The sequence below is a fragment of the Eublepharis macularius genome, chromosome 1 (assembly GCF_028583425.1).
Source record: "Eublepharis macularius isolate TG4126 chromosome 1, MPM_Emac_v1.0, whole genome shotgun sequence".
Classification (NCBI taxonomy): Eukaryota; Metazoa; Chordata; class Lepidosauria; order Squamata; family Eublepharidae; genus Eublepharis; species Eublepharis macularius.
In genome coordinates, this window is record NC_072790.1 from 22890268 (window position 1) to 22962168 (window position 71901).

At 46.3% G+C, this 71901-nt stretch overlaps 1 protein-coding gene across 2 annotated transcripts; it reads right to left on the reverse strand.

Annotated features, from left to right (window-relative positions):
- Window positions 1-16016: 16016 nt before the first annotated feature.
- MCM3 (minichromosome maintenance complex component 3) lies at window positions 16017-46246 on the reverse strand. Of its 2 annotated transcripts, XM_054977892.1 has the most exons (17): window positions 46124-46246; window positions 43531-43643; window positions 42258-42466; window positions 37400-37530; window positions 35338-35576; window positions 33057-33165; window positions 31850-32003; window positions 31575-31706; window positions 29496-29704; window positions 28100-28274; window positions 25567-25693; window positions 23705-23855; window positions 22994-23134; window positions 20926-21029; window positions 19337-19428; window positions 17644-17716; window positions 16017-16777 (listed from the first exon to the last, which is right to left on the reverse strand). In XM_054977892.1, the coding sequence occupies exons 1-17, from the start codon at window positions 46193-46195 to the stop codon at window positions 16579-16581; spliced, it is 2430 nt and encodes an 809-aa protein (XP_054833867.1). In that variant the 5' UTR covers window positions 46196-46246; the 3' UTR covers window positions 16017-16578. The 2 variants fall into 2 exon arrangements, with proteins under 2 accessions (XP_054833867.1, XP_054833876.1); XM_054977901.1 differs by lacking the exon at window positions 43531-43643 and having other exon boundaries at window positions 46124-46176.
- Window positions 46247-71901: the final 25655 nt, after the last annotated feature.

Genomic DNA, 71901 nt, shown 5'->3' on the forward strand with positions numbered 1-71901 from the left:
GAACTCATCTTTACAATTGGATTATAACAGAGAATCTAATGTACTGAAGGAAGCTTTTCTTAATAGAGGGTATCCATCACAGGTCATTCAATGTTCCAAGGGAAGAGCAAGAAAAATCCCAAGGAGTGAATTATTACAACCTAGGGAAAAAACCCCATCCAGATAAAAGTATAATGTGTACATTAGATTTTACACCTTTAGCTAGAGAAATTTCCAAAATAATTAGAACCAATTGGCATATTGCCAAAGGGTTATCAGGATGTGAAGAGCCACCTAGAATTGTATATAGAAAGACTAAAAGTCTGAGAAATATTTTGGTTCATTCAGATTTTAGTAAGCAGCATCAACTGCTGAAGAATTTCCCATTTGGCCACCATGTGTGTAGCCACTGTAATGTTTGCACATTAAGTACCAAAAATGACAAATGTAAACATCCACGTACTGGTGCCCCATTATACTCTGTTTTTGTACCTCTGCAATGACCAATGTAATCTACATCATAGAATGCACACATTCCTTAATATATATTGGCAGCACAACACATTCTATTAGAACCCGTATTCAAGAACACCTCTCAAGCAGCCGTACTAAAAACATGGAGGCGCCTCTTGCACAGCACTTTGCACTTTATCTTAATCATGAACGGGAATTTAAATGTTCAGTGCTCAAGTTTTTAAGGCTGGTGAGAATACACTCAGATTGTTACATCAGGCAGAAGCCCAGTGAATTTTTAAAATGGACAGTCTTGCTCCTAAAGAGCTTAATAATGAAATTGATTTTTCAGTGTTCTTATATATATATTTGTACTACAGTAGTTTTGTATAGAAGGAATGTATGTATAGATGCTATTTTTGTACTAAAAATTGTATTTTTGTAGTAAAATGGTAATTTTGTATTATTCCTCTTGTGCGGTGCCTTTAGCTGGAACTAGCAGAACCTCTTTAAAATGAATTGAATGGTATAAAAACAATCCCAAGAGGGCGCACTAAGCTAGAAAACCTACCACTGCCTAATTCCAAACACTGATGAGAGATGTATTGTCGAAGGCTTTCACGGCCAGAGAACGATGGTTGTTGTGGGTTTTCCGGGCTGTATTGCCGTGGTCTTGGCATTGTAGTTCCTGACGTTTCGCCAGCAGCTGTGGCTGGCCACAGCTGCTGGCGAAACGTCAGAAACTACAATGCCAAGACCACGGCAATACAGCCCGGAAAACCCACAACAACCACTGATGAGAGACTTTAGAACTAGAATGAAGATGGCCTAAGTAAGTGGTTTTTATTGGCTTTCTTTATGGAATTTGAATAATTATTATAGTAGACAGCAGTTGATTATTTTTATAGATATTGGCCAGGAAGCAGAGTATCAAAACGAGCAGAATTCAAGCAATCCAGCTCGTAGCCTTCGTATTAATTGCCTGCTTGTTAATTGCTGTTGCTCTGCTTTGGAGACGCTAGAGGACTCACCATGACGTTCTTCTTGCTCCTGATCCAAGGTATGATGGAGGGTTATAAACTCTATCTATTGATTTGTGAACAGAATGATTATTACTTTCAAACTGTGCACTAACTACTTGTAATAATAATGATATAAATTAGAACAATTTGTTTATGTTTGTCTCCCGGGGGATTTCCCCCTTGATTTTTCTGGTCTTTACACAGATATTTCCCCCCCTTTTTTTGCTGCCTGGTATATCTCTGGCAGAACTGGAGGAACACGCTGTATCTGCTTTTGCTTTCATGTCAGAGATAAATGGTAGTCTTGCTCAGGGGTTTTTTTCTGGGAAAAGAGGTGGTGGAACTCAGTGGGTTGCCCTCAGAGAAAATGGTCACATGGCTGGTGGCCCCACCCCCTGATCTCCAGACAGCGGGGAGTTGAGATTGGCTCGGCGGTGCGGAGGGCCATCTCAACTCCCCTCTGTCGGGAGATCAGGGGGCGGGGCCACCAGCCATGTGACCATTTTCAAGAGGTTCCGGGACTCCGTTCCACCGCGTTCCTGCGGAAAAAAAAGCCTTGGTCTTGCTACCAGGGGCATTGCATAACCCCTTACTGAGATCACAGGGGACTCGGTGCCAAGCAGTTTCTCCTTCCCCAGCTGCCTTCATACCTCTCTTTTCCTTGAGGATTTTTTCACTGATCTTTCAATTTTAGGCAACTAGAGAGATTCGGACTGTAGTTGTACCAGAAATTTCTCGATCTTTTCAGCTCGTGGAGGTGATGTAGGAGGCAGAAATCTGCATGCTGATTTTTGCATGAGTTTTGAAAGGCCCTATCTGTACTCTGTGGTCAGACTCTTCACATGGGCTTCCCAGCCCTCCTTAGTATCTGCGCTCCGAAAGAGGGGCTGCTGCCCAGGAACACGGGCTTCTGTATCACACGGAGGTCTCTTCGTCAGGGTCTCTCCACTGCCTTCCATGCACTTCTCTGGCTTAAAGGGAAATGGAGCGAAGGCACCCCAGGATTTCTGCACATCTGTCGGCGGAACCGAACACATTGGATCTGCTTGCATTGAGTGTGAAACTCCAGAAGATCTTTAGCCTGGTTAGTGAGGAAGGGCAGCCTGCCCACGGGAGACGAGAAAGGAGTCTCTTTCAAACTTGCTCGTGGGATTGTTTTCTGTTTTTCCTGATGGATGTCCTTTTGATTCTCTCTTTTCATCCTTCTGGGCACAGCCTCTTTCTTAGAGCCAAGCTACAAGTGACGCCTGACACAGGTTGGTCACTTGTCAGCTTCCCTCAAATTTTGATGGGAAATGTAGGCGTCCTGGTTTTACAGCTTGGCTCTCCATTACAGCTGCAAGACCAGGAGGCCTACATTTCCCATCAAAACTTGAGGGAAGCTAACAAGTGTCCAACCTGTGTCAGGCGTCACTTGTAGCTTGGCTCTTAGAGTCATCATGGCTGCTTTCACCAGCGGCAGCCACTGGCACAGATGTGGAGGACCTAGTTGACAGAGGCTTTGCTTGAACCCATTTAGACTGAGCAGTGGATGTGGTCACTTTTAAGCCTGGACGCCCGCTTTGCACTGCCGCTTCCCTTGGCAGGTGTCCGTCTGCTTTTCTGATGCTCTTTGTGTGACCCCTAGTCTTTCTCCCTTGGAAAGAAAATGGGTTTCATGCTGCTGTTGTGCTATCTGGTGATGTGTTTGGGGATACTCTTTGCTTTCTGCACAAAGGGAATGGAGTTCAGGAGGAGGAGCCCTTTGGGGAACGTCCCACCTGTGTGCTGCATGTCTCTTAATTCCCGTTCCTCCGGATGCTTCTTTGCGGCTGCATCCAAGAACAGCAAGCTCGGGGGGCGGGGGAGTGAAATGTTCTTCCATTCGGCATGGCCTTGTGGGAACAATGCCTGGTTGCTCCGAGGACTGTGCGGTCTTTCGCATTTCTGAAGGGAAGGGAGGAAATGCACGGAGGGATTTTCCAGTATTGGATGGCAAGCCCCACTCATGTTGCCGCTTCTTACGCTGGATGTAGCTTTCCAGGCGATCCAAGGCTTCCCCTGTGTGGAAGGACAGCTCCACTGTAGGTGATCGGAGGGACCTTGATCCAAAGCCTGTCTGTTTCTCTGGACAGATGGCCACCTCTGTCCTCAGCAGGGCCTCAGGCTCCCCCAAAAGCACGGCCCCTCTTGGTTTTACCACTGGGGAAAGGGGGGGTACATTTCAGGAGACAGGCTTCTTTGATGGGGCCAACCCCTTCTACCTGCAACTGGAAATTCATTTCTAGCATTTTTTTCTTGAGGTGTGTCTCAAGAGTCCTTATCTTAGAAATTCTGAAACGCCCTAAAATTGGTGACATTGATGCGTGTAGAAGGGCCTGGTGGAATGCAAGACCTACACATGTCGCCCATGGAGGCCTAGAGATGCTTCTGGAGCTTTTCACGACAGGCATGAAGGCAACGGTGCCTCCTCCTTCCCTCTGCAGTGCTCTGTCTGCTAGAGAGATTGGAATAAAAGCATGCAGGTGGCCGTGCAATCTCTTCGGGAGGCCCCACCGTCCATGAACAATCCACTTCTTCAAGCTGATCTCCAGCTTCTTCTGGCCAACTTGAATAGTAAATGGAATGGCTTCAACCAGAATTTGGACTTCCTTGCTCATTTTCTGTGGCAGAGGAGAGTAAGTAGAGAGTGCGAGTGCCAAGGCCCGAAGGGTCCACGGGATGGCAGAGGGTAATCCCCAGTGGTGAGGAAGCCTCTTCTTTGGGGTGGGAGGTTCTCACAACTCTCTTTCCTCTTACTGCCAGAAAGGGGTCTCTGCCTCTTGAAACCGGATGCTTTTATACCTGCATCCACTTGGGGGATGGCCTGTAGCGGTTAACATAGAGAGAGATTTCCTGTATTGGCTTGGCAGCCCCCAGAAAAAGGCCAAATGTTTCTGCTTCACGTTCAGGTCTAATGGGTCCAGAGCAGCTGGTAGCAGAAAGGACAGGGAAGGAGTTCTGCCTTTGGGGCGTTTCTGGCCAGCATGGACCAGCTTCGGAAGGGGAGTCTGTTCCCAGGCAATGGCTGCTGTCTGGGACTGTCTCTCTAAGGCAGGAAATGCCTCCAGGCGTGTCTCAAGGTACTTTCTCTTGAGGTGACCTTCCAGACCCTTCAGCTGAGAAGAGACGTATTTGGTCATCTTGCCCGCCCAGAATGCCTGTTGACTTCCTTCCATTCCGGAGCTTGCCTGCAGAGGATGCCACTGAGAGCATCTAAGACCTCTTCCTTACTCAGCCCACACTGGCCTTCTCTGGCCAGGCGTCTTTGACAAAGGACAGCAGGTTTGGGCCTCATCTTGTATTTATCATGGAAGTGCCAAGCTATGGAGTGAGACTCTCATTTTGGGAATCTCCTGCTTGGTAAAGATTATTTGGGGAATCTGCTAATTGGTCACGTTAGCCTCTGACATCAGAGATGGGATGCATCAACTCATCAGCCTCACAGAGGAGGCTGGCTTGGGTCAGACTCCATTGTCCATCAATACCTGGGAGCTCTGGACATTTCTTTTGCCCCCATTTTGGAACAGTGAGACATCGGGAGACCTGAAGACCAGCGGGTGGGCTTAAAGACTCTGCCAGTATCTTAGTATTACAAGGAACTCTGTGCATGCTCAGAGGAACCTGCTCAACCTAGGTAAAGTGTTCTTAGCTGAGTTAGACCAACTATCGCTTTTCTTTCAGAGACTGGGTGCTGTGTGGTAGCGTGCTCTTTCTGAATTTTAAATGTTGTCATCTTTGAATCGAAACAACCTTTCCCCCTCTATAATAAACCTTTGTACAAAAAGACATTCCCCCCTCCCCCCTTGACTTCATGAGTGTAATATACTTCTCTAGGAGTTGTGCTCCCAGTCCTGGCTGAGTTTCCGATCAGAGCAGGAAACTCAGGGAGTACCTCACAAAGGAGCCAAGTTGGGTCTCCCTGGAGCTTCTGTGACCTCAGCCAGAGGCAGGGCTGGCCATGGTGGACCCAGCAGGCAGCAAGCTGCCCCTGCTGGAGCCCCTTCGGTGTGTCTGGGCATTTGGGGCACGACACAAGATCAAACACGAACACTTCTGCATTCCTAGGACAAGTCCACGAACGGATCTCCCGATATGTTTTTATTCCTATAGGGGGAGGCGTTAGTTGAAGTCTTCTTTTTCTGTCTCAGAATTATGCATGCTAGACTGTCTCATTACTCCAGCCTCTTTACCAATTCCAGATCAAAACTCCACGTGCAGCTTAAAATGTACCATTGGCAACTGCACTGGCCATCCTTCAGGCTACACTGAAATATCCTAACAGAAAAAGCGGGGGTTCTGTGAACCCAAAAATCCCAAAAGAAATACCCTAGGAACCCAAAAATCACACTACAAGGTGTACAAAATAATATTACTGTAATCAGTGCAATCAAGGTAAATGCAATCAAGGTAATACAATTAATATAATACAATGAATGAATAATTATATACACAATCCAGTTGTATGTCCAGTTGTCAATCGAAACAAAGTCCTTCCAGTCAACCATCCAATAGTAAATCAGTCCATGGTGGTATCCTGATAAGATTCCAAAACATGAGTGGTTGATGCAGTCAAAGCACAATAGCCGATGTGGCACAAAGTCGGCAGACAGATATTTCACTGTTTCCAACTGACCCAAAATATTCCAAAGCACAATGGCACAAAAGGCTGAGAGTCACCAGGAAGTTGGCAACGAGCCCGCCAGCTTCTTACTCAGCTCGTTTCGGCAGTTCTTCTTCACAGCCAGTGATTACACTCAGCCAATATGTATGTGTGTCAAGTCCATTTCATTCTACATACCCAGGACTGAATCTTCTGCTAATTGCAAGGTCATTTTTCAAAAAGCAACTGCACTGGCCATCCTTCAGGCTACACTGAAATATCTTCATGTATCCCAGTAGAACTTCTCCACATTTATTCAAGCAAATAAAAAGATACAACTAGATCAAGCAGTGAGCAATGATTTCTAAGGCTTTCCATGGACTTGCGATAAAACACAATTGCAGTGTATGTGGTAATCGTTTAGCTAGCACTTCCCCTGCACGTAGCAAAATACAAAGCCCTACATAATTCACTTTTTCATTTTGTGTTGCCCCGTACTGATATCAAACCTCCAATAAAAGGAAGGTATATAGAACAGATGCAGAAACAAGATTAACAGCATTTATTTCCAAGACATTTGACAACACCAGCAGAAGAGGTAGGAAAGGAACGACATTGTTGACGAGAAGGAAGGGACAAAATAATTATCACTGCCTGGAAATGGGCTTTGGTTTGGGGGCTTCTGTGGCCATCTGAACTTCCCAGCATCCTCCGATGGTGCCTCCAAAGAGAAAAAACTAACAGGAGGGCAGAAGTGCCACAGACACTTAAAGCTCCAAAACACCCAAGTCCCACCAGAGCAAGCACAGGTATCACAGACCTTGTTTGATTGATGTCAGATGCATTTTTATTTCTGAAGACATTAGAAATGTTCCCATGATGCTATACTGCAGAATCACTCCACATGTAGGGCAGGCTGCTTGCTAAGGACAAAACCAGAGAAACTGGGAGCCAGGTGGATACCAGTCTGGAGAGTCTTCGTTTCAAGCGGATGAAGAAGCGGTGACTGAAGTCTGCAATCTTCACACAGTAGCAGTTGCACAAGGATGCCGTGAGCCAGAAGTTCCAAACGATGAAGTACCAGAGGAGGGAAATGAGCATTGTGAAAACAGGGCGTATCTCCACAATCCAAGGACAGAATTTGGTCAGGATACACCACACTATTGCAACGCACCCAACAGATATTCTGATGCTCCCTTGTAAGGTCAAGATCCCGTCCGTGTGAGCGCCAGGCATTTCTTGCTCATCCAGTCCCTGCAGTTGACAGCCAGAATGAATCCATCCATCCATATTCCTCCCAAACTTAAAATGATAGTTACCAGGACGGAAACTGTGCCCATGTCAAGCGAGCCTCCTGTTGCACTGCTGTCCAAGCTGCTTCCCATTCTTCAGGGTGCCAGGATTCTTTTCCTTTTAAAATCTCTTCAATAAATGTCACATTTTGAAATAGTTTCTTTTATGCTTTTTTTTTATTAAATTTTTCAAAAAAATAACATTTTCGCTATTAGGCCTTTACGGATAAAAGTAGGTGAGTCTAGAATTAATTCAAATTCTGTTTTAGGATAATTCATTATATCCTTAATCTTTAGCCTATTGAAGAGAAATGACAGTTGGAAATAGAAAAACCAAGGTATTTCTTGATCTATTCTTTGTTCTATACTAGCTTTTTCTAGTATGCCTTTCCTTGATGCAATGTCCCATACCTTAGGTCTTTTATTTGTTCCCAGACTTTAGGATCCATCTTATTGAACTGATGTGGAAAGTTTTTATGGGTTGAGATCATTGAATATCTGGATACTTCAGGAAGCAATATAGTTTTATATCTATCCCACGTTGTAAGCAGGGTTTTTAAAAATAAGTTTTGAGCTACTAAAAGTGGGCGTAGATCCTGTGGGGACCAAAATATTTCTTTAGTTGTTTTAGAAAGCTGAAATGGGTTGAATAACTCAATCCAGTCTGTTTGGTTTTTGTTACATAATATTGGAATGACATTTGATAACCGAGAGGCAGTGCCGTGAAGTTCCAAGACTGGATACTTAAAACCTCCATATTGTGGTTGTTTCCTCAATATCTTAAAGGCAATTCTAGGTTGTTTGTATTGCCACAGGAACTTGTTAAGTCTTTTATGCTTTATAAAGAAAAGGAGCTTCCTCATTATTATTCCTATTTGTTGTCATTCCAATGTTGTCATTTGAGTTAGTTGTTCGTGGTTTTTTTCCTGCTGGGTATCTCCTTTTTCACGTTGTTGCCAAATGGCACTCTCTTAGTGAGCGGCATTGTATGGCCCCTTATGGAGAGCGCAGGTAAGCTTGCCAGGGGGTCCTGCTCCTGTGGCTGCCTCGATGTCTGTCTCTGCAAAGCGGACTTTGGGGGTTCGAGCTTGGGCAATTGATTTGGCAGCGATTTTTCCGGTTGTGCTGGGGGTAGAGGAGGCAGAAAAGTGCTCGGTGTTTTTTGCACCAGTTCTGGCAGGTGGAGTCTATGTTGGTCAGTCAGACTCTTCTTCACCTGGGCTCCCCAGCCTTCCTTCGAATGGGTGACCTTTCGAGGGCCTCTTTTCATCCCGCTGCTTCCCCCAGCTGCAGCCACTGGCTCCGTTGGCAGAGGCTTTGCCCATGGAGAGTGGGAAGTGGATGGGGTCACTTGCATGCCTGGACGCCTGGTTTCGCCTTGCTTCCCTGGGCAGACGCCCTTCGGCTTCTCTGGGGCTCTCTGTGTGACCCTGGGCCGTAGCGGGGACGCTTCTCCCGTTGAGGGAAAACAGGGTTCCTTCCGCTGCCGCAATCTTTGATGGTGCCTTTGCGGATGCGCTTTCCTTTCGGTGGAAAGGGAGTCGAGGTCAGGAGCATCCTGAAGAAACCTGGGAAGCCCCCAGGTGTGTCCCGGGCTGTCCGCCAGGCTCTGAGGGGCCAGATATGTTCCCAGTCTCGCTCCCGCTACAGTCCCTTTGTCCGGTGGGACTGGGGCGAAGCCAGGCACGGATTCCTGGGAGAGGGACAGCAACTCCCACTCTTTCTGAACCCTGTTCTGCATAATCTGGAACTCCAGGAGGTCCCAGGCCTGGTCCGTTCGGAACTTTGCTGCCCTTCGCCTGTGCTGGGTGGTCTTGTGCGGGGTCTTTTCCCCATCCCTCTTTGCTCCATTTTGGGGCTTGTTGTTTGAGGAGGATCCTTTCTTCAGGGTGTTGTTTGGACCCCCCCTCCTCTGCTGGAGCTCTCCCGGGGGAAACTCTTCTGCCCGAAACATTAAACTGTAAGGCTTCAGCCTGGCTCTGGGGATCGTTGCTTCCGTGTGAAGGGGGCTCAGGGGGAAGAAACATGTCCTCCGGCTGCTGAGCCCTCTGGGGAATGTCCCGCCCGTGTGCTGCAGTTGGACTCCCGAGACGTTCCTCCAGATGCCTTTTTGCGGCTGCATCCCGGATTGCCAAGCTCTGGTGGGCAACACTTTTTTCTCTGCCGTTTCCAAGGGACCTGAGGACAGGGACGGGCAATCCCAGATGGCACTGTGTTCTCTTCACCAACACGTGAGATTTCAAGCTTGCAACTGCCATCTCTTCTAGAAAGGGAGCGCCCACCTCTGCACATTCCGTCCCCTGGGCCTCTCCGGCTCCCGCTGGCAAGAGTGTTGTTCTCCTCAGCAGAGAAGTTTGGGCATGGTGTTTTTTCTGACGAAAACTTCCCTGGTGCTCTGAAGAGGCCTTGCTCTCAGTCCAGGAGGACTCCTTGTTCTCCTCCTGCTGTGTGAAAGCCATCTTAAAGCCAGGGGTGGATATGCAGAAGGAGGCCAAATATTTCTGCTTCACGTTCAGGTCTAATAGGTCCAGTGCAGCTGGAAGCAGAAAGGACAGGGACGGAGTTCGGCTTCTGGGGTCTTTCTGGCCAGCATGGACCATTTTAGGAAGGGGAGTCTTTCCCCAGCCAATGGTCGCTGTCTGTGGCTGACTCACTTCCAGGCGTGTCTCAAGGTACTTTCTCTTGAGGTGACCTTCCAGAGCCGTCAGCTGTGAAGAGACGTATTTGGTCATCCTGCCCGCCCAGAATGCCTGTGGACTTCCTTCCGTTCCTAAGCTTGCCTGCAGAGGTTGCTCTTCCGTGGAGCTCAGAGGACGCGGAGACTTTCCCAAGGAAAAGGACGGAAGGAACAGCTTCAAGGATTCCAAGAGGCTGCACATGGCCCGGAGAAGGAATGCCAGCTCCCGATGCAGCACAGAGGTGTCAATCACAGCCTTAGAAAGACAGGGCAGCATGGGCGGGCCTTGCATGAATCCAGGGAGCGACTTCTTAGAAAGACAAGGCAGCAGGAGGAGGGCTTGCACGAAGACAAGGAGCAACTCCTGCACAGGGGCAGGCAGTCCCCATTCATGCGGCATCCTTATCTTCCTGAGGTGTAGTTCTAAGGTCGCTGGGTGCAGGCCCTGGAAGAAGGGCGAGCGTCCTTCTGGGAGTCCAGAGGCAGTGCTTGGGGGTTTGTCTGGGTGTAAAGAGAGCCTGGGCTCCATCACATCGAGGGCCGCCATGTAGCGTGGAGATGCCTGATGGCGACCTTGCAAGGCCAGTTCTAACTGATCCGTCTCCTCCGCGCTGAGGCTTGGGAAGGAGGCGTGCTGGGCTTCCGTGTCCCTGTGGCCTGGGGGGATCATCTTGGGAAGGGGCTGCCTCAGGGACCACAAGGCGTGCCCCCAAGAAAGTCCAGGGACTGCAGGGGAAACCTCCAAATGCGCTTCCACAGGTTTCTTAGCCAGGTGCTGCTGCAGCTTCTCCAAGTTCGCCCCTTTTAGCACGGAGCCTTGACATGTCTGACATGGGGCTGCATCCACATCACGGAGCAGTGGACGAATGGGAGGCCAGCTGCCCTGGGCTGCAGGCGTTGCGGAAAACCTTCGCAGGCTGATTCCTGCAAGAGACAAGGAGACGCTGGTTAATTGTGTCTCTGCCCTAGACGTGCCCTTAAGAAAATCAGGAAGTGCCTTGATTGACTTGTTTTGTTTTTCAGTTTAATTTTCAAGGAATAATCATATTTCAAAAGCCAATGACAGCAGATGCAGAATATTCAATTTACAATGCGAATTAAAACAGGAAGAAATTGAGAGAGCCGGGACCTCCCCTCTGTCCTCCCCGCTTCTCGTGCCATGGGGAAGAATCCTGCGGTCTGCACTCCTTCCTCCCCTGTGCTATGGGCAAGTGAGGAAGGACACTACAGCACACCCTCCTTCTCCAGTGCCATGCTGTACAGTGGCACGAGAGGGAAGCATGAAGAGGCCCCTTCCCTGGCAGAGGAAGAGGGTAGGAGCAGGCTCCCCGTTGCAGACCCTCTAGGTCCAGGAGTGCCTCCAAGGATTACTGCTCACTACAGCAGCCCCCAATACCACGAGTAGGTGGGCAGGGCAGAGAAGGGGCGGATGCCACCCTCCACCCTGGCACTGTAGGCATCAGCTAGGTCAGCGTACTAGACAGCCTGCCTCTGGGCAAAGCCTCTGTGTCATGCACTTGCTCACTCCCAGTCTTGGAGGGACTTCTTCTGTCCCCATAACCTAAATTCGGAAGGCTCCAGAGTGCCTCCTAGAGCATCTCAGATCACGGTCCCCAGGGGCTCACCTGGGAATGCCTCTTCCTTACTCAGCCCACACTGGGCCACTCTGGCCAGACTTCTTTGACAAAGGACAGCCAGTTTGGGCCACGTCCTCTGTTTCTCATGGAATGCCAAGCCATTAATTAACACTCTCATTTGGGGAGTCCCCTGCTTGGTAAAGAGTATTTGGGGCATCTTCTGATTGGTTACATTAGCCTCTGACATCAGAAATGGAGCTTTCTGTGGGATGAGGTGCATCAACTCATCAACCTCAGAGCAGAGGCTGGCTTCGATCAGACTCCATTGTCCATCAATACCTGGGAGCTCTGGACAATTCTTTTGCCCCCATTTTGGAACAGTGTGACATCGGGAGACCTCAAGACCAGTTGGTGGGCTTAAAGACTCCGCCAGTATCTTATTATTACAAGGAACTCTGTGCATGCTCAGAGGAACCTGCTCAACCTAGGTAAAGTGTTCTTAGCCGAGTTAGACCAACTATCGCTTTTCTTTCAGAGACTGGGTGCTGTGTGGTAGCGTGCTCTTTCTGAATTTTAAATGTTGTGATCTTGGAATCGAAACCACCTTTCTCCCTCTTCTCTAAAATAAACCTTTGTACAAAAAGACATTCCCCCCCTCCCCCCTTGACTTCATGAGTGTAATATACTTCTCTAGGAGTTGTGCTCCCAGTCCTGGCTGAGTTTCCGATCAGAGCAGAAAACTCAGGGAGTACCTCACAAAGGAGCCAAGTTGGGTCTCCCTGGAGCTTCTGTGCCCTCAGCCAGAGGCAGGGCTGGCCATGGGTGGACCCAGCAGGCAGCAAGCTGCCCCTGCTGGAGCCCCTTCAGTGGGTTGGGCATTTGGGGCACGACACAAGATCAAACACGAACACTTCTGCATTCCTAGGACCAGTCCAGGCGGGCCCCTTGAGAGATCCACAAACGGATCTCCCGATATGTTTTTATTCCTATAGGGGGAGGCGTTAGCTGAAGTCGCGGCTACAGCCCTGGGGAGTGGGACGGGTCATCCTTTCTCCCACCTCAGGTTTCCCCCTGCAGTTGCTCTTTACTTGCGACCCGAGAAATGGCAGCTTTGGGAGAAAATGATCTCCTGTTCTAGACTCAGCCAGGCTACCTATGCTGCTCCCTGCATCTCTAACCTCAGTGCTAGACTACTACTACACATTCTGCATAGGGCGGCCTTTTTGGAGAAGCTGGCATCTTTGATAGATATAGAAGCAGCTGTTTGTCTGTTCACTGCAGCTTGCAGATCTGATCCTATTACACCTATCTGCTACCTGTTTGTTTCCAGGACCCGGGATCCATCTTCTTAAAGGGCTGTTTGTCCCAAAATGAACCCGCGTGCCAATTCTGAGCCTCCCAGCCATTCCTTCGGTCTGCGTCTCCACCCAAGACTAAGCTCCACCTCAGCCCCACCACAGACATTTCCCCCAGTGGCGCTGTCCCATTGGGGAAAAAAACGCAAGATTTTCTTTAGTCTTGCTCTGGTTTCTTTTGGCCTTGTGGTCTCCATTTCTATTGGTTTCATTTTTACAAGGCAGGCAGCGTTTTCCTCCCAAGGGCACAGAGGGAGCAGCGTGCTCCTGAGGGAAAGGGGGGGGGAGAGGCTTTCCTGGGCTCCTTGATTCACTGCAGGCTGCAGCCGTTAGGCTTACCTACATGTGTGAGCTATTCCTCCAATCCAGAAGAATATGGGGTAGGACTTTGCCTTCCTCCGTCCTCCCAATGCCCACCCACCTGCCCCAAATTCCACCTTTCTGTCTCCGCTTGCCTGCCGCTCTCCAAGCTTCATCCCTCACCCAAGCAAATGCCCCTGTGCGTCATCCTGATGCCCCCCTGCCTGCCCAGATGCCCTCCCCTCCTGGTGCCCCCCCCAATGCCCTCGCCTTGCCAGGCTGCCTCTTCCTCTCCTGCTCTTCCTCAGGCTAAGCCGGTGTCACCCTTTGAGATCTTTCCTATCCAATCTCCCGTAAGCTTTAATGAGAAACATGAGTGTTCTTCACTGCAAGGGGAGAATGCTGTTTTCTATCTGTCTGACATTAGGCCGTGTGGATGTCTTTGGGGGATTCTGCAGCCCCCCCCCCCCGAGTCTGGATTCCAAAACAGGAAGGTGCAGAACTGAGAACGAGGGGGCGGGTCCTCCCTTGAGAGCCACGGGAAATAGTAACAACATTGAATTATGAAAACAAAATAACAGCAAGAAACAATTATGGAAGAAAACCATACAAACAACCTAATAATGAAACAGTCCCTTTTGGAATTATACAGAAATGGGAGAAATGGAACCCACTTCCCTGTGCAAGCCTAAGCCCCTCATTTCCCCCCTTCCTCCCACGAAACCCGGTTTGTCAAGGGAACTGAACTGTCAAAGGGTCAGAATGAGCTTGTTACCTGGTTCCAAGCCGACAACACTGCCCCAGAGAACAGGGACCTCCACAAAAAGGAATATAAAACTACACAGTATCATTTCTGTTCGTGCAAGAGTGCACACACAACCGACAACTAAGGGGTTGTGCTCCCAGCACTGGCTGGCTTTCAGATAAGAGCAGACTCCTAGGGAAATTAGGGAGTACCTCACAAAGGAGCAAAGTTGGGTCTCCCTGGAGCTTCTGTGACCTCAGCCAGAGGCAGGGCTGGCCATGGTGGGCCCAGCAGGCACGCAGCTGCCTCTGCTGGAGCCCCTTCGGGGTGTTTCGGCATTTTGCGCAAGTGTACCGACCAGGGCTGATTTCGCATGGCTTACCTGAAGCCGGAATGTTGTGGGACGTTGCGGAACATGCTGGCAAAACCGCGAAAGATCGCGTTTTCTCACTTGATTAATTTCTCATGATGTTGTGCAAAACTCGCACAAGAAAACGCAATCTTTCGTGGTTTTGCCAGCATGTTCCGCAACGTCCCGGTTTCAGGTATGCCGTGTGGAATTGGCCCAGCACGACACAAGATCAAACACGAACAGTTCTGCATTCGTAGGGCCAGTCCAGGCGGGACACTGAGAGATCCACGAACGGATCTCCCGATGTTTTTTTATTCCTATGGGGACAGGAGTGAGTTCAAGTCATGGCCACAGCCCGGGGGAAGGAGACGGGATAACCTTCCTCCCGCCTCAGGTGCCCCCCTACATTTGCTATTTGCTGGCAACCCAGGAGAGAAATAGCAGCTTTGGGAGAAAATTATCTCGTTCTAGACTCAGCCAGGCTCCCTATGCTGATCCATGCAGCTTTAACCTCAGTGCTAGACTACTACAACACACTCTGCTAGGGCTGCCTTTGCAGAGAAGCAGACATCATCAACAGAGATAGAACCCAACCGTTTGTCTGTTCACTACGGCTTGCAGATCTGATCCTGCTACACCTATCTGCTACCTGTTTGTTTCCAGGATCCATATCCTTAAAGGGCTGTTTTCCCCAAGATGAACCCATGTGCCTCTTCTGAGCCTCCCAGCCGTTCCTTCGGTCTGTGCCTCCACCCAAGACCAAGATCTGCCTCAGCCCCACCACAGACATTTTCCGCAGTGGCGCTGCCCCTTTAAAACTGCCTTCTGGAGTGTTTGGGGGAAGACCACCCTGGTGGTGTGGATTTCATGCTTAGATGCAGTTGCCCTGAGAGTTGATTGGTTCTTGTGTAAATCCTAGAAGGGGAGGTGAAACTGACAGAACCTTTGGGAGGCAAGGAGGAAATTCGCAAACCCTGTGGGGTGGGATCTTTGCTGGCTCTGTAGAGAAGGGGAATTGACAAAGCCTTCCGATCTCTTTTAAAATTCAGCTTGCCAGCTAACATTGCGACTCCCTTCACAGGTGCATCCTTGTCTAATTTGTCTCTTGTAACTTAGCTCCAAGTGAAAAAATAGATCACCCCTGCTCCTGATGGCATGTTACCTGGTTCGAAGCTATGCCCGAGGAAAAAGGGGGGGGGAACCCACCTCCAACCACTGCTTTTTGTAACTTAAATGAGATATTTCCAGTTTTGAATATTTCTTCCCAGAAAGCTGAGGCCACAACTTGACAGCACTTTTTAAAAATCAGCTTTCCTGCTAAGCATTTCCTGTAGGATGCTTACCAGAGAAGGACTTTCTCCCTTTCCCTTTGAAGACAACCCTCCCGCCCCGCCCCCCAGACTTCTAGAAAATTCAGAAATCTGGATGCTCTAACGTTTCATTCTGGTTGATCCTAATAAAAACCGTTCTGTGGCTTTAGCTTTGGATGAATGCAGGTGCCTGCAAGCTAGAAGAAAAGATTCTCTTTCACAAGGTACAGCATCAAACCGATTCGACTGAGAACTAAGCTTAAAAAGGTCTCATTCAAGGGTGGCAGCGTACACATGATAGACACACAGATGCGCACACAGGGCCTTTGGGGATGTAAATACACTTTAATCACTTCATTAACAAAAACATTGCGAAATTTGGGCTTATTTAAAAAGTTCCTATCACACAGTGAAGTTTGTGCATTAAACTTTAGTTATATAATTTAAGCATGAATTCACTGCGTAGTTAAGGGAAGAAAGACGAGAAGCGGGAAGCGGCCTGATGGTGCTATAGCAGCCTCCGTAGTGAAAACATTTCAACCCTGGGAACTTGGCAGGGATGTTTCTTCCAACACACTCATTTATTTAGGACACACTGATTAAAGTGGCAGACAAGAAGTACAGAGATTTTAAGTACTTTGGGAAAAAAAGATTTTTTCCTCCCTTGAAATAGCAAATCTACAAGATGTCCTTCCAAAGCTAAATGACCAGTTCCAGCTTTCCTCATACACAAAGAGCCAAGGTGAAAACCCAGTTCTTTTCATCTATATGGTTCTGATCAGCAAAGCCAAGCCAAGCTTTCCTCGATAGGATGGGGGGCGGGGAGGGGAAGCTTCCACCCAAAGTAGCCTCACATGGGGAGAAGGGAGTCTCTGCTTCCTCCTAGGGGACAGGCTTAGATCAGGAAAATGATGTCATCTGACATCATGATCTGGTTGTCATCTTGCATCTGGTCCAGCGCCACCTTGACTTCGGAAGACGAGAAGGGCTTCGGATTGTCCTGGTTAATAGACTTCATCACGTTCTTCAGACCCACAGACTGAGCATGAGTAGACTTGAACACCTCCAGAAGGGCAGCCTTGAATTCTTTCAGCCTACACAAGGAGGAACGTTAAAAATGGCAACATCCAGAAACCAGTGGGAGAACACTTCAATCTACCAGGACATTCCATCAAGGACTTAGGTTCAACAGAAACCTTTCAAAAACAAAATCCAAAGGAAGCTGCTGAATTCATATGTAAATTTGACTCAGACTTGGACTGAATAGAGACTATGAATGATTATCTTATTATCAGAAGTAACTGATTTCATTATAAGAAGCAAACTGATTGCATCTACTCCCCTCACTACCTATATATATCTGGCCAGTTTCTTCTTGCCCTCCATGCATCTGACAAAGAAAACTGTGGTTCTTGAAAGCTTATGCTACAATAAAGTTGGTTAGTCTTAAAGGTGCTACTGGACTCTTTCCGAAGAGGAAAAGACAGTGTTAGGGATCTATTCCACCTAGTCCACACATGAACACACGTGAAGCAGCCTTATACTGAATCAGACTTTCAGTTCATCAAGGTCAGCATTTCCTGCTCAGACTGGCAGCTGCTCTCCAGCCTCTCAAATGGAAGTCTTTCCCATCATCTCCTACTTGATTGTTGAGATGCCGGGGATTGAACTTGAGACCTTCTGCACAGCAAACAGAGGCTCTGCCACAGCCCCTCATCTCAGTACCTCATGTGCAGTTTTCTCCAGGTACAAAACAAGTGGGTCTTAGACAGACTGGACTCAAGTATTTTTTCAGTCATGTTAGAAATCCCAAGATACTACAAGCCTCCAGAGAGCTAGTAACAACCTAGTAGCTGGCTGTAGGAACCCCATCCTGAAAGATTCTGATCTTCTGGTTGAAAAGCGCAGCCATGAACCTGCTTTTAAAAAAACCAGCCTTTCTCCCCTGCAAGATACTCACCTCGATTCAGCCAACTTTGTTTTAGTCTCTCCAGTGCTTGAAGGATCAGGAGACTTGGGAGTGCGTGCCTGAACTGGAAACATCAAAGCAGAAAAAATAGAGTTAAACTGAGATGCAACTCATCCTCTGTTCATACAGCCTAAATAGTTTTTAAAAGCAGCATGCATCGGCATTCGAAACGGAACTTACGAGTTACCCATTCAAGTCCCATTTCAGCAATGAATTAACTGCTGCGTGCTTTGGGATCACACTGGCTACTGTTACACAATAGCAATCAGCCAGGATCGCCCACACCCTTAGGGTGCCCATAGATGGAGGCAAAAAATGAAGCCACAGGAGCGACGGCACAGTGCATACCTCCCGGCCTGAAGCCAGCTGCTTGCTGGTGGCAATGATGAGTAGCTGCAGGATAACTCCCAAGCAGCTGGCTGCAAACTGCACATGGCAAAAAAACGCAGCCAAGCTGGACCTGCTGGGCAGGGAAGCAACAGATAGGAATCCTTCTGACACCGTGACCACTGCATCAGACCCTGTCTTGTCTACTGTTCTTGACTGTTCCTTCTTGACTGTTCCTTGACTCTGCCTAGGTCATGCCCTCGGACCTGCCGGTGACTGACCTTTGGACCTCCAGATCTTGCTCTGGACCGACCCTCAGACCCGACTACTGAGGACTCTTGGCTGTGTGCCCTGGCCTCGGAATGGACCTCGACCACAGAGCTTAGACTGGCACCCGGGCCTGCCTCCCTCCAGACTCCGACGGCGCAGCCTGTGCTGCCCTGGCCCAGCCCCTGACAGAGCAGTTATCAAAGCAATGTTTTTTCTCACAGAGCACCTTTCAATCACAAAGCCATGAACTTCAAAAAACAACGATAAAAGTGGTCTGAATGTATTCAGGGAACACACAACTGTATACAATGACAGAGGTAATTTATGGAAAGAGAAAAAGTTTTGACTCTAGGAAATGTGGCTCAAAGATTCCCCATTTTTTGGATTCCACGAGCAGGTGGAATGCGCAGCCGAGAGAGGTCCATGGAAGAAATCTGTAGAATATGCTAGCAGCTGCAGAGGTGTAACACTTGCAACAAGCTTTAAAAAAAAGTTTTGCTGTGAATTATATATTCAAATTCCCTTCTGAGGGCTCAAGCAGATGAGGTGGAGGTCTCACTCCATCTTTACGGTGTCTATTTAAGACTCGTGCAGCCTGAGTTTGCCTCAGAGACACAAGGGGATAGAAAGGAAGACAGGGTTGAACCCTTCCACCTCTGCTGGGGTTTGCTACTCAAAACAAAGTCTGCCACTCTGCATTTCGAAGGAGGAAAGCCAGCATCGGTCAGGAAAAAATGCTTATCCTTTAGAAAGATTCATCTCTCTTACCCACAAGGCTCCAAAACAAATGACCCAAGACAGCAGCTAGCCTTCTGGTCTTTTTTGAGCCTTACGGCTCCTTCCACTAACCTGCCCAGTCAACTGTCTCCTGGCCCCACCCTTCTTGCTTCCAGGCACTGGCCACCTCACAAAATGAGGAGGAGAGAAGATGACCCTTTTTGTTGAGCAACTGATGCTGGAGTAACAGCTGTGATCTTGGCACATGAAACCTGCTGGCAGACTCCACACCACAACGGCACTGTTTACAAAAAGGTTGCTTGACTCCATTTGGTCTGCTACCCTGAGAAGGATCAGACTAACAGCTCACCCTCAGGCATTTCCTCTTCAGTGTCGCTGAAGTCATAGGGATCATGCGATTCCCCTTCGGCAGCCTTCTGATCACCAGAACGTGTCTTCCTTCTGAAGGAGAAGAAATTCATAGAAATATTGCCACCGTGCCTGTCTAGCTAGTGAAGGATACTGAATGGACATGGCATGGGGCAAAATAGGGAAGGCAAAGAATTCTGTGCTAGATATCCCTACTTAGGATAGAAACAGAGCCGCATACATTATACAATTTGCACAACAGGGTTCTTTGACACGTGTAAGGAAAAGCCCCCCCACCCCCCACCCCCCGGCTCCCAAATGTGTATGTTCAGCACTTTGGTTCAGGCTGTAAATCTGGGCAGGCCCAAGACCAAGCCTGTTTGTGCAAGTTTCTTGGCACGCTAGTTCTCTTGCCGTTCTCTGGAGAACTGGCCTTGGGAACCCCGGTGGAGCGCAGAGGCAATCAGTACTCCCCCATATTTCTCATAGGGTTACATTAGCACTGCCAATTAACTATCTAAGCCCTGCTTGACTCATGGATGGGTGGGCAGAAGTGGCTAGTCCTGAAAATGGCCATTTGATTCAATTGTGGTACATCTCTAGTTACTATCTGTCTACCAGCATGTGAGAGAGAGGCTCTTGCTGTCTTGCTACTCACCAAGATGCCTAGAGTCGCATGGCATAGAACAGACTCCTTTGCTAAAGCCATTGATAAGAACTGCCAGCCATGAAGCCAAGTCAGAGATTGCTTGTAGTATTTTGGTTAGTTGTATTTAGAAATAGCTACGCCGTTATTTGTTTTGTGCTTCCCTAAATGCTTTCTTGAAGAATGGTTCTGGCTCAGCATACACTCCTTATAATTGATGGTTGCTGTGGATTTTCCGGGCTGTATAGCCATGGTCTTGGCATTGTAATTCCTGACGTTTCGCCAGCAGCTGCCAGCAAAACGTCAGGAACTACAATGCCAAGACCATGGCTATACAGCCCAGAAAATCCACAACAACCATCATTCTCCAGCCATGAAAGCCTTCGACTCCTTATAATTTATCGTTAATAAACTACAAATATATATTTACCTGCCTTTGTCCAGAGTTAACTTGCTGAATGTGTGCACGCCCTCAGAGAGAACCTAGAGGCTGAAAAGCCTCAAAGCAATCAGACCAGACCCTGCTTTGCATCTCCCCACTTGAATTTCAGCCACTGCTGGCTCAAGAGCTCTCCAGCCTGCTCTGTGCTAGTCCTGGAAAAGATCCCTGCTCCTTCACCGAGGGTCCACTCCAGCCCAGTCTGATCTCAGCTGCCCACTGGAGACCTTGCGCCTTTCCCCTGGTAGGCCAGGTACAGAACAGGACACCTTGATATAACCTGGGCAGGTTTTCAAGGTCAGCTGCCTCTAGAAACATTGCACCAAGCTAGCCCCAGCTGGAGAAGGAGATGTTTTAAGTCAGAGGAAAATCTGCTTATACACTGAAACAGGATTTTTTCTCTCTCTCTCACTCACTCTCACACTCACTCTCACACTCACTCTCTCACACACACACACACACACACACAGAGGTTTGCCTTCCACCTCTTCTCTTTCGTGCTTACCTCTTTTTCTGCCTTGTTTCAGTTTCCTGTTCAGCTTCATCATCCGTTTCTTGGTCTGTATCATCTCTGGCTTGCTTCTTCCGCTTCTTTTCTTTTTCCAGAACCTTTGAAACAAGTCAGAAACCAAAGGATCTGTAACTAGGTCAGCCAGTCAGAAGGCTGCTTGGGTGCTGGAAAGGGAGTTCCGTCTCAAAGCATCGACCTGCTAACAACGTGGCATTTCGTACAGGAAGGAGGAACTCATCTGTGATGTTCTCAAGAAGTTTCGGCCTCCTAATCTTTCAGTTTGAGGAGGCTTAACCTACACACGTCCTGTATTTGGATTCACTCTGCAATTTCTTCGGGAATATTTTGCTGGAGAATCTCTGATGTTCCTTCACAAGAGAGCAGCACAACTGAAGGACAACAGACTACATGCCATTTCCATGCGCAGTGGGCTCAAGTCATACAGCTCAGTAGAGAGTCCTTCAGCTGTGGCGCTGCAAATGTGGATCATGCTACCACAGCTAAAGTGACAGCTCTCCAGATACCTATATACTAATTAATAACCAGCTAGGAAGCTGGTCACCCAACTATGAAGTGCCTCACAGTATGGGAACTGGGAGGGGGGGGGAGAGATTGCATCCTTAAGCATGTCACAGCAGGCCCAACACTTACACTCAAAAGATCCCAGAGAACTACTGGTGTGTTCTCCTCATTACTGGCATGGCCCGTTTGCACCAAGTTCTACATTGTTAGCAACAACCTACAATGAAGGTGAAGATCTACCAGCAAATGCTCAACTAAGGAAAAGCAGGATCCTACCTGCGAGCTCCCTCAGGGTAACAGAGCAGGAAGTCAGAGTGGGTGAAAGAAGGTGGCTTGTTCCATCTCCTACCCATTCATGGGGGTGTTTCTTTTGGTCTCACTGTACTATACACTTCTCACCAGTTTTCTGTCCCCCTGCTGCCCTGACCTGAATAGCAGTGGTGAGTCTGATTTCATCCGATCTCAGAAGTTGAGCAGGGTCAGCCTTGGTAACTGATTGGATGGGAGACCTCCAACAAAGACCAGGGCTGCAGAGGCAGGCAATGGCAAACCACTTCTGTTAAGTCTCTTGCTGTGAAAACCCCACCGGGGTTACCATAAGTCACCTGTGACTTCAGGGCACTCTACACCTCCACAAGTCCCTAGGCTAGGTCAACACACATGGTCTGGTGAAAGTACACAACGCCCAGATCACACCTGTTCACTTGATCCAGAGAGGAACCCCGGAAAATTACACTGTGTAGGTAGACCCTTAAAACAAGCAAGCAAGGGGGTAAGGTTGGTTCTAGGCTGGACCCCTTCTGCCTGTAGGTGGGGACGGTTCCTCTGGACCCTCCTCCTACCAAATAGTCTGCGCAGGCAAGACTTGTGACGGCCAGGGCCGGAATGTTTTTGGTGGTGGCCCCATCCCCATGGAAGAGGCTGCCAGCTGAGGGAAGGGCTCTTATGGAGTTCAGACGGCAGCATGAGGCTATACTGTTTATTCAGGCTTCCCCCTGACTTTCGTTTTAATGGGGTTATTGTTCTACTATGCCAGTTCTGGTTAGCTTTTAATCACCATATTTACTTAAAAGATGACACTCCCCCCAAGTGTAATATGATCTCCTTAAAAAAAAGTTATAAACAGGTTTTATCTTTACCACCATATATAACTGTAACTTGTACATGAATTTACGTTGACCCCCTATTTTTCTTCACAGTATTCTTGGTGGGCGGGGGGGGGGGGGGGAGGATATCCTAGTCTCTCTTTCAGGAAAATAGGATAGTATGATTTTATTGTAAACCACTTTCAGCACTGAGGAAAAATGGTATAGAATTACAGCAATAAACTAGAGTTTAATTTAACTAGAAGCTACAATGGGAGACTTCACATTTTTGTAAGTCAATGAAACTTTTCTTAATTGGCCATCACCAGACAAAGATACAACAAAGATACACCCATAAAAGATACAATCCAACTCCTTCTCTGCATCCTCTCCCCTTTGCAAGGCTTAGTTTAGGAAAACAAGGACCTCAACCCACCACCTGCCAATCTGCATACCTTTTTGAAGTAGGCAAATTGCACCAGATCCAAAGCCGCTCTGGCATCAATTTCATCTATTGTTTTGCACATCCGGGCTTTAGCATGTGCGGTGGAGAGTCGGATCAGCGTTTCCAGTGTACGGGCTGTGATAGGGCAAGTCTGGAAAACAGAAGGTGCATTTAAGTGGCCGAAGGACCCGAACCCGCCCCCCCCCCGGGCAAATGAAGCAAGTTCAGACATTCAAGTCTGATTTCCCAGAGCCGTGTGACTGCAGACACAAATCTTAATGCTGTGCTGTATGCTTTGTGGCCCAACAGGGATTAGAATCTGGTTTCCCATGCAGTAAGTACAAAATTGTAGGTGCTAGGCAGTGTTCAGGGAACACGTGTCTTGGGAGCTAATCAGTCAGCACAGCAACTCCTCCGAGGGAATGGCTTTTCTGTCTTGGAGACACATGAATCGGCCTTACGTTGAATCAGATTCTTGGCCCATCAAGGTCAGGATTGCCTACTCAGGCTAGCAATGACTCAAATCCAACACTGTTCCTTCAAGGCTCATTCACTTGAAGAAGCATGCTGGGGGCTGGGAGGGGGACAGGGAATTTGCCTTTCCCAAGCACAACTCCACTCACAGTGTCTGGAGTCCCAAGCCAGCATGTTTCTTCTGAGCCTCAGAGATAGTATGCAGTAACTAGCACCTTAGTCAGAAAGCCACTATTCAATAACTCACCCGAGCCACATCGGAGGTGGCCTCTTGCTGACCGCGGAGCTCAGAGTAGGACTTGGCTATGAAGGATGCCGCCTCCTCAGTCAACACCGGCTTCAGCATCTTGGCAAAAGTGATGTATTTCCTCATGAACTCCATGCTAACGACCTTCTCTCTGTCAGACAAATCAAAGCCATCAGGAGGGAGTCTCTCTCTGTATCAACATCCAGCATTGGGGTGGGAGGGCGTGGCATGTGCCCAGCCCCAGCTTGTATGCAGAGAGGAGAGACAACAGTGAACATCTCTGTACATCCCTCTTATCTTGGCACTGAATAATTGGGCTCTAAGGACAGCAAAAAGGCAGAATTATGGGGCCTAAGGAAAAGTTATACAGGGAAATTGTATCTTCATTTATACTCTACTTTTTCCCTGAGGGGAATCCAAAAAGACTTCTGTTTTATTCTTACAACAACCCTGTGAGGTAGGGTGGAGTGAGAGTGTGTGACTAGCCCAAAGTCACCTTGCAAGCTTCTATGACAGCATGGAGTTTCGAACCTGGGTCTTCCAGATCCTAGCCCGACTCTCTATCTCACACACACCTCTTTTGTACATCCACATGAACTCAAAAAGGGACACATTCAAATGAAACTGCCTTATATGAACCAGGCCACTGGTCCACCCAGGTCAGTATTGTCTGCTCAGACTGGCAGCCGCTCCCCAAGGTCTCAGGTAGAGTTCTTTCCCATCACCTACCACCTGATCCTTTTAGCTGGAGGTGCTGGGGATTGATCCTGGGACCTTTTGCATGCCAAGCAGAAGGTCTGCCACTCAGCCACAACGTGTCCCCATCACAGAACCCCCTTTAAGTATGTGGCAAAAAGGCATTTAGACATATGTATGGCACCCAATTCTTCACCCAATGCCAATTCTTCTAGAGAAACACTCCAGTGCTACATCCTCAAACTTTGTGGTGTGGGGACGCATCAACTCCATTGTTGAGCTTTGCATGCCACATATGTCCCAAGCTCAGTTCTTCGTCTTCACGTTAAAAGGTCAGGCTAAAGACCTGCAATTCTGGGCAGCCTCTGCTAGACTGGTCTCAAAAGGCCAGAGAAATTCAGCGTCACGGAGGCGCCTCTCCCGCAACCACCCTGTCTGGTGGCAGAGAAGGAAGGCAGGCATCGCTTGCCCAGAAAGGGAGAAAGAGATCACAGGCTTTCAGTTTAAGGCAGGAGGAGAATTAAGGTAGACATGATCAATTTCAAAAAGCTAGCAATGTTGTAGAGAGAAGGACATTTTTTCTTCCTTTCAAAATATTGGAACTTGGGATCACTTAATGACTGTGATCAGCAGCCATTTGGGAGGTATGTTTTAAACTTCTCACACACACATCATTCGTTTCTGGAATTCATCTGCCCCCCAAAAAGGTGACTATGGTCAGTGGCTCAGAAAGCTTTAAAAGAATTTTAAATTATTTATTATTATTAGCCATAAAAGTGAAAGGGAACCTCCATGTTAAGAAGCACTATAACTCCCAATTCCTGACAGCCGGGAACAGCTGATGCCCTCAGCTTATAAGAATCACCCCTCCTGTGAGCTGATACAAGACACACAATTGGCCACTGCTAGAAACTCAAAGTTGGGTTGAAATCTTCCCCTAGCAGAGCTGTCCTTACATTTTTTTTTGGTGTTCGTTTTCCATATAAACCAGGAAATTCTGGCAGTTTCAGATAAGAACCCGCATCCTGTAGGCACAAAGGAGCTTGTTTTTGGGCAGTTTCTATGAGTTGTGGTCAAACTAGCTTGCAAGTCATCTGGAGCTCTGCAGAAAAGGGGCTCGCTAGAACCCTCCGAGGAAGTGGAAGGAGAATGGAGGAATCACTTACTTCCGCCTCTTGGGCCCATGTAGAATATCGTCATGTTTTTCATATACCTGCAGCTCCTGCTCTTCCTCCTCTGCAAGGCCAGGGTCCTCTGTGGCCAGCCGATCGACTGAGCTGCCCAAAGGCATGACTGGCAGTATAAGGGAAAAGTTACTAGGATACATACAAACATCACTTAACCCAGAGGTCCCCAACATGGTGCCCGAGGGCACCACGGCTTCCCCATTCCTGGATTTTCTGGTTTGCCTCAGTCACCATCCAATACTCTAACTACTACACTATGCTGCCTCAGAAGGGTCTGAGGTCATTTGTTAAAGAGAAACTTTGGTATCAAGCTGAACTTATATAACAACTGGACAGCCAGTTTGGTGTAGTGGTTAAGAGCGTGGGACTCTAAAGTAGAGAACTGGGTTTGATTCCCCACTCCTCCACTTCAAGCCAGCTGGGTGACCTTGGGTCAGTCACAGCTTTTCAGAGCTCTCTCAGTCCCACTCACCTCACAGTGTGTTTGTTGTTGTGGGGATAGTAATAACACTAGCAACAAAGCCTGTTGTGGGAAAAAATACAACAAACTCTAGATAGGGGAGGGTGGGCAGGTCGGCATTCTCTCATCTCTCTGTCACTCTCATCTCTCAGTCACTGATCCCAGCTGGATGAAGGCAGGGGGAGGGGCGTGAATGGCCACTTCCTCTGTGCCTGATCACGGCCAAGTGAAAAGGCACTGCCACTTGTTCTGATCCTGATCCCACCTGGATGAAGGTGGGGTGCAGGCGTTGCCACCTTCTCCGCTCTTGATACCAGCTGGGTGAAGGGAGGAGGCAGGCATTGCCACCTTCTCCGCTCCTGATCCCACCTGGGTGAAGGTGGGGTGCAGGCGTTGCCACTTGCTCCACTCCTGATACCAGCTGGGTGAAGGGAGGAGGCAGGCGTTGCCACCTTCTCTGCTCCTGATCCCACCTGGGTGAAGGTGGGGTGCAGGCGTTGCCAGCTGCTCTGCTGCTGATCTTGGCTGGATGAAGGTGGGAGCAGGCATTGCCATCTGCTTTGCTTCTGATCTGAGCTGGGTGCAGATCAAACGGGCATTGCCCCCGGCTCTGTGCCTGATCCCAGCTGGGTAAAAGGTAGGTGGGCACTGCCACCTACAACGTGCTTCAGCTGGGTGAAGATGGGAGGCAGGCATTGCCCCCTGCCCCACTCCTGATCCCACCTGGGTGAAGGGGGGGGAGGCAGGCATTGCCCCCTGCTTTGTTCCTCATGCTACCTGGGTGAAGGCGGGGGGTGGGCACTGCCACCTGCTTTGCTTCTGATCCCACCTGGGTGAAGGCAGGGGACGGGCATTGCCACCTTCTCTGTTTTTCATACCACTCTTGATACCAGTCAAGAGGCAAGCACTATCCCCTGCTCTGCTCCTGATCCCAGCTGGGTGAAGGCAGGGGGCAAGCATTGCTGCCTGCTCTGCACTTGATCCTTGCCTGGGCCTCCTGCCGTGGCACACTCTCTGGAGGTCTGGCTGCCTCTTCTGGGCTTCCCTCCACAGCAGCGCCCTCTGGTGGCGCACCAGGGTAGGAAGTGAGTTGCCTTGAATATGCTTACCTTTTATATAGTAGGATACTATATAAATATAGTATAGTATAGTATAGTATAGTATATATTTATATAGTATAGTGCCGTACATATTTATATAGTATAGCATTTATTTAGATAGGATAGGATAGAGTAGCATACTTTGTAAACCGCTCTAGCGGGTGTTATGCCATCCTTAAGAGTGGCATATAAATCAAATGTTGTTATTATTGTTATTATTACTTCTTACTCTGCTCCTTATCCAACTACTAAAGTAGTTCTACGGACTGTGTCTCTTTCACATCCTGCCCTGGCCACAGAATTTCCTAAATTCCAATTCTTCTGCAAGTATTCATTTCTGTGCCTTGTATGTGGGCCGGACACATCACTTCCACAATTGGTGTCTCATTATCAGAAGTAACTGATCCCATTATCAGAAGCTACTGATTGCATCTACCCCCCCCTCCCCTCGCCACCTATATATCTGACCAGTTTCTTCTTACCCTCCATGCATCTGACGAAGAGTGCTGCGATTCTTGAAAGCTTATGCTACAGTAAAGTTGGGTTAATCTTAAAGGTGCTACTGGACTCTTCTCGATTTTGCTACTACAGACTAACACGGCTAATTCCTCTGGATCTATGACAATTGGTCTCTTTCTCACTTCCAGAAAAGATGTCAGTTTTTTCTTCTCTTCAAATCTTTTTTTTTTAATTCATACTCAAAAGATCCTGTGCCCCAAACTTGGCTTCCAGCAGGTCAGGGCAAACCATTCTCTCAGATGATTACTTTAGAAACTGCATTTCAAAGCTGACACGATCAGTTCCAACACTATTTCACCACACAAATGCCTTAAAGAGATGCACTGCAGGAATAAGAGATCCCTTAAAATTGTGCCAAAAAGGACTCTGTGGACTAGTTCTCCACCTCAGCTTCTCAGACAGTGCATGGGGAGAAAAGGAGACAGGCACTCACCATCCCCATCTTGTTCGCCAGCTGCTCGGTAACGATGCATCCGCAAAACATGGTCTGAGATCTCCCGATCCTGCTCTGGATCCATCTGATCCAAGACAATGAAGAGCAGATCGAATCGAGAGAGCAAGGAATCCTGAAGGCCGATGTTCTCCATGGGGGTTTTGTACTGGTCATACTGTAAAGATGCACAAGCAAGGCTCCAGTTTGCTTTTGTGACAATTGAGTGACTTTATCGCTAAAGTGACAGGTTACAGTTCACGAGAAGGGAAGTGGGTAATTCTGGTGAGAAAAGGATCAGCGGCAACCTCCAAAACACAGCCCCACCAGTCAGAAGTTGTCTGATACTGTTTTGAGCCCAGAAAAAAAATGAGGAAAGCTGGCAAAAGCTTTGGACTGCCCTGGGCCCCCTTTCTGTCTGGTGTGTCACTTTATTAAATAATGCCTACATTCATCATGACATAAAGTTAGGGAGAAATCTTTTTTTGCAGGGACTTGGAACATCTTCACTGAGATGCCAGCAGGTTTCAGCAGGCTGAAATCCACACATCCTGGCATAGCGCTAAACTGTTGGAACAATGGCGTCTTCCTGGTGCAATTTCTGACATCATTGCACCACGAGAGCGGAATCGTGGCACGAAGTCAGAAATCATGCCAAGAAGCTATTGTTCTGACAGCTTTGCACTAGGCTGGGACGTGTGGATCCAGCCCTTCACGCTAGGAAACTGGAGGAAGCCACAGGATCTCTGGGACAAGCAAAACATCCATGTCACAACTCCTAAGAGAACGGGAAACACTGCCCTGGCATGCAAATCCCTGCAGAAAAAGTAACACAAAACACCAGCTCTGTCACAGCTTTCAAGAGTTCTGCCTTATGCTATGCCAAAGGGGTTCCTCGCCAGTAAATGACAGTGTCTCTTGACGAAGCATCTCTCCCTTAGTCATCAGGATGGCCAGAACAAGCCTCAGCAATGAACGGTGTCCTCCCAAGTGGTAAGGTGGCAACAAAGGACAGGGCTTTTTCAGCAGCAGCCCCACTCACAGAACGCACATTCGCCTGACACCTACTCATTTATAATTCAGGCACCAGGGCAAAACTTTTTTTTTATCTGCCCAGACTTTTAATGAAGTTCTTCCTTTCCTTCACTCAGCCATTTTATTGGAAATTGTATCACCTGTAGTATTTTACATCCTAAGCCTGGCCTGGGTAGAGCAATTTGGACAGTACTTTTTATGTTCTCAGTGTGGTTTATTAAACTGCTGCTGGGTTAATGTTGTTTTATGTCTGACTAGATTTTTCTTAAATTGCTGGCTATTTAACATATCGGGCTGGATCCCACTGATTGGGTACAATAGCTCAGATGCTTAACGGCTGAGGTAAGCTGATTAAAGCACTTACCCTTCCATACACCGGATTGGCAGCTGCGAGAACACTGCAGCGGGCATTGAGCTGGGCCTGAATGCCTGCCTTGGTAATAGTCACGTGCCCCTGTTCCATAACCTCATGGATAGCCGTGCGGTCAATATCGGACATCTTGTCGAACTCGTCAATGCACACCACCCCCCGGTCTGCCAGGACCATGGCGCCTGCTTCCAGGCAACGCTCTCCTGAAGACAAACATTAATATGCAATAAAAATTGGAAATCGAAGCACAATACCCTCAAGCCTTTTTGAACTCATTGGGGTGAATATCTAAAAACAGAGGCACCAAATCCACTAAGCAAAAGCTGTTTATACTTCTATTGGCCTTAAAAAAAAGAAAAACAACAAGAAACAGCTTGAATGTTGCCACCAGTGTATTTGTATTTATAAATTGTGTGTGTTATGTACCGTCAATTGTCTCCGAACTATGGCAGGACCCTATGAATGAAAGACCTCCAAAACGTCCTATTATTAACAGCCTTGCTCAGATCCGGAAGATGTTATTGAGCCAAGCCGTCTCGTTTTAGGTCTCCCCCTTTTCCTACTGCCTTCCACTATTCCCACATTTCTCTCCTAGAAGGGCCACTATGGTAGTTAACAAATTAAAACAAATACAAAATTACATTATAGGCCATTAAAAATCTACCCAAATATATAATTAAAACAGGTATAACAAGAGATGTAAAAACAGACATAAAACACACACAAAACATTTAAAACTTTCAGCATGAAAGGTGCACTGAGGGTACACCTAACGAAACAAAAAAAAAGGACGAGCGGGGACCACTTAATGTATTCCTTTTTTTCTGGAGAAAAATTTAAACTGCACATAAGTCATTTGTACATTACATTTGTACACCATCCTCTCACAATTAATCTCCATCCCAGAAAAGAACAATACACTATGGATTATATATTAATATATTAGCTACAGATTGTGAAAGCCCTGAAGGGTTCTGCCTATGGAAGACAGACTCCACTTGGCCAAATAAAAACCAAGGGGCCGATTCCCAGGTTGCCAATAACACCTGTGCCGATTTTTAACCCGAAAAGAATTCTCATAGCTGGAATGTCACATCTCTGCTCAAAGTAAAAGGGTGGCCATATATATTTATACCTTGACTGGATAGTGCAGACAACTCTGACCTCATCAGATCTTAGAAGCTAACAGCCCCGGCATCCCAGACTGCGTGATGACGTCGGCAGGTGGCTGGGGCAGCACGAGGAGGCCGCCTGCGCACCGTCCTGGCTGCCTGTCATCCCTGGCCTGGGGCTGCTGCACCCACCTGAAGGCAGGGGGGCTGGCCAGCAGTGGCGCAGGGCTGGCTGGCGGTGCGCCTCCACCCCCAGCACCCCTGCTGGTGCCCCCTCCGGCCCACGGTGCCCACGGCCCCTGCCTCAATGGTGGCACTGGCCCTGGAAGCTAAGCAGGGCTGGCCTTGGTTAGTAACTGCATGGGAGACCTCCAAGGAAGTCCAGGGTTGCTATGCAGAGGTGGGCAAAGGCAAACCACCTCTGTTAGTCTCTTAAAAACCCCAGCAGGGGTCGCCATAAGTCAGCTACAACTTGACAGCACTTTCCACTACCATATAGGTATGTGCGCGCACACACACAAAGATTATTTCACCTAAAGTTCTCAACATTTTACAAAAGAGTTCATGAGCCACTAATTTTATGGTTGGATGGAGCACATAATGGGCTCAGCTCCACAAGACATGGGTTAACTTGTGACTGGATCACCAATTTTTTTTTAATGTTAAAAGGAAATGGATAAAGGGAGGCGGTTTACTTCATTGCTCCTTGGCCTGTAGGGGAAGACATACAGGAACCAGAACATTTTCCCTGGCACAGCACAGAACTAATCACCATCCTTAGCAGGATGGAGCCATTAGGCCCACACCGCTCTCCACAGATACCTGCAGCCCCCAAGCTGCTCCCACATAAGGCCCCCCTCCAACCTCACCCAAGAACAAACGCCACCTCTGTTTTACAGACAACTCCATTCACCCTCCCCACAACCGCACAGTTTCCTCTGCCATCCAGCCTGCTTCTTACCAGTTTCCTGGTCTGTAGTGACCGCAGCTGTCAGACCAACTCCAGAAGAGCCCCTGCCCGTTGTGGGAATGGCCCGGGGAGCAGTACACAACACGTAACGCAGCAACTGAGACTTAGCGACCGAGGGGTCACCTGAAACAGAAGCCACAAAGGCTAGTTAAGAGTGCTGAAGAAGTCCAAGTTACTGGATTAATCCACCATCCATGCCATCCTACGCTTACAGGACGGGAAGATCTCAAAGAAGTTTCGCAAACAAGTTTTCTCTAGTGTCGTACCAATGAGCAGGATGTTGATGTCCCCTCGGAGGCGGCTCCCGTTTTCCAGCACCTTCTCCACCCCACCTAGCAGCATGCAGAGAATGGCCTTCTTGATATACTCGTGCCCATGAATACTGGGAGCCAGAGACCTTGCCAGCTGGTCGAAGATTTCCTAAACAGAGGCACGGGGGGTGGGGGGAGGAAATGGCACAGAAGCAGTTAAGCACACCCCTCCACGACACGGGCTCACTGCAGTTTCCAAGGGTGATGGAAAACATGAGCAGCCTTCCAAAACACACACAATGTGTGTGTAGACAGAAATCAGTATGAAGAGATATTTAATGAGTGATATACTGGGACTGTAGAAATCTGAATAAGCAGAGCGTATGAGAGTGTCAGGCGAGTAGCCGTGTTGGTCTGCACTAGAACAGCAGGATTTGAGTCCAGTTGTACCTTAGAGAGCAACAAGATCTCCAGGATATGAGCTTTTGAGAGTCAGAGCTCCCTTCCTCAGATACCTGAAGAAGGAATAGAGAGATGCTAAGTTAATATGAAGAAGCTTTGTCTCTAAAAAGCTCATACCCTGGAAATTTTGTCCATCTCTAAGGTGCCACTGGACTCAAATCCTACCATCTTAGACATGATACCAGCTTATGTCTCACTCAAAATTGAAAAAAGAACCACACTTGGAAAGAAAGTGCATAGAGCCAGGTATCAGTTGGAACGGGCGAAGTATTGCTTGGTAAAAATCACAAAAGGCAATGGGATTGTTCCACAAGCTCTCCCACTTTATCTTGCCTTTCTTCACTGCAGCCATTGTCCCATGTGGCTATTGTCCAACAATCTCCTTTCTAGTTGGGAGTTTGAGTGTGTGTATGTGACAGATATGCGCATCACAAACATGTGCTTAGTGGAAAAGAGCAAGAGCCCAATAGGACCTATAAGACTAACAACATTTGTGGTAGGGTGTGAGCTTTCGTGACTCACAGCTCATTATCTGAAGAAGTGAGCTGTGAGTCACGAAAGCTCACACCCCACCACAAATTTTGTTAGTCTTATAGGTCCTATTGGGCTCTTGCTCTTTTCTACTGCTACAGACAGTCTAACATGGTTACCCATCTTGATCTATGTGCTTAGTGGAGAGCCTGCCAAAAAACTCTTTGATGAACCTGGATTGTCTCAAGTTACCAGTGCAAAACGGCCCTGTCGGCACAACCTGGCTTACCTTGGAGTGGCTTTTGCTAAACCGCTTTATCTTGGGAATGTCACTTCCCAGGAATGTAGGCTGAGCCTCCTTGTTCATCTGCTTCACGTGACAAGCGATCAGAATGGTCCTGGGAGGGGGGAAAAACATAAGACAATCCTGCCTCTGGCGCTGCAACAGATCTAGACAAGCTGCTGCCCCCGCATAGGAAAGAAAAATGCTCTAAACCCAGTCACCTCTGCTCCATTTGCAGTGGGACCTTTGTGCAAAATGGCTGCCCCAATAATGTGACTTCCCAATTGCACTCCTGCCCCTCCGTCATTTGAGGAAGGTGAGCACAATCCCATTCTCTTCCACACCATGCAAAGAACTCTTTTCAAGCCCCCGGCTAGACAACCTCATCTGCCTGCCTTCCAACAGGTTCGACCTACCCCAAGGCACGCTAGTCCCTGAGAAATGTGATTACACTGGAGAAAGAAGAGTAATAACAATTGTAGCACAGATCTTACAAACAAGGCAAGATGAAAACAAGGCACAAGAGAAATCGGTTTTGGAGATCATGAAAACAGGGCAGAAGTGACATCAGCACAGAAATTGCGGAATGTGATGACGGATGCCAGCCTGAAAGACTTTAAAAGGGGAGTGGACAAATTCACAGAGGAAGAGGCTGCCAATGGCTCCGAGTCATGATGGATATCTACTCCCTCCAGTACTGCCAGAGGCACTATGCCTCTTTACATCAGTTGGCCTTGCAGCCATCTTTCTCGCGGGCTTCCTAGAGGCAGCTGGTCTGTGCGGCAGAATGCTGGACTGGGTGGGCCTTTGGTCAGGCCCAGCGAGGCTCTTCATGTTCTTATGGGGAACATTAAAAGGAGAAGCAAGATGTCTGCTCGCCATCTTTACTGTTACAGTGTGTTAATGTGCATACTGCGTGTTATCAAGGAAGTTATGGGATATGCAGAACAGGAATAAGATGGATGGACAGACTTTGTATTACACACTAAACTACATTACGCAAACACAGAGGCGCTATGCATTGTACGTTATTTCAGAAACTTAGCAGGAACGAAGAAACCAGTTTGTCCAAGAAAGATCAAGTGAACAGCCCAATCCAGAAAGATGCAGGCAGAAATTACCAAGACCTGGAAAAAAGATTGCAAGGCAAACCATAGAAGGAGTGCTAGATCCTCAAGAAACAAGCCATGGGGCATTGCTGAGGACTAGGTCACGATGGATCCACCAAGGCAATTGCTCAGATCTGCAACTTGTCATTTAAAACTGAAGCAATCTCAGATTTGAGGAAAACGGCTCTGGAGGGAACAGGGCAAGAGTTTCCAGCCCATGCCAAATGGTTATTGTGTTACTCCATTTCATCCCCCGCACACACACACTGATTATCTGGTATGAGTCTATTTTATGCCTAGAGTGCCTAGATACCGTTCATACACAGCTTTTAAAACTGATGATATTTTCCCCACTGAAGGACTGGAGGAGTGAGCTTAGCACAACAGAACCACATCTGCAGTACGAGAGGCATTCTGTGAACTGTCAGGATGAAAACAATGCAGATATGGTAATTATTAACCTATAAATCCCTATGCAGACTGGGACCGGCGTATCTGTGGGACCGCCTCTCCCCATATGAACCCCAGGGGACTCTCCGCTCCAGCGAGAAACATCCGCTTAAGGTCCCTGCCCCAGGTAGGCCCGCCTGGCATCGGCCAGGGCCAGGGCCTTTTTGGTCCTGGCCCCATCCTGGTGGAACGCTCTGTCTAATAAGACCAAGGCCCGGCAAGATTTGTTATCTTTTTGCCGGGCCTGCAAGATGGAGCTGTTCCGCCAGGCATATGGGCAGTGCTAGGTGGAGCCCTCCTGGCCGGTTGTTGATGGATTGGCCCCCCTACCACCAATGCCCCCGTTTAAAAATCCCTGTACTGCAACGATGCTCTGAAGATGATCTGAGTTTGGTCAGTGGAACTCTGTGCTGCTATGTTGATGTTGATATATGTATTTTAAACTGTGTAAAGCTGGATGTTTATATGGTCGCTAATTTATAATAATTGTTTTATATATTTTAACCTCTACGTATCTGTAATCTGCCCTGAGCTTGCTGGAAATGTGGGGAGGGCAGGATATAAATTGAAAATAAAATAAATAAATAAAAAGGAGACCTGGATGTTTACAGCCACATCCAGGAACTTTGATGGCCAGCAAGCACGTTTGGTTGGGAATTATTATTTTTTTTTTTAAATCAACTCCAGGTACAAGCTCGAAGCAGTAAGATGCACGCTGCCCAGTTTACCTGAACGTCCCCGATGTGTAGCCCCCTTTCTTCCCTGGCAAGCAACGGAAGGTTCCGATGACCTGCACTCTGTCCCCTGGCTTGACCGTGTCCACCAAATCGTCATCCAAAATGACATCCACAGAGCGAGGGAGCTGCCCGGCGGGTGCTTTCTCTGGCATCTCTTGGATCGCGATGGTTTGATGGTCCTTGTAGGAAGACAGGCCGTATTCTGTCTCAAGGGGGTTGTTCTCTTCATCCTACACGAACAATATAAGAAAATCCAAGTCATGGGGTGTTTTGGAGACATCGGAAAAGGCATTTCCACCACCGCAACAGAAAAACACTTAGAGCTGTGCAGAGGACTCCTTTCTATGCTTTCCTGGTATGCGATTACAGCCACTACTGGAGGTATTTAGCAACTCTGAGCCCACACAGAACTTGCTATTAGGCATTCTAGGAACCTAACTTTTCTTTTAAAAAAATTATATGTAGTCAAGAGTCAAGGAGGGATCTATTTAAGTTTTCAGAAGTCCTGAGATGCTCAGGAGACAGGCGGGCATATAAATATTTCAAATAAATAAGAGAAGCGGGTGGAACCTCTGCACCCTCCCAGCTCTTTGCCACTCCCCTTGACCCCCCAAATTCCCTGACTTGATACATGTTGCAAAACTTAAAACGAATTTTTTTTTTAAAGTTCGATGTTTCATAATATGACAACCTATATTCTGGGCACATTAGGCCTCCTTATAACTAGTGCATATTACAGCCTGCAGTGCAAAAGCAATGGCTTGAAGGTAAGGCGAGGCAAGGCCAACCATTACCCATGCCTTTCTGAACACATGTGAAGCTGCCTTATACAAAATCAGACTATTGTTCCATCATGGTCAGTATTGTCTACTCAGACTGGCTGCAGTTCTCCAGAAACTGAGGCAGAGGTCTTCAAAATCTTCTACTGCCTGGTCCTTTTTAACTGGAGATGGTGGGGATTGAACTTGGAGCCTTCTGAAAGCCAAGCCTCAATAACTTCAACATGTCTGGAACAGGCAGCTCACATGTTCTACCATTAAAGCTCTAACAGAGCACGTTTGTCAAAATACATTTCCTGACAATGCTCGACTATTATATAGTAATAATCAAGACATTCCTAATATCCACTGGGTGGAACAAAACTCAGTCTGCAATTTGTGTGATTGCTCCAGAATATATCTCTTGACTGGTGGATAATGACCTATATACAACAGGAATCAACTTGGCATTTATAACAATGTATATTTACTTGCTCTGTTTGGAAAAGGAGATTCTTCCTGTAAACTATTAAGGATTTTCCACCAGTTGGATGTTCTTTTCGAACTGGTTACATAAGCTTTTTGATACTTTTGTATAGGATTTAATGGATATATTTATTGGAGTATTTCTATATGAGAATTACTGAATGTATCTAGTGGACTGAGTTTTGTACCACCCAGCAGATATTAGGAATGTTTTGATGCTTATTACTATATAATAGTTGAGCATTGTCATCATGTTTGCACTTTGTAAATTATACAAACTGATTATTCTCTATCTCTGGAGGGGGGTGGTGGTGTTCCCTTTGGTTAGCGTTTCTGCTGTACCCGCTGGAGCCCTTCTGCATTTTGGTGGAAAAGACATTTCCTGTCGAGGCATGCCCATCCACTCAGATTCACTTTTTAGCCAACCCAAAGGCCACGGCCAACATAAATGTACAAAGTCCACAACTCTGCCTTGCTTACCAGATCATTGTTTTAGCAATTTTGGGTCCCAAACAAGCTTGTTTCTTTTTCCCTTCATCACATGATTAATATTAATGAATTTTTAGTCCCAAACAAGCCAATTTTTCCATTTACTAAAGTTTAAGGCACAAGACATTAATTCTGCATTTTGGAATCAAGCCACAATGAATTCAGTGGATCTTACCCCTCTATCAAGCAAAGTTTATCCACTTTTTAAAATGCATTAATTAAAATATTTACACTTTTGGCACAAGTTTGAAGCTTCCCTCCAGCAAGGATGTGCACGCTTGCCCACACACGGACACGCACACACCCCTCCTTTGTCTCACCTTTGTGGGGTAAACGGCAGTGGATGGAAAAGCTTCCAGAGATGTCATATCTGTATACCGACGCTCAATGGTCTTCTTGGTAGCTGGGCAGTAATGCACACTGCGGACAATTTTGGGGCGCACCAAAGAACCTGGGGAGAGAAGCATGGGAGGGGGGTAACTGTTTTGACCAGCACTCGCCCCAGATATTCACTGACTAAACTGCAAAACTCAGTTTCAGAGCATAGTAAGTTTTATATCTAGAGCTATTCGTATGCATGATGCCTCAAAACTGTCTTAATGAGTATAGCAGGACTGACTCTCAAATGAGACTGTAATCCTAAAGCCATTTTCAATATGCTGTAAAACCACCCTGAGTACAGAAAGGATGAAAGAGTAATTTTCCACTGGTGCTCCAAGAAGGTTTTCTGCTGTTCAGTAACACCTACCCTCAGAAGAACTCTCATCGAAGAGAGGCATGTTCTGTTCCAGAGGTGTGTTGACATTCTTGCCCCTTGACCTGTATCAAGTGTACAAGGCAAGAAACTTTGGACAGAACGTGAGCTTCCTCTTCTAGACAGAATTATTCTAAACGGACTGGGACTAGTATACCTGAGGGACCGCCTCTCTCCATATGTACCCTGGAGATCGGCAGGAAAACATCTGCTAGTGGTCCCTGGCCCCAGGGAGGCCTGGCTGGCCTCAACCAGGGGCAGGGCTTTTTCAATCCTAGCCCCAACCTGGTGGAACGCTCTGTCAGAGGATACCTGAGCCTGCCAAGACCTTACATCTTTTCGGCAGGCCTGTAAGACGGAGATGTTCTGCCAAGCATATGGCAGAGGCTATTATCTAACAATGCCTCCCTACTGGTCTCCTGTCATGGGTGGGAGCTATATAGCTATCCGCCTCCCACATGTGAAGCCACAATTGGATGAGTTTGATGATTTTAAATGCATCCCCCCCCCCCCCGGTATGGTCAGGGAAAACAGAAGGGGCTGGTTACGAGCCCCTTTCTGTCTTTCAGTTAGATTTTGCCTTTAACCCTTTTCTTCTTTTACACCCTCTGGTACATTGCTGTCACCAGGAATTATATTCCAAAATAATTTAAACTTCCCCTTTAATAATGGGCCCAGGCATCAGGCTCCTTCGTGGTAGTATGTGGCCCTGAGGAAAGGAATGGGATATAGGAATAATTCTGGGATAAAAAACCCCAAAATAAACGTTTATTTTTACAAAAAGGGTATCAGTTTCATATTATTTCTTAAGCTTGATGGTTTCAAAGAGCGTTATCTGTTCTTAAAGTTTCTTTTCATAGGCACAGTCACTCAGATCTTCATAAACTTTCTCTCTCAGGCTGCACACACAGTTTGCCTGCTTTAGTTTCTCTCAGACACACAGAGTTCAGATTTCCACTAGTTCTCTCAGAAACGCTTAAACACACTCAGGCTGCGCACAGCTTGCCTCTCTTGCCCTGACTGAATCTTTTCTCTCCACTCAGTGGGGGATTCCGCATGATCAATTTTGATCGGACTTTCTGAGCAGTCACGCCGCGGTGGAGTCCTACGAATCCACTTCTCCCCGATTCCACATTAGGCTTTTGTTTCGCACATTTCATCGGCTCAAAGTCCATCATGAGGAATTTTTGACAGGATAAAAATCGATTCCTCATCGCTTTTTCCGGGGGAAGTGTCGAATGATGCACATCTTCATTTTTTTTTATTCCCCCCCCCAAAAAAACATTGCTACACATAAACGTTGCATCAAACCAACACATTAGAAAAAAAATTCTCACAAAAAAAGTTGCTACACATAAACGTTGCATCAAATAAACATATTGGATAGGCCAGAGCACTTCCCGCCGATATTGTGGAAGAGTATTGACTATTGGCATTTGGAGGGAAAATTGTTACCAATGACCCCGTGTGGTTTAGTGATAGGTGTTGTGTTGAGGACAGTCTCTTTCTCCCTCCATGAAATGCCTAGACCACTAGTTGAACGCTGAAGTCCCTCCATCACACTTTCACTCTACCTCAGAAGCTGTCAGCTGTCAGCGAGCAACAAGTAACAAATTTGGCGTGTTGTAAAATGGACCCGTTATTGGTCAGCTGTTGTCATGTGACACAGGATATGTTTCTGCATAGATTTGTAGAAACGTTGCAACTTTTTTTACATTTTTTTTTAAAAAAAAGAGGGGAAGGGAAAGGGTAGTGGGTGTAGCTTAGAAAACACGATTGGCCAATCAAATTAAGTTGATTCGAGGGGCGAGAGAAAAGGGCAAGGGTGGGGAGAACATCGGATAAAGAATTCCGCATGATTAAAATCCCTAATCTGCTGCGCATGGACAAATAAGTCGGGGGAAAGCAGGATGGAAAAAAATGGACAAAACGTGCAGTGACTTGGAATCTGCTGCTAGGATCACCTTCCCACGTGTGGAAACACAAGAAAAAATCGAGGTCATTTAGAAGCTGAAGCAGGGAAAACCATTCGTGCGGAATCACCCAGTAACTGAAACTGCAGTTCACTCCACCCACCCTCCCAGTCATCTGCCAATCATCTCACTCCATCACCCCTCTCTTTCGCCTCCACTCTTCATCTGTACCACACCAAGCATTTAAAGACACACATACACATTTGAAATCATTACAGGGCCCATCTTGGATTTGAAATGTAGGTGCATTGACTGTATTACTGTTTCCTATTTTATTGTCTATTATTTTTATTGTTGTAACCCACCCTGAGCCCGCTCGCAGGGCAGGCAGGCTAGAAAGCCAAAAATTTCCCACTGGAGCATCCTTGGCAACCCAATCCAACAATGCAGCTCCTTTAAATACCTTTAAGGAGACTCTGAACTGGAAGACACACCTGGTGATGGTTGAATCCTCAGCATTAAGGATTGTAGGGACAAGCATACATTTTTTTCATACAAAGGGTGGGGGGGTTGACTGATAGATCCAGCACTGAAATTATTTAAGAGCAAGGTCGTCCCACACCTCCTATATGGAGCTGAAGTGTGGGGTTGGAAGGAGGATATTCTAACCAGTCTTGAGGTAATCCAAACTCAATTTTTGAGAAGGATTTTGGCTTTACCCAAAGGCGCTCCTGCTGCTCTGATGAGAGCCGAAACAGGACTCCCCTCCCTTAGGGCGCGGGTACACCTTGCAGTTTTAAAGTACTGGAAAAGGATCAAATTTACCAGTTCTGACTTCCTAAGCAGCCGATCAGCACATTTTTTGCTCTCTAAAGACCCCCCACGCCCTGGCTTTCTTTCCACCATTTGCCAAAGGTACACCATCCCCTGACGACCTGTTAGGGGTCTCAGCCAACTTCTTCCCACGTAGGGAGTGGATTTACAAGTCAGATGCAGTGATGGATCGGCTATCGATATTAAAATCCAAGGCAGCTCCTTGGTATAAATTAATTAAATTTGATCACTTAAGATCCATCTACCTAGCCAGCATTTCTCATTATAATCTCAGCATGTCTTTCACCGCTCTGCACTTTCAGACAATGCAATCAGCTCTTTCGGCAGGGCGATATTCTCACATCCCTCTGGAACACGGCAGCTGCATCTGTGGATCATCTACAGCGGGGAACCTTCCCCACGACCTACTTTACTGTCCATTATACCGTGTGCCCAGAGCTAAATTCTTGGCCAGAATCCTGCCAGCCACAAACACGTATTCTGAAATCGAGAAGATTTGTGTTCTTGTTATCTGACACAGATAATCACGTGTCTTACAGGGTCTCTCAGTTTGCACTTGAAGCCAAGAAGATAAGATCTAAGGTGGTACTGAATGAGGCTGTTTCGTGACTTCTGGGATAGTTTGGTGTACTTTACTGTTTTAATTAACCTTTTTAAATTGTGATACTGGAAGTTAACTGTTTATTAGCTGATGTGATGTTTGGAAAATTTGTGATGGCCTATGGCTATAGACAAACTCTGCATCTACTCTGCACTAAAATGAATCCGCCATGCTGAACACCTGCGCCACTGACAGATGTTCTGCAAGCACCTGGCTACTGATGATAACAGGATCTGACAGGCAAGGTGGGGGGGTTTAACCCTTCCCACCCCAATTTTCCCCTGTAAGCGCTGGCTGCTTTCCCCCCTCCACCACCACCAATTCCCCACCTGCACCCACCTAGTTCCGAAGCTGGAAAAGTTTTATTTGCTTTATTTATTTAAAGCATATCTATCCCACCTTATTTCTTGATACTCAAATGCTAAAGCTTATTCTTGACCCAAGAGCTGATTGGGCAGAGGAAGGACAAATCACACCCTGCCTGCCAATTTTTCCCTGAAAATACCCTCCCCGAAGCTAGCCTTAAGAGGCAAAAACAGTATCCATGCAGGTTGTTTGCAGAGGCAAGGGGAATCAGTAGGGCTAGGAAGAGTTAAGCACCCCTCAAATGAACATTTTGCAGTACAAACAAGGCTTGCACTGGGGAAAAACTCAGCAGTTGGAATGGTTCCTAACCTTTCCACCCTGCTGGTTCTTCCTCACATAACTGTGTACTGAGACGAGTTTTCTCAACACAAATGCGCCACACCAAAATTATGATCATTCATCAAAAATCTGTTTGCTGACATCAAACGTAGTTCTGACCCACCATACCATATTTCTACTTGGTTATGCTCTTCACTAGCATCTCCCAAAGCACACACGATAAAGGATCCAAGCATATTCCACCCGCCCGGCTGGTAACTCCTAAGCCCATGAGAGCCAGAAAATGCAAAGCCAGTTAAGAGATGATCAGATCAGACGGAGGAGTGTAGCACTCTCCTCTCTCCTTACTATTTCCCTACCCTTTTGGTATCCAGGTCCCAACGCACTGCTCTGCATTTTGCACTTCAGCCCCCTGGGGCTTTTTCACTCACATTTTGTCACAATGCCCTCCACGCAGACAACGCAGCTGAGAAACTGGGACGTCAGAGTCCGGGGTGTCACATGCTTTGACCCGAAGCTACCCTCAAGACCGATGTAAAACTCTTCATGTTGCTTAGAGTATGTGGTGTCCACAGAAGCAACCAAGTCTTTCAGGGCACGCTGGAACGCCACCATCTCTTCAAAGGCATTGTTCAGCAGGCTGAAGGAAAGAGGAACCAGACCCGTCAGCTCTGCTGCCAGAGCCAATGTTATCCATGGGCATCAGTTCCCACAGCTATGCCAGCCTTACAGTTACCATGTGAGGTTCAGCAGCATCAACTTCTTCTGCCATTCACCCTGAACACTACGAATTTCCATCAAGACTTTCCAACTAATGAATGTTCTCCGGTACTTGTTTCCCTCTTGACTGAATCATTCCTGATCAACCCAGGCTGCTTCTACACAGCAGTGATTCTCTGTGCAGCTTTCGTTGCCACTGCAAAGAATCATCTAATAGTTCCTCCAAGTTCCCAGCTTTCATTTTTATAAAAAAGTTATGCCACTAGTTCTTTTTGTTGCAGATATATAAAGGGAAAGACCTTAGAGACCCACTTTAAACAATAGCTGGGAATTCAGAGGACCTAATTCATCACTTAATATAATGATTGATATACTAATTGCCAATTTTTTTAAAAAAATGAAAAAGCCCACTGGCAACAGAAGAAATGGCAGCTGGGATGGGATACTGATGGAAAAACAATGGTGTTGATGGGGGGGGGGGGAACATGCAATAAATGTACACTTTCTTATCCGTGTGGCATATGCACATTTAGACTTTCCAAAAATACTATATTAAACCAGATTTGAGAAAGATTGCAGCAAACCAGTGAGAAAGCAGTAAGTGGATAGGCCTTGCCAGGGCTTTTTTTCAGGGGGAACGCAGGGGAATGGAGTTCTGGAACCTCTAGAAAATGGTCACATGGCTGGTGGCCCCGCCCCCTGATCTCCAGACAGAGGGGAGTTGAGATTGCCCTCTGCGAGGGCAATCTCAACTCCCCTCTGTCTGGAGATCAGGGGGCGGGGCCACCAGCCATGTGACCATTTTCCCCGAGGGCAACCCGCTGAGTTCCACCACCTTTTTCCCCAGAAAAAAGCCCTGGTTAGGGGACTACCTAATGTGAATACTCCTCCCAAATCTCAGCCTCCATGAGGAAGCAATCTAAGTGTCGCCCGTTATCAAAGAATAAATCTTGCATATCCACACTTATTGAATTGAAAACATACCGATTTGCTCTCTTCTCATTCTTCCTTCGGAGATCATTGATATTAACAATCAAGCGGTACTCATTGTCACTAATCATGCTCCGGACTTTACTCTGGTAAATCCCCTGGTCCTCCTGTAACAAAAAGCAGCCCCACAAGATTCTTATTTTTGATCCAACGCTATTCACAAAGCTGCTGCTTCCATCAGGACAAGAAAAGCTTCCTCATCAAACTAGTGCATGTTTTGAATAAAATTATTTCCCCTTCTCATAAAGTGTGTTCAAAGCAACACACTTGCTATTTAATACAGCGACAAAAGGGCAAATATTTTTGGCACAATGGAAGTAGCGACAGAATTATGGTGATTGTGATTCCCATCAGGAAGGCATGGAGGATCTAGATCCCAGCATGCGTTCTTGTCTTTCATCACCAGCCATAGGCTGAACTTTTTCAAAGAGGGGCCAGAGTGCCCCCCTTCCTTTCTCCCTCTAAAAGAAAGAAAACATTATACCACTCTAAGGGGGTTCCAAGCATCCCAACTCAAGACAGCTGGCGTGACAATGAAGAATCCTTAGCCCATCTGGAACACGGAGAAGTGATCAGTTCCCAAAGCAATTTCAAGCATTCCCCTACAGGGTACCTGGGATGCAGGGAAGAGTGGTTCTGCGTTCCATCCTTTCACAGCATCTCTCTTTGCAGAAGCTATTTTGATCCCTTAGGACGGTCACCAAGAGTAGTCACCAAAGGAACAAGGAAAGTAGTCATGCCGACCAACGATCAGTCTAGCCCAGCATCCTATTTCCAACTGAGGCCAGTCAGATGTCACCAGAAAGTTCAGAGGTACGGCCTGCTAGCAACAGCCCTTGCCAGATGCTAACTGCTGGTCAGCCTCTGACAGTCAGAGGCATTGCACTTCTGGGCCCCATTTGGCTACAATTTTATTAACTGATTTACTTCCCTTAAACCCTGTTTTTCTCCCCAACAGGGACCCCAAGAGGCTTGCGCTGATCTCCTTGTCTCCATTTTATCCTCACAACAAACCTGTGAGGCAGGTTCGGCCAAGTGTGTGACTGGCTCAAGGTCGCCCAACAAGTTTCTGTGACCAAGTGGGGAAATGAACCTGAGTTGTCCAAACTCTAGTTTCAGGCTAGCATCTGGGGAACCTTGTTTCAAATCCTTAATCTGCAACAAAAGCTCAGTCACACTCTGTCTAGCCTACCTCACAGGGCTGTTGTGAGGATAAATTGGAGAAGGGAGAATGATGAAAGCCGCTTTGGGTCCCCATTGAGGATAAAAGACTGGGTATAAATTACACATATAAATAAAGAAAAATACCCTTCTGGTTCCTGCTTGGATTAAGTTAGTACATTTCCTTCTCTTGTTATTGCAAGGGTATAGTCTCTTTTTACATGCCCAGGATAATGCCGATTGCCACCTTGGGGCCAGGTAGCAATTTTCCCCAGGCCAGTTTGGCTAGGGATCCTGGAGGTGTTTTGTCATCTTCTGGGCATGGAACAGGGGCCACTGGGGCAGTTGGGGCGGTAGTTGTGAAGTTCCTGCACTGTGCAGGTAAGTTGGACTAGATGACCTTAGAGGTCCCTTCCAACCCTATGATCTGTCTCTCAACCAGTTACATTGGGTGACCCCAAGTATTACAGGGTAATATATTGTCGAAGGCTTTCACGGCCGGAGAACAATGGTTATTGTGGATTTTCCGGGCTACAATACCAAGACCACGGCAATACAGCCTAGAAAATCCACAACAACCATTACAGGGTAAGCTTGCCTCTCTCCATACCATGCATAATTTCCGTCATATTTTGGTGATGTGGAAATTTTGCATAATTTCCACATCACCAGACTTAATACTGTGCAATATGGGCACGACTTTCATTTTAGACTTTATTGTACTGACTGATATGTTTTAATCTAATTTATCCTATCTGTTTTTATTGCGTTTATTACTGCCTGTGATCCACTCTAAGCCTGCTTGCAGGGAGAGCAGAATATAAATTGAATAAAATAAAAATCACATCACCGACCCCCATCACCTTTTTTCCTATGCAAAAAGGGCCACTGCTTGGCCTGCAGAAGGTCCCAGGTTTGATCCCCGTCCTCTCCAGCTAAAAGGAGCAGGCGGCAAGTGACAGGAAAGACTTCTCCTGGGGCCCGGAAGAGCTGCTGCCAGGCACAGCCAGGCAATCCTAACTCTCACAGGCCAATGACGTAACGTGATGTAAGGCCGCTTCAAATGTTCATGATCGTTTCGGGGTTCCAAGGATACTCATCACACACACACACTGGGTGAGAACTGAGTTCCAGGCCACAGAGATCAGTTCCCCTCGAGAAAGCTGTGCTTGGGGGGAAGGGGAGCTTCAATGGCATTATACCGCGCTGAGGTCCCTCCTCTCCCCAGGTTCCACTCTCCACATCTCCAGGAATCCCCAGTTCGGAAGCCTGAAACCCTGCCTAAGACTGCCTCCTAACCCCCGGTTTTGGAAGTACTCTGCACATGCTCAGAGATGCTCTTGAAACTCGCAAGTACACTTAGCACAGCAGACCCCTTCTGGGATGCAGGCTAAACACGACCTCCTCCCCGCAAGCCCTCTCTCACCTCGTCGTCCAAGAAATCCAGGTAGTCTCGCTGAGCTTCTCGCAGTTCCGCATCGTCCACGGGAGCCGCCATTCCGACGTACTTCCAAAGCACTTTCCCCACACTTAAACCTAGACCTCTCCTAGCCCCGCCTTTGGCGCGAAAAACCGACACATTTTCCCGCCAAGGGGAAGGGGGCGTGGTTAGGACGTTCCTTTGCCCACCCCCTTCTTCTCATTGGTCAAGTGTGAGGCCGCTTCACCAATCAGAACGAAGCGCAATGGGACTGTTTTCCCCCCTTTATTAAGAGCGCGCGAACACTCTGTGAGGCTAGCCAATGGAGGAGGATAAGAGACGGGAGGTTGGGAGTTTTAGGGTGACGTTCCGGCGAGATGTTTTATGGGAAATGTAGTCTTTGAATCACACTTTGCCCATTGACCTAAATAGGCGAAGAGGACGTTTAATCGACATGCATGATGGGAACTGTAGTTTATTGGCAGTTATAAACTGTAGTTTATAAGCTCTACTATGTTTTTGTCTTCGAACTGGCAATAGGCTATTTGACTGAATTTGGCTTTATAATGTCATTGTTTCCCCCTGCTAATCTTTTTTTTGGTAATTAGAGTTAGTATCAAATCATAGCCCAAGGGTCTGATTCAGTATAAACAGGGCGTATTTTGAGGGGGGATGCAGTAGTTCTCCGAAGAGGTCACATGTCAGGTGGCCCTGCCCACCTGATTTTTGGCCATTTGGGGCCCATTTTGGCCTGGATTGGCCCCAAAACGCCAGGATTGGGCTTCTTACAGGTGGTGGGTCACTCCTCCCGCTCAGCAGTGGCCCAATCTTGACCAATTTGGGCCCTTTTTCAGCCATTTTCAGCCCTTTTCTGCCATTTGGGGCCCAATTTTGGCTCTGAATGACCAAGATTGGGTCCAAAACAGCCAGGATAGGTGAGGTCAGGGGGTGTGGCATATGCAAATCAGTTATGCTAGTGACACACTTCCTGTGATGGCAAGGGGTGTGGCATATGCCAATAAGTTATGCTAATGAGTTCCTGCAGCTCTTTTTCTACGAAATTATAAATCTGTTATCCGGGTCCTATTACATTGCTTATTGGATGTCTCATCCTAACTTATTGATTGTGTTAATTTAATCTATTTAATCTACCTTGAATGTCAGTGAGTAAAGCAGATTATAAATAAAGTATGGCAGTGATTTCTATGTTAGCCTATGATTTTGATGATTGACAGGTCGAACATCGAACATTGGTTTTGAAATATTTACTTTCTTTGAACAATAAAAAGAAATCTTCATGGGTTTGATACTAATGCCTATTAAAAAAACTAATTTGATTATTATTGCAGAGAAATGAAATTAGCTTTTCTAAACAACACGATGAATTGCTATAACTTTTAACAGTCTTAGATACAGTTTCTATAGTTGTGAACGATTCCGCAAACATTTCTTCATTTATCCTGGAACACTGGGTCAGGATACTGATCCAAAATGGATTGTGTTAATAAATATAAAACAGAAATAAATCAAAGGAATGGTTCAATTTTTAAAAAAAGCATTTAAAGGCAGTTGCGCAAAGCCAGTTAGTAAAGGGGCCAACCCTTTCTGTTTGGTGAAGCCTGCAGTTACAACAAGGGGCCACTGGGTGACGCGTTACTATGCTAGTAGGCCTCATCTTGACTGGCTGGTATTAAAGTTAAAGGTACGTAGATAGCCCTCACTCCTGCCCCAGTAACCACTGAGACCATAATGAATATACTGGCAACAAAACCCACATCAAGTTTATCACAAGGGCATATAATGAGGTATACCACACCTTCAGTCTGACAGGTGGAAAAAGACTGAAGGTGAATGGTAATCCATCCTTCATTGATGACCACCACAGAGCTAGGGTTGCCAGGCCCCCTCAATCTCCCAGTGGCCTGGCTCTTACCTGAGAGGGGGGTGCTCGTGCGCAGAGCACGCATGTGTGTGTGCTCGTGCAAGCGTGATTACGTCACTTCTGGGAAGTGACGTCATCATGCAGCCCCTGGATCACGCTGTTGGGGGCTGCTGCAGAGCGCAGGAATGCTCCTGCACTTCGCAGCAACCCAAAATAGGCCCGATCTGTGTCAAAATGGGCCCGATCTGCGGCGCGGATTGGGCCCATTTTGACATGGATCGGGCCCGTTTTGGGCCCCGAGCACTCCCGTGCTCCACAGTGGCCCTGATCCGGGCCAAAACAAGCCCAATCCTGGTGGCTGCTGTGCGCTGGAGCGTGCAGCACCACGGGGGGGGGGTGCATGGAAGGTGCGTGCCCCCCCCCCGCTGGCCAGGAAAGTGGGGGGTAGGGGCAGGGGATCCCTGTGACAGAGCCTTGCAAAACAAATTGGCATGCCCGGCAGGGAAAGTGACCTACAATGTGGGGAGTAAGTGGTCTAGGTACTCTTTGATCTGAATACTCCAGAAAATCTTTCAGACTTCTAGTCTTTCTAAAATCCACCGTGGGGTGGGGGGCGTCTTTCACATCCCAGAATGTCCTGTATGAGGCTCCAATATTTATTAATGATTTTCTTAATCATATGCCATGGTTGTGAAATCCAACCACCATCTGATTGTTACACAAAAAGTGCCCTTCTGCCCTTACCCAGATTCTTCAGAGCAAAAAGAGGAGACAGCCAAGTGCTTCTTTCAATGATAGTATTGAATATTGCAATATGGGCACCCAGCTTTCAAAGGAGCCTTGAAAGTACCAAAGAAGATAAAGCTTACAGGCAGTTTTAAAGACGTTTTTTCGGTACTAAAGGAACTGCCTGCAGATTATTTTGCAATTGGTCATTACATTCATCTGATCTCTACAGTTCTTTCAATTGGCTACTTAGTTCTCTAACTAGTCTTGCGATCAATGTAACCTTTTCATTCTTCTTATTTGGTCACTACCTATTGCTGACTTGAATTTCTCATTTTTGCTGACTTCTAAACCTTAGAATCCAGAGGGAGTGAATATATTCTTCTCGTATCTATTTCTCCCTTCTCATGAGACAATAGCCTAAAGAATGTGTGGCCTTATCTAAGTTCCCTAGGCAAATGAGAAAAGAGAAACATTTTTGGTCAGTTATGTTGTTCTGAAGCAACTTTCAGCAAAGATGGAAAAATGAAAGAGAGAAGGGGGGGTTGCAAGCACTATTAATTCATTCTTTTTTTTAAATATATATTTTTATTCAATTTTAGAACTGTAACAATAATTAAACAACAAACCAATATAATACATTGCATTTACAAATATTAACACAGTGCTTCAACTTTAATACATTAACAATGAGTGGTGTGAAGAGGGAGGTTGCAGATCTCTTGCTTCTATGAATTCATAAAATGGGATCCATTTTTCCCAGAAGTTTGATCCCGAAGACTGATATTCCGTCTGATGTAAGATTATCAGTTATTTTTTCCATTATCAAATGGTTCCAGATTTTTGTAAACCAAAGTTCTGTAGTAGGTGGAGATTGGTCTTTCCATTTGGTTGCTATTGCACTCCTAGCTGCCACCAGGAGAGAGTTGATAAGGTCTCTTCTAACATTTGGGATCGATGTCTGATCCCAGAGTCCCAAGAAGATTACTTTTGGTGACATAGGGACACTGTACCCTGTTATTTCCTTAATAATATTTAGTATTTCTGACCAAAATCGAGATATCAAGGGACATTCCCACCAACAGTGAGCAAAATTACCCTCATTATTGCATTTCTTCCAACAACACTATTAATTCATTCTAAGAATATGTATATGAAAGTATGAGTATTGCATTATAGATGCAGGTTGGCATCTACTGACTCTTGATGAAACTACGGGCCAAACTACAAGTGACGAATGACACAGGTTGGACACTTGTCAGCTTCCCTCAAGTTTTGATGGGAAATGTAGGCAGCTTGGCGGAATGTTGGACAAGTGAAAGTTGAAAAGTCCATTGGACAGCAGTCGGAGAGCCAAGCTGCAAGACCAGGATGCCTACATTTCTCATCAAAACTTGAGGGAAGCTGACAAGTGTCCAACCTGTGTCATTCGTCACTTGTAGCTTGGCCCTACAGCTTGGAAACAAGTGTCTTTGATAGCTGGTTCCTCATCAGGTCTGTGGATCTGTGGTTCCATCTGCTCACTTCCACCTGCAAATAATAAAGAAAGAAAACGAAAGTTTACATTTTGTAAAGTTTCAGTGGACAATGTATTGTCGAAGGCTTTCACGGCCGGAGAACGATGGTTGTTGTGGGTTTTCCGGGCTGTATTGCCGTGGTCTTGGCATTGTAGTGCTACACTTGGCATTTTGGTGCTACACCTCTGAAGATGCCAGCCACAGCTGCTGGCGAAACGTCAGGAACTACAATGCCAAGACCACGGCAATACAGCCCGGAAAACCCACAACAACCATCGTTTCAGTGGACACTTACCATTTCTGTCCAGAGACTCCTTCAGGATCACTCTGGTATCTTCACACCTGTGTATAAGAGGATTCTATTTGAAAATAATTGTTTGAATGAACTTTACCTATGGCCATTGCTTGATAAGAATTCAAATGTTATTCTTGCATTCAGCGTTTTGTATTGTATTGAGTAATTGTATACAATTGTATTGATTATTTATGTATATATTCCAGTATTTATTAGCACCTTGCACTCTGGCACTTTAAATTACTAAAAGTTCAAAAATATATAACAATTCATAGTTTGAATAAGTCATTTTGTGGGTAGTTTTAGTCCCTTACATATGGTTATCCACTGTCATTCCGCTGGTTATACTAAGGGAGCTTGTGTTTGTTACAACCCCTTCTGATCCCAGCTGGGTGAAGGCAGAGGGCAGGCATTGCCACCTGCTCTGCTCCTGATCCCAGCTGGGTGAAGGTGGGGGGTGGGCACTGCCACCAGTTTCCCTCCTGATCCCAGCTGGGTGAAGGTGGGGGGTGGGCATTGCCACCTGTTCTACACCTGATCCCAGCCTGGGCTTTCCACTGTGGCACACTGAGCTTCTCTCCTCAGCAGCTTCTCTCTGAGTTTCTCTCCTCAGCAGCACCCTCTGGTGGCGCACCAGGGTAGGAAGTGTGTTGTCTTGAATACACTTAGCCTTTTATACAGTAGGATGTTTATAAAGTGCCCTGCAAAAAGGCATTGACTACTTAATTAAAGGCATCTCTAAGCATCTGTGCTTAAAGCTGCCTGTTGTGTCACTGCACGCGTCACTGCTCAAGGTTTTATTCTCCCATCCAACCTCCAATGAGGAAGGTAATTCCACTAGTTGAGTTTGGAAAGTCACTGCAAAATTTCCAGACGCTTCCCACTGCCTCTAGGCATAAGTTCATACCTGCATCTTGTTGCCTTCCACTTTGGAAACAGAGACACAGAGGGGGGGGGGGCGTTATCTAAACATTTCTTACTTCTTTATATTTTAAAAAGAAATTGGAGAGGGAATGAAGGGAACTTATAGTGAGACTTTTTTAAAAAAAAGTTCCATTTATTGTAGGTCTGCATAACTCTTTCATTGTACTTGGATTTTTTTTTACTTCTCTCCTCTAGAATCCATATGTGAGCATTATTCAAGTAAGACATTAACACAGGAAGGGCAAAACTTGCTTTAGTGGGAAATTCCTTCTCTATTAAGTGATTAGACTGCAGGGTCGGCTTGAACTCTAAACAAGTGAATGAGTTCCGGCAACTGTAAACATTTTTTATTGTTTTCATTTCATGGTCAAACTTTTAGCCTTGGACAAGCTTCTTCCCAGAAATGTTTCGAACTCATGACAAAAATATGGCTCCAGAATTTTTTTATTTTATAAAAATTTTTATTGATGAGTTTAAACTTTAAAATTTAGTACATACATTCCCTTCATATCCAATTAGTCCTATTCCTCACCCTTTTCCTCCCCCCTCCCTATTGACTTCCAATAGCTTTCCAACCCTTACCCCCTTTTTTTCCTTAATACTATTTCATTTATATTTTTCTTCAACACACAGATCATAATATCTCTTACTCTAAGCATATTCTAATTCTTTTATACAAATACTCTTTCAACTATACTGTCAGTATAATATTTACTGTATATTGTACCCTACCACATAACATAGCATGCATTAAAGTATGACATAACCTAACATAATATAACATAACATGTATTTATCTATAGCACTTAAATTATAATGTCTCTTGCTCTAGCCATATTCTAATTCTTTTATGCATATTCTCTATCCAATATACTATCAATATAGTATACTATCAATATAGTATTTGTTATATATTATTCCATACAATGTAACCTAGCATGCGTTAAAATATAGCATCCCAATATAGTGTACAGTGCCTATACTAGTACCATAAATCATAATATATATAGTATATAGTATAAATTTTCTAATATATCAATATGGCTCCAGAATTTGAAGTGTTTATATTAGAATGAGATCTTTCCTGTCATTCACGCTTGTGTGATGCCATATATCCAGGGAAATGTAATTCTGAAGAGATGTTCGTATTAACCTTTTTGATCTTTTATTCTGTAAACAATTAGTGCTAAGGTATATAAGGTTCTCTGATGTAACTGTTCTTTATGCATATAAACTAAGGAGAAGTATGCATCTGAGCTTTATTTGGAAAAACTAAATCTCATATTTCTTTATATCACTTGGAGTATATTTGGCTAAGTGGTAGCAGGGAAATTTATAATTAGCAGCAGAGTACTATTTTAAAAATTCCCCTATCAGCATGATGTTCTTAAATGGATATATGTCCAAATTTTCCCTGGATAAGAACATATGGCCCCAAATAGATGAGAAGCTCACAGGGGTGCATTAAAACTTCTCCCAAGATGGTGCCTCCCCCAGTCCTCCCGCTGGTCATGCATTCACTTTATGAATGCACATTTGAGTGCATTCACTTTATGAATGCAGGGACTGGTGCCTGGTTAAATACAAGATTTCAATCACACATTCAGCTGTACATGAATTGAATGTAACATAGGGTCGTCATCCTTCAGGTGGTAGCTGGAGATCTCCCAGAATTACAACTGATCTCCAGGCCACAGAGATCAGCTCCCCTGGAGAAAACGGCTGCTTTGAAGAGTGAACTCTATGGCATTATACCCCACTGAGGCCCCTCTCCTCCCCAAAGCCCATCCTCTCCATGCTCCACTCCCTGGAACTGGCAACCATTGTAACATGAGAACGACTGAACACACATATAAAGAAAAATAAAAAATCAATGTATACATGGATTGTACTTGTGAACAGGGCTAAAGTGAATCAGCGTGCAGTAAAATAGATTGAATGAGCTGAGCTTGGACAGAGCTAGGCCTTTCTGTTGACTCATGGCCCACATGGTTCTTAGTAAGGAATTATCAAAAAAGTGGATTTGATAGCTGCTATGATCATGGTTTTCAAGCCCTCCCAAAGTCAACATATATCTGCCCAAGTGTCAATCATTCACTAGGCAACATTCAACCTTATTCAAAGTTTGAGAACAACTAGATGAAAAGAAAGAGGAGCAGACAGGGCCCTCGGGACACGTTGCCGCGTGGAAGGTCCCTGGTTTAGGAAAGGCCTTTATAAAAAAACTTCAATACAGTGTTGTCTGGATGGTTATGACAAATGACTAGGGTTGCCAACTCCAGATTGGGAGATTCCTGGAGATTTTCAGAGTGGAGCCTGGAGAGGGCAGGGTGTGGGGAGGGGAGGGACCTTAGTCAAGTATAATGCCATAGAGTCCATCCTCCAAAGCAGCCATTTTCTCCAAGCAGGCCCACAAGTTCCACTTCCACAATTTCTCATCTAGCTGGTGCAGGTGGGGGAGGCATGGGAATAAGGCGGTGGTGGGGAGAAGCATGCTTCTACGCACCTCTGAGCATCTCCACATCATGCTGGGAATGACGTCATTCCCAGCGCAACGTGGAAGTGACAGGTCGCAATGGGGTGTGTGTGACTGAATAAAACTCTACCCCAATTTAGTGTTTGGGGTCGATTTTTCCTCAATCAGCCTCCGGTGTGACCTTTTACTTCCATATCACACTGGAATGAAACCGCTTTCTAGTTCATTCACTTTATGAATGAAATTAGTTACTGATGCTTGGCTAAACATGTGCTTTCGATTCAGCTGTACACACGTTCAATGTAACATGAGAATTACTCCATGCACATATCAAGAAAAATCAAGTGTACACTATGCACGAATTGTACATGTGTTCTGTTCACTACTTGTGAAAAGAGTTAAAGTGAAACAGTATGTGAATAAAATAGATTGAATGAACTGAATTTGGACAGAGTTAGGGCTTTTTGTTGAATCACAGCCTATGCTGTTCTTAAGGAGTTATCAAAAAGTGAATTTGATTGCTGCTATCATCGTGGTTTTCAAGCCCTCCCAAAGTCAACAGATAACTCTACAAGTGTCAATTATTCACCAGATAGTGTTCAACCTTGTCCAACGCATGAGAACAACTACATTAAAAGAAAGAGGAGCAGACAAGGCCCTCAGGACACATTGCTGGGCAGAAGGTCCCTGGTTTAGATATCACAGAAAAGGGCTTTTAAAAAAACAAACTTCAACACATTGTTCTCTGGGTAGTCATGAGAACTGACGGTGAGGCCAGGGTACCCCACTTCTTATATTGCATTGATTGGGAGGGGCTGACAATGAATGTCATTCAGTGCTGGACCAATAAAATGAATGAGTTCGTGCCTTCTTATGAAGTTTGCAGCTCCTATAAAGTCAACGTTACACTTTGAGTACGTTTGTATCAGTGGGTTAACTGCAGTTGTTGGCTCCAGATTGGGAAATTCCTGGAGATTCTTGCGCTGAACACTATGGAGAGCAGGGTTGGGGGGGGGGGATATGTTACCCGACTTGGTCTCCTTGCGAGTAAGAGGATTGTGGGGGGATTAGCAAGCAAGGAAGACGGCTAAGTGAGAGGTCAGTAACTACAGGATCTTTTCCATCAATTTTTACCGGGTCCCTTCCAATTATAGCAAATGAGACTGGTGCTTTGAATTCAAAGAACAAACTTTTATTAAATGTGAAAATGCACGCACATACACACAGGGCAAACAGCAAAAACAGTTACACACAGAGTCCTAGGAAGCTAGATAGAAGTTGGAATAGGGTGAGGGAGGGCAAAGTATATCTACCTATCCTGAAGAGCAGTCCAGTCCACAGGCAAGAGGGCAGCTTCAAACGCCAACATTCTCGGCCAGGAAAGCAAGAGGCTTAGAGCCAAAACAGACGTTATGATTTACACGTGCTCTCCGCGCGATTGAACTTACACGTGTTCCCTGCTGGACTTGCTGTCCGCTCGCTGTTCGCTTGTTGCTGCAGTCTTCCTTCCACGTGTTCAAGGTCTAGCATCCACGGGTTCTGGGTTGCCCTTCCGTGACGCACTTCCCTTGATGCATGCTCATAACTGGCAGCCAAAAAAAAGGGGGGCAGCGGTCATTCACGCCATGGTCAGCATGGGCAAACCTCAAGGGAACAGCACTTTGGATCCAGTAAGCATGTACAATTTGAATGAGGCCAAGGTACTACTCTTATAGGATAAAACGTGCCTTGAGGTGGGATGGCCCACCTAGCTGTTAGGCGTAGTGGTTTGATGTAGTGGTTAAGAGCGTGGGACTCTCATCTGGAGAGCCGGGCTTGATTCCTCAGTCCTCCACTTGAAGCCAGCTGGGTGACCTTGGGTTAGTCACAGTTCTCTGGAGCTCTCTCAGCCCCCCCCCAACTCACAGGGTGTTTTGTTATGGGATAAAAATGGCATACTTTGTAAACCACTCTCAGTGGGCATTAAGTTGTCCTGAAGGGCGGTATATAAATCAAATGTTGTTGTTGTTGTTATAGGACAAAGACTCCAACAGCCAGTTCCTGGGAGTAACAAAAAGTTTGATTACCTTGAATGGTAGCTGCTGAGGCATGTGAAAGAGAATGTAAATCTTGTCCTAACTGCACAAAAGTGCATTTTGTTGATAAAGCCCACTGGAGCTAAGTTGATGAATTTAGTTGGGGAATATACCTTCCCAGGAATGAATTATAAATACTTACGAATGCTAGTTGATTTTCTCCTTAATTATGGACAGGAGATCTCATCACAGGAGGAGGGGAAGGAATGTGTTAAGTGGGAAGACATTACGGACCTTTGTTGCTCTGGAATCCTTTAGGAGCTGGGGAGACTGTAAAACTAATCACCGTGAGTCTCTCTGCATTTACATGCAGCATTCCATTCATGTCTGGATCTCCCAGGCGGGACTCAGCAATTGTTAGCTGGAATTCCCCTGGCAACAATCCAAACTGCCATTTTAAATCTAGGGGCCTGGTGACATTTAATATCATAAATAACCATATTAAATGGCTATTAAAGATGGTGGAGGCTGGGCCGACTGCTTACAGATAGACTTCAGTGAGGTATAATGCCATAGAACCCACCCCTCAAAGCAGCCGTTTCCTGCAGCAGAACTGATCTCTGTCATCTGGATATCAGTTTTGTTTCAAGGGAGATCTCCAGACCTCATGTGAAGCTTGAAAGCGCTAGGATTAATCTATGTGACAATATGGTTGGATTCCATGCAAATGGATTGGCCATACTGAAAGATAAATTCTTTGGCATTCATGGAAGGTACCACGGTGAGGTTAATGAGTAGGGGGTTTGCCCGATGGAAGGAGGTGAGAGAAGCTGAAATAACTATTACAATATATGCATGGTAGCTACTCAAAGCAGAAGCCGTGTTTCTTCCCTGCCCCATAATATGGAATACTACATCTGTGACTGCAAATCTTGATGCTGTGAGTCTGACCCATGTATTACCTGAGTTGCAAGATATTGTGCATAGAGATAGATGGGCATAGGAAGAATTGCTATCAATATAGCTTGGAAAGGAAACAAGAAATTGGGGAGAGGGGAGTCATGTTAAAAAGTCATTAATTAGATCTCCAGCTGTATTGTGGGGATAATAATATCACTTTATTCACCGCTCTGAGTGGGGCATTAATCTATTTGGAAGAGCAGTATATAAGTGCGTTGTTGTTGTTGTTATAAATATGGTAATCAATTCCAAAGTGTGCACCTCCAAATTGTAGCATCCTTGTTCTACTTTTGCAGATAGAAATTGGGCAATTTAAAACTAGTCAGTTTGGGATTAGGCTTGCCTCGCAGATAATTGATCTGTCATCAAAACAGTGTTATCCCAATTCATTTAATGTGCCAATATGATAATAAATATTTATCTCTTAGAGATAGGGCTGCTAGGCTTGCTGTTATAGTGAGAGGCTCCTGCCCATAGCCCTTGTTGCTAGCTGCCAATCGGTGTGACGGTGAGAGGAAAAAAATGTTCCTGTCATGTGGTGCTGTGACATCACTTCTGGGGGAAACCCAGAAGTGACATAGGGTAGCTCTAGGAATCACAGGAAAACTCTATGGTAAAACCATCCAATGCTGTGGCCCTCCTATGTCTCCACTTCTGGCCAGTTGCCAGGCAACCCTACTTAGCAATAGTATCCTTTAGACTCCTTTGCTCTCTAATCCAATGCAGGAAAATGTTCTGAAAAAGCCCTCCCCTACACTCACTTTTTTAAGGATAGTATTTAAAAAGAGTTTCATGCTTGTATTCTAAATTGGATTTCCTTCCCCAGTGAATTATTAACCCTTAAAAACTCATATCCTCCTAGGCAAATATTAAACGCTGGGGTTCCCCCCCCCCCCAGTACATAGAATTGTTCCTGGGAAAAGTCACACAAACAGGTTTTTAGTCTGTCTGTTAATAACTAACAGTGAGAAGGGGGAAACGTAAAAAAAAAGACCATGTAGGAGTTTCCACAGAGAAGCCCAAATACTTTTACAACAGTAGGAATGAAGGGACAGAAATGGCAAATGCTCTTGCTGTATAGCAGACGGCAGATGACCTTGAAGGGGCTTATGCCGCATCTGTCATAGAGGCATTGCCTGGATAAGTAATAAGAGTTTCTACTGCAAGGATCAAGCACTTTATAACCACACAGAAAAACCTGTCCCAGGCTGCTCGTGAGCTGCATTCGCCAGGGAAAAAAATATCCTGATCTTGAGAGGACACTGAGAGATCTCTGTCTTTTGGTGCTACACCTCTGATGATGCCAGCCACAGCTGCTGGCGAAACGTCAGGAACTACAATGCCAAGACCACGGCAATACAGCCTGGAAAACCCACAACAACTATCCTGATCTTGTTCCAGTCTAGGCAGGGCTTTTTTTCTGGGGAAAGAGGTGGTGGAACTCAGTGGGTTGCCCTCGGAGAAAATGGTCACATGGCTGGTGGCCCCGCCCCCTGATCTCCAGACAGAGGGGAGTTGAGATTGCCCCCTGAGCGGCGCGGAGGGTAATCTAAACTCCCCTCTGTCTGGAGATCAGGGGGCGGGGCCACCAGCCATGTGACCATTTTCAAGAGGTTCCGGAACTCCATCCCCCCACGTTCCTGCTGAAAAAAAGCCCTGAGTCTAGGTATACAGCATTATGTACACACAGCCCAAGGGTGTGTATTAAGGGTGCACGTTCTAATCTGCATTGCAACCAAATGGAAAAGCCCAGCCTCCTACTTGCCAGGTGATGCAAATGGAGAACACTTTGAGTGCCACTCAATTTAATGTGCATAGCTGATTATGAACGCTCAAACACTTACTGGTTCAATTTCATCATATTTCTTTCCAACAGTACAGAGCAATCCTCCTTTTTTGTGCATGCATGTTTTCATGCAGCCTGCTTGGATTCTACTCCCCGCTCCCCCATGCACCCCTCTTGCACTCGACCCATAATGATTTCAAGAGACTCTTAAATCAGTTATAAATCATAGCAATAAGTCATAAATAAATGCTTTAGTTTTATTTTTAAAGTTCTACAGTGCAGTGTTTATCTAAGAAGTCTCTAGTAACATGAATGGATGCCAATCTGTATTTTTGCACTCGTGCAATTTTGACAAAAAACCCGATGTGAACTTCTTCAGAAATTCGAATTGGTTTGAATCAAACAAACCCAGTGATTGTCTTGGTAGAAATTGTTTACCTGTGAACCACTAAGGGGAATGATGTAGATCTATGTATACGTGTGCTATGTGCCATCAAGTCGCTTCTGAGTTACGGTGATCCTATGAATTCATGATCTCGAAAAAGTCCTATCTTGACATCAACAGCCTTGCTGAAGGCCTTCCTTTATGGTCAATCCATTTCATGTTGGGTCTTCCTCTTTTCCGACTGCTTCCACCCGTTTTCCAAGATCTTCTTCACACATACTGTTACCCAGAAGAGTATCCCTCATCCAGTATTCATGCTTTGCATTTTTGTTACCCAGGTGGCGAACCTGGCACTTACCCATGTTAAATAGCACCTTATTCAAATCTTAAAATACATGTAGACAGGGCTTTTTTTCTGGGAAAAGAGGTGGTGGAACTCAGAGGGATGCCCTTGGAGAAAATGGTCACATGGCTGGTGGCCCCACCCCCTGATCTCCAGACAGAGGGAATTTAAATTGCTCTCTGCGCCGCTCAGTGGTGTGGTGAGCAATCTAATCTCCCCTCTGTCTGGAGATCAGGGGGTGGGGCCACCAGCCATGTGACCGTTTTCAAGAGGTTCTGGAACTCCGTTCCACCGCGTTCCTGCTGAAAAAAAGCCCTGCTTGTAGACACTTGAGCTTGGCAGCGTTTCCAATATCAGGAAATGACTGGGTTTCCGTTCATTTTTTTAAAGCCCTACCTGAAAACGTAGCAACCTCAACCATTCATTGTTACTTCCAGCCCCAACTCCACCCATTCATTTGTACTTTAATTTCACATGGATTGTTGCCTACAACTCCTTTTGAGTCATTCTAACGGAAGACTTTATCACAGTACCTTTACATTTCACCTGAAGAAAATTATCCACCCTGTAAACAGTAACCAGGGAATCACCGGGCCAGCTCATAAATCCCGACAGAAAGCTTGTACGACCGCTTCCAGTATCAATGGCCTTTCACATAATAGCACACACTGCACTGAGTCACTCGTGTAACTTAAAGACATGACGATTGTTAAAAAAATGTACAACAAAAATCCCAGGACAGCAACAGCCTCACTTTCCCCACAAATATCATGAGTTTAAATATTTAACTTAGGGCTGCCAGCCCAATACCAAGTTGTAGAATTTTGTTGGCAATTAGCAAGTGTTTACATTCAGTCATGAAAGAGTTAAACCGTTTGTGTTAATTAGTAAACCCATTTGCATGCAATCACTTAAGCTTTGAGTGAGGATTCCCACCGAAGAAAGGGGAGTCTCTATTCTTAATGAGGTAGAATTAGGATTCTCTATTGGGCAGCCAGTTTATTGGGGGGGGGGAATTAAGCAGAAAGATATATCGAAGTTTTATTGCTCTTTGTTCAGTTTGTTTCCAGTCTGTTTCAGGTATGCGGCATTAGTATAGTTCTAGCTGAGATTGAAGCAAGTCTCTGTTTAGTTCAGAAGCTAGCAAAGATGTAGCCAAGTTAGCCGTTTCTTATTTTATCGCAATGCAACCTTTTATCTTTTATGTAGTAAACTATTTTATAGAGCTAAACACTGGATTGTGTATGTTCTCATTATGACCAATGCACATTTCTGCTAAACTCGGCTAATCAAAATTGAATATATCCCTACACATTTGAGGAGCAGAAACTGGCAAAACAGTGTTCCGTGATGCCACACATCACTTCTGGCTAGGAATCTGGAAGTGATAACACTGCACAGTGTAATGTTCTAGCATTCCCCCCAATCTCTATGGTAAAAACAATAGTTTTTTTTTAAAAAAAATCCAAAATGAGTCACATGACAAGATACCACTTCCAGGTTCCATTGTGTGATGTTGTCCACCCCTCCATTCCCCCTCCCCATTGCTTCATTGAGTGTTCACAGAGGCCAGGTAGCAGTAGAGGGAATTTAATTAGATTTATAGACCGCTCACCCCACAAGTGGGCTCAGAGTGGATTACAACCCCAAAATATAAAATCAAACAGGGTAGCATAAAAAATATAAAAACATCAATACACAATTCATTAAAACAGCAAGGCAAATGGAAACCATGCTTTAACTGAACAGGGAAGGGAGGAATAACAGGGAGTTGGGGGTCTAAGAAGAATCTGCAACAGGCAGGGGGAAAGTCATGGAGAAAAGGAAGGACAGCAAAGGGTCAGGGAGAGAATGGTAGAAAACTGTGTGAGGAAAGAAGGGTGTCTTGGGAGGAGGGGGCAGCCAGCTCGTATACACGGGAGAAGTAGAAACTGGCTTCCTGCCCTCTTGAACAATCGAGCACTGCTGATTAGATCTAGTTTGGCAAGGCAAGACTGCGGGGAGACACGGGGCTTGATTTCCTGTAGTTTCCTGAAAGGTTAAAAAAGGAAGCGGATCAGGGCCACAGCTTAGGGAAGACAGGGATCTTATCATCCCCTGAGTACACATAGAGAGATAAGCCCCCCTCCATGAAACAAATCCTTCCCTCCCTCTCAAGCTGATATTTGCCCTGCAGGTAGGTAGGTAAAGGGCTCAGAGTGGATTACAACCCAAAAATATAAAATCAAACAGGGGAGCATAAAAAATATAAAAACATCAATACACAATTCATTAAAACAGCAGGGCAAATGACAACCATGCTTTAACTGAACAGGGAAGGGAGGAATAACAGGTGTGCAAGCACTGAATCATTACTGACCCATGGGAGGACATCACATCATGACGTTTCGGGGTGGTTTGCCATTGCCTTCCCCAGTCATCTACACTTTACCCCCAGGAAACTGGGTACTCATTTTACCGACCTCAGAAGGATGGAAGGCTGAGTCAACCTCGAGCTGGCTACCTGAACTTGGCTTCCGCCAGGATCGAACTCAGGTCGTGAGCAGAGCTTGGGCTGCAGTACTGCAGCTTACTACTCTATGCCACAGGGCTCTCTTACCTTGCAGGTATAAAGCCTATATATCTATACAGCAAACAGAAGCTCTGGGAAAGCAATCTGTATTGGGGAAACAGAGCAAGATTTTCCTGCTCCACCCAATGCCGCAGACGCAATCCAAATCACAACACACACACACACCCTACTGGTTTTAAGGTTTTTAAAAATTCAGGTATGGAGATCCAGTCATCGCCAACTTGGCCCTCCCGGTCTCCCACATTCTGTTGTCTCTTATTTCCCTTTACCCAAAATGTAGTTCTCTAAAAAAGTAAATGTAAATGTATTCAGTTTTCTTTATGTGTGTTAGTCTTTTGTAAGGTGTACCCAGGGCTTTTTTGGGGGGAAAGAGGTGGTGGAACTCAAGACTGCACAATGACGTCACTTTGGGTCAGCTGGAACAAGGGGGGAGTTTTTTAAAGTTTAAATTGCCCTTCGTGAAAATGGTCACATGGCTGGTGGCCCCGCCCCCTGATCTCCAGAGAGAGGGGAGTTGAGATTGCCCTCCGAGCCGCTCAGCGGTGCGGAGGGCAATCTAAACTCCCCTCTGTCTGGAGATCAGGGGGCGGGGCCACCCGCCATGTGACCATTTTTAAGAGGTGCCGGAACTCCATTCAACTGTGTTCCTGCTGAAAAAAAGCCTGGGTGTACCACCTTTTAAGGCTGCAGACTTTAAAATGTAGTTGCAGTTCGGTTTGGAAACCAGAACTCCATTTTCCTGGTGGTGTTAAAACCGACTTGGTCAATTCTGCTTTTGATGCTCTCCCTTTCTAATATGAAGTCCATAAAACCTTCAAACCCCACCCCTGGCAAACTATTTTGCAAGAAGAGACTGAAAAACTATGACCCACACATATTTTGCAAATAAGCGAATCGATTATATTCACTTCATTTATTTAATGGCGGCTACAGACATTCCTTATGCTGAAATATTAATTGGTGATGATGTCATGGGTGGATCCACTGATGACTGATCCACTGAAGAGTAATATTAAAGGTAGTACTTCCACACGCATAGTATCTGTGTAGTCACAATCATAACTTTACAAAAGTTAAAAAAAAGATAGAATTCAACTATGGTCTAAATGTAAAATACAATCCAGTTGTTAGTGGCAGATTATTTATTTCCTTCTTTTATGCCTCGCTTTTCATCCCACTCTCACATTCACACTGTCTCAGACGCTAGAGCCATAAGCATGTAGCAACCTTCTCCCTGTACTTTCTTCAGTCGGCAAGAACAGCCACAGAAGAGATGAAGGAAGGATAAGCTTAGAGCTTCCCCAAGCTTCCCCGAGCCATAGGCATCGTTTGTCTGAGTGAGCAAAACCCAAGATTACCATTCTTCGTGACGTTTCCTTGACCAATCACAACCTCTCTTTATAGGGGTAATGCTTACCATAACATATGCAAATAGTATGGTAAGCATATGCAAATGGAAACTGAATTGGCTATCAAAATGAGATGGCTATTAAAGCCATAACAACAACAACATAACATGCGAACATTAGATTAACATAACATTTGATCACAACATAACAAGATTAGATTTATATACTACCTTTCAGGACAACTTAATGCCCTCTCAGAGCAGTTTACAAAGTGTGTTATTATTATCCTCCCCACATGAGTGGGGCTGAGAGAACTCTAAGAAGCTGTGACTGACCCAAGGTCACCCAGCTGGCTTCAAGTGGAGGAGTGGGGAATCAAACTCAGCTCTCCAGGGCCGTTTCCAGACGGCTTACCTGCACCCGCAACGTCACGCCATGTTGCGGGGAAAACACGAAATACCGCGTTTTCTCGTGCGAGTTTTGCGCGATGTCGTGTGACGGCGTGCGATATTTTCATGCGATGTCGTGCGATATTTCTCGTTTTCCCCGCAACGTGGCGGGTGTAGGTAAGCCATCTGGAAACTGCCCAGGTTAGAGTCCTGCCACTCTTAACCACTACACCAAAGTGGCATAAACACCATACTGCATAAAAAGGAAGTGTTTGTTATTTCTGGGAAGCAACTTGACCAGTTTGACTGGTCTAAAGGGAAATGGAAATCTATATTCCCACAGTGGGATATTGCCTGGTGGGATTAAATAAAAATAGGTCTGTCAATGGCTGTGATGAAAGAGAATCTCCATATCCAGAGGCAGTCAACCTGATAATACCAGTGCTATGAGTTAACAGCGGGGGGGACGCCTTGGCCTCTGCCTTGTTCGTTGGCAGCTGGTTAGCTGCTGTGTGAAGGTGGACCAAATGGACCACTAGTCTGATCCGGCAGGGCTCTTTGTATGTTCAAAAGAGGGAACCGAAAGATGATTTCTTGTCCTGCTTTTTTTACTGCTAGCCAAAACAAATTATGAACGACATAATACTGAAAAACATAGCAATCTTGCACCGAGTCATATTTAATGTCCTTAAACAGCGATGGCACAGCTGCACCCCAAGTCTATGGCTGCCCTCTGATTTCTATAATGAGGAGGGCTGGCCATTGTAGAGGCTGTTGGTTTGTTCTCCTTAATTAGCAAAATGAATAGGGTGGAACTGAAGCTCTGAGGAGGCCTCAGGGAGAGGCATTCCTTTTACCGGGACACTTCATTGTCTGGCTCTCACATACCAGCTAGTTGTGAGATGCTGGTTGTCATGAATGAAAGCTTCTTGTGGGATTCTTGTGGGATTGTCATACAACTTGGTTGAACTAGGGCGGCTACTTCCCCACAGCAAAAGAGTGATCTAACCAGGAGTGTGAAGAGGAAATCAGTCACCACGTGTGACCGGTACTCAAGGAGACAGGATGTTTGCTCCAATCACCTGCGTCTCTTTGACCAGAAACCACAAACACTTGGTTGGGAGGTGCACATATCACAAGCAAAGGGGGACAGGATTTTTTACTCAGTTTCCTAACGATTTCCAGGGCCGTTATTGCCCCGATCCTTCTCTACTAAGAAGGATCAGTATGGACTAGAACTATTTGGCCTGAACAAGGCCAGACCTCCTCTGCATCTCTACGTATTTACCCCACTTCTTCACTGAGTTCCTGCTCAGTTGTTACATTCAGTTATTGTATGATGCAGCATAAGTTTTAGCAAGCCTGATGTCTGAATGACAAAAAGTTACAGAAAAAATAATATTTCAGCTTATCCTCTAAACCCAGCTCAGTTGCTAGAATTTCGGCACCAGAGGCATTCTACACGACACATGAATTAAGGCCTGTCTACTCATGCTCCGTTTTGCTCAGCAGTGTGGTGCAGTGGTTAGAGTGTTGGCCTAGGATCTGGGAAGCCCACTCTGTGATAAAAGCTCACTGGATGACTTTGGGCCAGTCACACAGTCTCAGCCTAACCTACCTCACAGGGTTGTTAACAAGATAAAATGGAGAAGAGGAGAATGATGCAAGACACTTTGGGTCCCCATTGGAGAGAAAAGGTGGGGTATAAATAAGTAGATAAACATGCCACTGAAGGGATGAACTGACTCCTTTGAAAACCGTTGTGTCCGAAATGATGCGATATGAGTTTTACTGGTGGTGTTTGATCCACAATGGCTCATTCACATATGGAAAACATCAGCTGAGCAACATGTATGTGTGCACAGGTGTGAATTGGGGCTGGGAGAAGAAGAAAAGAGCCTGTAGAAGTTAGTGCTCTTCTGTGCAACCAGGAGTGATTCCGCACACGTTGGATAATGCACTTCCAATCCTCTTTATAGATAATTTGGAACGGATTTTTTTTGTGGGCGGAACAAAAAATCCACCTCAAACAATTGATAAAGTGCACTGAAAGTGCATTATCCAACGTGTGCGGAATCAGCCCAGATCTCCTTCCTTGTAAACTATCCAGACCCAGATTTATATGCCAGGCTGTTTGTGGAGGGCAAGAAGAATGTTTACTAGAATTGAAGCTGGCAGTGGGGGTTCAGGGATGCCCAGTAGCCCAGTTCCTCTGATATGAGCATAGTCATATCAGACAGGAAGGAGTACGACATTTTTGGTGATAAAAGCAAAGCCCATAACATGTAGTTGGACCAAACAAGACAAGGGGATGGGGAAAAGAGTGGATTACTCTGTAATACAGGAAGAAAATTTGTGTCTGCTGAAGTCCTGCACCACTTTTTGCACACCCAGGCACATCTGAGTGCCTTTTGTGCAGTATTTTTTCCTTTAATTGTACCTTTAAGATGTCAATTGCACACTTAAAAACGCAACATGTGAATGGGACATCTGCAGCTAGCTTATACTTGCTCATCAAAGAGAGCAATCCTAAGTGGGGGGGGGGTCTGTTCAAAATCTGTTCAATGGGGTTTACTTCCAGGGAAGTGATTGCAACCGATTTTTCCCAATGCAAATGGAAAACAGCATCGCTAGAAGCAGCTCTCACCACCACCCCCATCAGAGCATTTTATTTCTGAAATACTGAAGTTTTTCACACTCAGACCAGGCAATAAAAAAAGAAACCAGGTATCTTTGAAAAGATGAAAGGTTTGGTTTCCCCTCCCTGCCTCTTGCTGCTGATCTTTCAAGCTGATGACTTCGGGCAATGTCTATCAGTAAAAGATTATAAATTAGATTTGGGAAGAATTGGAAAGGGAAGATAGGGGCAACCGAAAATCTGATTGTGGAAAAATACGCCAAGTGGCACGACTGCTCTTACATTGTCTAGGGGAAGATGAGGGTGCATAAATCCACGTGACTCTTCAACATGTGACTGGGTGCATGACAATGTGAGTGGTGGCAAGTGTGTGCATACTGTTGTCAAGGTGAACATTTGCTTGTCCTTGTGTTTATGTGAGTGAGCAATCAGAGTTTGTGCCTGTGCATTCCATTGTAATTCACAGTGTGGAAAAAAAGGTCACTTTCTCTGTTTGTGACTGTAGTAACCTCCACATGGTTGCAATGAGTATTCAGTGCAGGTGCATAGATGTGCCTTGTGAGTGCATAGGAGACTTGTGTGACTGTGCAACTGTGAACGTGAATGTTTACACAGCATGCTGATTCCCACCTTTCTCCCCAGGGCAAACATCAGGGTGCACGTGTGCGTTTGTGATAAGAAAAAAATGGCACAGCAGTTAACACCCATGCACCACACTCTGAGCCAATTGTCAATGGTCTGGCCGCATTCCAGTTTTAAAAAGCAACAATCAGGAAAACCAAATGACTCCTGTATTTAGGTGTTTTTAAAGGACACACACATTAAAGTGCTCACAGCAGACTGGAGCGGCTCCAATAGAAGTGAAGGGTTAATCTCCATCTCTCTTCCCCACAGGGCTTGGAGGAAATTGAGGTTTCATCAGCAAGGGAATTTGCGCTTGATAGCCGGACCACAGTTTGGTCGGCTGTTTGAGCCATACAGGCTATCAGACTTCACCTATACATAGCAGAATGAGGTGGTAGAACCATTAGGAATTACAGCGGGCTGTACCACTTCAGATTAGAGGTGGGGAGTGTCACATTTTTTAATGCTTTCCCTCATCTAAAAATGATGGGGTGGGGGGTGGGGAGACACTTTTAGCACATCAAGAAAATGCTTCTAGACTAGCCCTTTGCATACTGTTCCAGTTACCAATTTACAAGGATTGTTTCAGGTGCGTAGCTGTGTTGATCTGTAGAAGAGCAAGATTTGTGTCCAGTAGCACCTTAGCTAAACCCTGGGTCTCTAAGGTGCTCCTGGACCTTGCTCAATTTACAGGGAATGATTCATGTCCAGGATGGAGGACTCTGTGGCATTATACCCTTTGATAGGGTTGCCATCCTCCAGGTAGTGGCTGAAGATCTCCTGGAATCACAACTGATACCCAACCCAACTAGCAGATCCCCTGGAAAAAATGGCTGTTGTGGAGAGCAGACTCTGTGGCATTATACTCTGGGGTTGCCATCCTCCAGGTGGTGGCTGGAGATCCCCCAGAATTACAACTGATTTCCAGACTACACAGATCAGTCCCCCTGGAGAGAACGGCTGCGCTGAGGGTGGCCTCTGCGGCATCAAACTCAGCTCAGCTCCTCCCCCCTCCCCGAGGGCTCTAGTCCCCAAATCGCCAGGAATCCCCCGACCTGGAGTTGGCAACGCTCCCAGCACGTGTGCCGCGCCCGCGCGGGATCCCTGCTGCCCGCCCGGCCCTGTCGGGGACGCGGCACGTGTGAAGGCGCGATGTCCCCGTGCGCGCAGCGCCGGCAAGAGGAGGCGGGGAAGCGGCCGCGGGCAGGCGCCGGCCAAGCAGGTGGCGGCTGCGAGGGTCCCGCGCCCCGCCCCCCGCCGCTGGAGAGCCCCTATCAGGCGGCGGCGGGGCGGAGCCAGCGCGCACAGCAGGCGGCCGGCTGGCCAGGCGAGTTCGCGTCCCGGGCGGCGGAGGACGGCGAGGGCGCCCTGCCCGTCCCTGCCCTGCCCTTCGCTCCGCCTGCCGGGCCCTCCGCGCAGCGCTCGCGGTAGGCAAAAGAGAAGCGGCGGCGGCGGCGGCGATGCAGCGCCCAGAGACAGCGGCTCCATCGCCGGCCGGGCGCCCAGGCGGAGGCTGCAGCGGCCGCGGCTGTTGATGCGCGCGGGAGGCGAGCGCCGCTGGACAGGCCAGGCTGCTCCCGAGGTAAGGCGAACCCCGGCCGCCGCCGAGCGCCCGCCAGACGCGCCTTGCCCCGGGAACGCCGCCGGGGCCGAGGAGCTCCTCACCGGGTCGAGAGCCGGCTTGGCTGGCCGGCCGAGTCGGTGCTGCCCGCCCGCGTCTCTCTGTGGGGCTTGGCCGGGAGGGACGCGCCGCGGCTGCCTTTTTCGTTGCGCCGCTTGAACGGCAACGGCGAAGGCGGCTGGAAGCGGCTGCGAAGGGCAGGGGCCCTTTTCTCTCCCCCGCCCGCGCCCCGCTCGGAGTTCCTGGGCAGAACTTGAGGGCTCCTCCGCCGCACTCCATCGGGGTCGCAGACTGGTTTCCAAAAAGGGTGGACTGCCTCCCAGCGCCCTTCCGAGCTTGCTTTTGAATGCTGGAGTCCCATCCCCTACAAGATGAGGATGGCCATGTGATGTCATCACAGATATTTGGGGCTGGATATTTGGGTCCATCACCAACTCAGGTTTTATGCAGGAATGATGTGTTGTTGTTGTTGTTCGGTGATGTTATCCGAGTCCACCAGATATTTGGGTCCATCACCAACTTGTGTTTTATCCAAGAATCTTATCATAATTTTATTTTCCACAGTCCACCAGATGTTCGGGCTGGAATTTTTTATCCAAGAACCTAAGAGTCAGTGAGTGAAGCATCGCCTTAGAATGTGACATGTTCCAAGTAGTGCGCCTGTTTGCAACTTGCCACTTGTTAGCCTGTCTGTACTGATGTCACCTAGGTGTTTAGTTCGTCCTTTTGGAATTGCATCTAGCATTCGTATCACTGCTGGAATAACTGCTGTGTGTTTTTTCCAGAGATGCTGAAGCATCATCATCACCATTATTATTATTACTATTATTACTACTACCACCATTATTACTACTACTACTACTACTACTATTATTACTGTTATTATTATTGCTACCTGTGCCCTGATGTGGAAAGAGACAGCTGGCAGCAGGGGGAGAATCTTTCTCCCTCCTTCTCTCAGCCGGATTACCTAACCGCACACATGCCTTTGGCATGAGATTTTATTTACTGAAAACACATTTATGAGGTGCCGCTTTTCTAAACACTGAGAGCAGCTCGCACTTTTTTTAAAACAAGATTTCAGAAACCGTCTTGTTTTTCTTTCAAATCAGTTTCTGTTATCACAAGACCCCAGCCGCCTGCAGAGAGCTGGGAACAGCAGGTGCTTGCTGGGCCTGCGGGCGTTGAGGGGGCGCTGTGAAGATGGAACGAGCTTGCTCCGTGCAGCAGAATCCAGAGAGTGTGTTTGTTGTGTGTCTTGCACCAAGACAACAACAGCTTGAGTGCTAAAGCTGGAGTCTGTCCAGGCCCCCCAAAATATCTAGTTTTGACAACAACGGTGTTTAATTTAAAGCAGAGTAGCTATTTTCTGATTTCATATTAATGATCTCCAGTATAGAAAAAAGATCTTCACCACCCACACTTAAATTCTGGAAAGTGAAGAAGAAAGCATAGTCACAGCTCTTCCAGAGCTCTCTCAGCCCTACCCACCTCACAGGGTGATTGATGTGGGGATAAAAATAGTATACTTTGTAAACTGCTCTGAGTGGGTATTAAGTTGTCCTGAAGGGTGGCATATAAATCGAATGTTATATCATCACCATCATCATCATCATTTAGTCATTTCAAAACAAATGCTAACCTATTGAATTGTCCAATAAACTCTTACAACATTTAGTAATTACCAATATAACTATATGCAATCAAAGAACAGCTTATAGTAAAAATCTGGGGGGGGGGGATACGCTTTCTCACAGACATCTGTTCATTTTGGTGGAAGTTGATATCAGTTAGGTTTGCTGTAAAGATGGAGTCTGTGTGATCCACACAGGCGAAGAAGGGCTGTGGCTCAGCCCTTGGCATCTGCTTGGCATGCAGAAGGCATTTTTTCACTGTTCCAGCTTGCCAATGTGCCTTCGTTTTCTTCTGAGGCACTTTTTTTTTGGTATAGAATATATTTTATTTGAAAATCAAAATAATAAGAAGCAGGGCTTTATTTCAGTGGGAACGCAGAGGAACGGAGTTCCGGGACCTCTTGAAAACGGTCACATGGCTGGTGGCCCCGCCCCCTGATCTCCAGACAGAGGGGAGTTTAGATGGCCCTCCGCGCCGTATGGCGCCGAATTCCTTGGGTGAAGATGCAAAATGCAAAGGCTTAATTTTTTTACAAGCCACTTGGGTCAGGACTGCTTGGACGTCCATACATTTTGGGACTTTTCATTCCAGCCCAAGATTTCCCCGACTCTGTAAGGTAGATCCTAGCACCAAATTATTGTTCAAATCAAGGCAGCATCTTCTAGTTCATTCATTAGATTCTGCTTGTAGTGAACTGCAGTGCTGAGGCTTCTGTCCAACCAACCATCTCCTGGTAGAATCTTGGTGTCAATCCTGGATTTCAGCGCTTGACTGCATGTGTCCAGATGTTTGATACGGGAGCACTTGAGGTTACTCAGAGTTGTGCTAGAGAAGCACTCATATTCAGAGATGCTCTGTGCTTTATGGTAACATGTTCCCAACATTGGAAAAGGCCTTCCCAAATCAAGTCCTGCTTAAAGGTTTTTCAGGGGCAGTTGTCTATCTTTAGTGAGTTTGATTAAACATCCTATATTGCAGGCAGTCATTTTTACACTTGGCAAAACAGATGTACATTCATTGCGTGCAGTGGTATGCAAGCAAGTTCTACATAAGGTATACACTTGGCAATACTGGTGCACGTTCAATGTAGATAGTGGCATGCAAGCAAGGTATACATAAATTTCAGGATGGGGTATTCATGAAGAGAATTCATGTTTGAAGCGATTTCCATCATAAGAAACAAGGGCTATATTTTCAACCAAAACAGGTTGGAACACCAAATAATGGGGTAATAGATTACAGCTGTATCTTGGCATGTTTTTGCTATTTAGGGCAAGACAATCTTTGTGGTAAAGGGAAAGGAAGGCATTATAGAGACACAGGAATTATTTTTCTGCTTTAATTTTTGCAGAAAGGAACTATTTTGACTGGGCTTTAGAAGTCGTACATCTTGTTCTCTTTTTCCAGTGTTATTTTAATAGTTTAAGGTAATTTTTAATAGTAACTCTGGGGAAATTTTGTCTTTCATCACATTTGCAAGGGGATGAAGGAAGATTTAAAATGGCCTTGATAGGCTTTTCTTCTCCCTTTACAGGCTTGTTGCAAAGAATTCCTTCCGTTTTATTACAGAGTTTCATAGATGAATGTTTTGCCCATGTTTTGTCAGTAGCTATTACGTTTGTTGCTGTTTTCTGAATACAAAATGCT

Excerpts from the sequence above, each read along its gene's own strand:
- MCM3 (XM_054977892.1), bottom strand. The coding sequence starts at position 46,195 with ATGGCGGCTCCCGTGGACGATGCGGAACTGCGAGAAGCTCAGCGAGAC. Across the intron at positions 23,856-25,566 it reads CATGGGCCCAAGAGGCGGAA|AGAGAAGGTCGTTAGCATGG; the intron begins GTAAGTGATTCC and ends TTTGTCTGACAG. Across the intron at positions 16,778-17,643 it reads ACAAAGTTGGCTGAATCGAG|GCTGAAAGAATTCAAGGCTG; the intron begins GTGAGTATCTTG and ends CTCCTTGTGTAG.